Raw genomic sequence first — 72,089 nt, forward strand, 5'->3', positions numbered from 1 at the left:
TCCCTCCCTCCTCCCTCCCTCCTTTCCTCCCTGCTTTTGATGAGATGGCAGAGTTTTGACAGTTTGATCTCAAACTTCCCCTTTTCACAGTCTCTGCTATTTTTATTGTATAATAATCGATGATGTCAGGATCTTTACAAATAAATGCATTATAGCAGAAATATCTATTATATGCCTTAAAATAGATTTTTAAAATTAAAGTGTTAATAAATGCAGGTATGTTTATGTTCCTTCCCCCCCATATTAAAAACATATCTTGACTCCCTAATTTCCTATAGTAAAAAAAAGTCCATCTTTCTTTAAATGTCATACAAGGCCCATCACAGCCTGGACTCCATCTGTATTTCCAGTATATTCTTCATTTGTCCTCTCCTTCTTGTAAACATAACTCTGTTATGATTCCTTGAATATGTCATGCTTTTTACAAGCTGCTCCCTCTCCTGAAATATACTGCTCCACTGTTCTCTGTCTCACAAAGGTTTGATTGTACTTCAAGGCCCAAAGCCCCATTAAAACACCACTCCATGCACAGAGAACAGTCTCAGGGCATAATTACATACTCTCCTTTTGACTGTCATATAGTAATTTGTATACAGTTATGCAAAAGGACATATACCAATGAATTATATTCTTATATTGCCAGATTGTTTCTTTCAGTGGTTAGAGAGGCAATGTTTTATCACAAAGCATTGTGGTTAAGATAGATCTGTTCCAAATATTTATCAGCCACTTTCTAGTTAAGTACCATGGATAATTTGATCAACAGTTTGTGGATGATCTCTCTTTAAAATAATAATGAAATAAAATTAATGAGGTTAGTGCAAGGATTAAAAGACAATATGTGTAAACTGCCCAAATTAGTGTCTGATTTTTCAGTAAATGTTAGTTGTCTGATCATTCCCTTCTCAAAAGTAAGAAACATGTTTTATGAATTTCTGTGTCCTTGACACAGTCCTTGGCACATAGCAGGTACACAATAAATGTTGAATGAATATTGACATGCTGATATTATTCTGTCACAAACTTATTGTATTACCAGGTGCTGGGCACCAGAGACACCTGGATGTTTGCTCTTTGAATTCCTTTAACCCATTCGATTTTATGTTATGCTGAGTTGAGTTTCATGGCATCTCATACTATGAGTGAGGCAAGGTTTATGCCAAGATATACAATGTCAAAACATTATTGCTCTTTTCAATTCCAATATTACACTAGCTTTACTGACCCGAATTTAAAACAAGCCTCAGAAAATAAAATATCTAAAGAGCTCAGATATTCGCAATCCTTCTACAAATAGCTTTTGTATTTTTCGATACCTGGGTGAAACAAAGTGCAAATCTTTTAGAAAATTGTATGCATTTTTCCAACACTGTGGGAAACCATTTGGGTGGTGCTCACATCATAGAATGTTAAGGTAGATGCACAAACTGGACTTTCCATTTAGTTAATATGTGTATGCGTTGGAAAGTAGATTAGATACCACTGAGGGCTTATAAATAAATGATATATAAGACACAAATGCAAGAGGTATAATTAACCCAATGAGTTGCCATCCTGGAAAGTAAGGCATATCAAATTTCATTTCTCTAGTTCCATGCCAAACCCCCTCTTTTTTTCATCTTGGAAATCTTAATGTTGGACACTTGAGTTTTCTTTGCTTTCTTATGTTTTGAATTACTTTACCATAGAGAATTTTTATTTCTTTGGAGTGGTGTTCAGTTACTGAAAGGCAATGGTTGTTAATAATATTTTAAATTCTGAGATAGGAACTATATATGTATGCATGTGTGTGTGTGTGAGTGCACATATGTACTGTGTGCTCCTGAAATGAGAGAGTCTATTGTGGTACATGTATAAACATGCACACCTTCACAGTTGACCCTTGAACAATGCGGGCTTGAAATGCACAGGTACACTTACAAATTTTTTTCAGTAAGCATGTTGACTTTTGCGAGACTAGTTAGCACCTTTAATCACTGTCCCTCTGATGCTCATGCATTGAAATAGCCACTGTGATCTTCAGGGAAAGAATTTCATGTAATATCATCCCAGTCAATATACATTTAAGCACCTTTGGGGAAATAAGATGGAGAATGCTGCATTCACCTTTGGCATAGTTACTATGAATATACTTCCATTTTTCATGTTGACTTCTTCTAGTATTTGTCTTTCAAAGTCCATGCAAGGAAAAAATAAAGCAACAAAACATAACTGAAAGGAGATGTTCCTTTGAGCACTCATCGAGTTTATTCTTCTTGTCTCCTCTCTCTCTCCCATCCCCTTTCATCCCTGCTCCTTTCAGCCCTCTTTCCCCTTCCCCCTCCCTCCCCTTCCTTCCTCTCTCTCTCCTCGTTCTCTCTTTTTCTCCTTCTTCCTCCCTCCTTGGATCTTTATTTATGGGTAAATATAGTGCAATAATTAATAGCATAGCCATTAGAGTCAGCCTGCCAGGGTTTGAATCACTTCTATCAGATTCTCATTTTTTTTCAAAAATATCACTATCTATCTGTAAGTCAAGATATTACTAGTATTTACCTCATTGGAATATTAGGAACCTGAAATTAAGGTTCACAATTTATAATAGTCCTATCTCACAGTATGTACACTCCATTTTATTAAGACGTTAACTGTAGCTTCATTTTGGTTCTTTGAATAACTTCAGTTCTTTCTTTCATTTCAGAAAGATTTAGGAAAGATTACTTAGTGATTGTGTATAAGATAAAAATACATAAGCACAATCAGTTCACAAAGCTTCTAAACTCAAAATGATATAAAATTAAAATAAAATAAAATACTATATGATGGGCATTCAACCACCCTTGACAATTGTGAATATTGCCTACTGATATAAGGGGGGAATAAAAAAAAATCTCATTGTGACAAAATACATCTCTTAAATATTTAAATATAAAAATGCAGAAAGTGCATTAAATGCCAAAAGAAAAACTAGAAAAAGGCCAAAACTGAAGGAGGTAATAAACATACACTGAAACAGCTTTTCATGCATGGAAGTTCTTTTTTTGAAATGAAGCTGAAAACCCTAATAGATAAATAGACTGCCATAAATTAGTCTGCTATAAAAGAAGATATACAAAAAACAATAATCTAATGAAAGCATCCCCAACATCACCGGTAATCAAAGAAATGCCAATCAAATTTCCAAGGTAATATTTTTCCACAAAAGACTCACAAACTTTTCATTTTTGTAAAGTCCTTAATCTAATTTTAGCAATAATTTGGATGGAAATATGGGTGCTCTTTAATTTTTAAGACATTGAATAGGTAAAAATTTGGGGAAGGTAATTTAGCAACATATCAGCAAATTGAGAAATGTATATTTTTTCAACCAAATCAATCTTTTTCTTTGAACTTAGTAAAAGAAACAAATTATAGATATACACATAGTGGTAACTGAAAATATGTTCATCATAACACTGAAAATAAGTTAGGAATGACAGATCCCAATATTCTATAAATAGCTTAATAAACCTTTTTACAAATCCTTTAAAATAATAATGTAGTATAAAATTACTGGCAGGTCAAAATTTCCACAAAAGGGAGAAAGTATATTGTAAATAGTTATATATGTAAGGATTCTAAATTTTGTATGTTAGCAAAAACAAATAAACATATGTATAGAAATAGCATAGTAGAAACTCCATAAAACAAGTTGTATATATATATGTTAGAGTATTTATTTAGTATGTTGGAATTTTTTATTTTCCACTTTCCCCTAGAATGCATATTTTGAAATCAGAATTTTAAAAAGACAGGGTTATGTTAGGCCTCAAAGTGGGAGGTCATTTAATAAAAATTAAAAAAAAATGTTTTTATGCATGCCAGGAAGATCTGAGTGTTAATAATGATTCTGCCACTTATCAGCAATGAGACCTTGAACATTTACTTAGTATATCTGAACCTCAATTATACAATTAACCCTAAACTTTAAAATGCCTTACATGATATATATGTTAGTTCACTCCTCCCTTCTTTTATTTACAGTTAATTAATTTCCTCTGTAATACTCAACTATGGCCAATGAATCTTTAAAAGAATTGTGATGCTCACAATGAGCACAATGTACAATGTGCCATAAAGCTTGGTTGGTAGAACGTTATACATATTCTTAGTTTCATAAATTTCAAACAAGACGGTTTTAAGGTTGCCTATGTTTATTGTTCTCTTTTATATTTACCTCCATTATTTATTTTTGACAAAATCTCACCTGAGAAAACATGTTATTTTTTGATGGGTTCTCACTTTTTAATATATGCCATTTCAGAAATTATATATGTATACCTATATGCATGTATATGTTATTTACAATATTTGTGAATATATATGTATGTGTTTATTTTCCAGAGTTAGCAGACTTAGTTGGCCTCTACCTTATGCACTTTTGAATATTTCTGAGTATTTCAACTAAAACATTCTTACAAGACAAACCTTTATGAAAGATTACTTCATTAGACAACAGAGTTCTTTCCAAAATATTTTTTAAAAAGAAAAATGTATTCAAATGAAGGCATTTATATTTGAATTACTGTAAACAGCCCCCCAAATTATGCAACCATTTTTACAAAAGCAAATTTTGTCTAAAAATGTTTAAGTTCTCTGTAGGTCTTTGATTTCAATTTTGATATAACAATCTTTGTATGTGTAGCCACTTTAAGCAGAAAAGTTTGAAAATATTATCTAATTTTTCTCCAGCATTTAATTCTTCCGGAATTTTTGCTTTACTTTACTACTGATGTCCTGATATTGATCAGGCCTTCTTCACCTAAATACTATTGAAAATAATGTTTTATAGTTTACACTGAGTTGCTAACTCAAATACTTAAATTGCCTAGTAGGAAAAATATATGGGTGAAATAGGATATAAATATATATATATATATATATATATATATATATATATATATATACACACACACACACACACACACACACACACACACATACACACACACATACTCACACTCAAAATATATATTATTAATATCTATATATGTATATCACATGTATGTACATCATATATTTATAAATATATATATATATATTCACCTGTAATTTCGTATATATTCACTTTTAATGTGACCTTGTCTCCTGTTCTCAACCTCTCTTACTTGGATTTTCCAAAACAAAGATTTTTGTGGTTTTTCCTCCATCTTAACTGTTTCCTCCCACTGAGTGCAGACTTGCAGAGCTCAGAGTTCTCTGACTCCTGTTATGGGATTCCCCCCTACATCATGTATTATTGCTGTAACAGGTAATATACACCTGCTAAACTGACCTGAAACTTGTCTTTCATTTGTGGTCTTTTTGGTTCTTTACAGAGTCCAAATATTGTGTGATAAAGGGAAGAACATTGAAAGGTCAGTCTCTAGGCTTCTTAGATGTGTATCTAGAATGAACCAATCAGGTTCTCATGCTCCTGCAGTTTGTGCAGTATTGTGGTAGCATATGTTTTCTGTATTACTCATTTGTGTCACATGGTCACCCTCTTGCATTTTGTATGAAGAGATGAATACTCTCCCTGTATAGAATCCAGGCTCTTTGATGACAAGAAACTTATCTTATATTTCTTGCAATAGAATTCCTGCATTCTTTTAATACTTACATAAATGCATGTATACATACATACAAACACATATGCCTATAATGACTTAAACTCACCTCTCCTCTTCACTAGTCTTGTAAAAAATAGAGATGTAAGAAGAAGGTAAAGTCAGTAATTTTAAAGGATTGCAAAGTGAAAATGGGCAAGATTTGGAGTATAAACAGAATTAGCTTTCTACTTCTGTCATTTGCAAGTTAAGTAACCTTGTAAAAATTAGTCAACCCCTGCAAATATTATTATTCTGATATCTAATGGGAGACAGTGGTCTATAATTAAAAACGTTATGAAGATTAAATAATAGAGGACTGGAGCCAAGATGGTGGCATGAGTAGAGCAGCGGAAATCTCCTCCCAAAACCACATATATTTTTGAAAATACAAAGACAACTCTTCCTAAAGGAGAGACCAGAAAACACAGGACAACATCCAGACCACATCCACAACTGCGAGAACCCAGCGCCTCACAAAGGGGGTGAGATACAAGCCCCAGCCCAGTGGGACCTCAGTGCCCCTCCCCCAGCTCCAGGCAGGAGGAGAGGAGTTGGAGGGGAGAGGGAGAAGGAGCCCAGGACTGCTGAACACCCAGCCCCAGCCATCCGCACCGGAGCGCAGACACAGTGCATGTGCGGGGCCCTGGTTATTAGGGAAACAGGGCAGCAAGAGGGGTGAGCAGGTCCCTGAGGCTGGTGCCTGGGGACAAAGAAAAGCGAGCGGTTTTTTTTCTTTTAATTATTTATTTAAATTTTTTTTTTTTTTTGCAAGTGCTTTTTGGAAGTCTTAAAGGGACAGGGACCCCAAAACCAGATGGAAGCATCCTGAAACACTTAGTCCAGAGGCAGGGAATATGGAGATCTCTGGGCACTCTAACCCCCTTGGTAGCAGGGAGCACGGAGGCCCCTCACAGAGATAAAGAGCCTCCTGGCTGCTCCCCCTCCAACGCGACTCCACCATTTTGGAGCAGCTACCGGGGCCAGGCCACGCCCACAGCAACAGCGAGCAGGAATCAGAAGCCCTGTCTGATGCACAGCTGCCCAGAACAAGCCACTGGATGTCACTGTTCTCCCAGGAGAGGAAGGCCACAAACCAACAAGAAGGGAAGTTCTTCCAGCTGTCACTCATCCCAGCTCTGCAAACTATTTCTATCACCATGAAAAGGCAAAATAACAGGCAAACCAAGATCACAGAGACAACACCAGAGAAAGAGACAGACCTAACCAGTCTTCCTGTAAAAGAATTCAAAATAAAAATCATAAACATGCTGATGGAAATGCAGAGAAATATGAAAGAGCTAAGGGATGAAGTCCAGAGGGAGATCACAGATGCCAGGAAAGAGATTACAGAAGTGAAACAAACTCTGGAAAGATTTATAAGCAGAATGGATAAGATGCAAGAGGCCATAGAAAAAATAGAAACCAGAGAACAGTAATGCATAGAAGCTGACAAAGAGAGAGATAAAAGGATCTCCAGGAATGAAACAATATTAAGAGAACTGTGTGACCAATCCAAAAGGAACAATATCCATATTATAGGGCTACCAGAAGAAGAAGAGAGAGAAAAAGGGATAGAAAGTGTCTTTGAAGAAATAATTGCTGAAAACTTCCCCAAACTGGGGAAGGAAATAATCGAACAGACCACGGAAATACACAGAACTTTCAACAGAAATGACACAAGGAGGACAACACCAAGACACATAATAATTAAAATGCAAAGATCAAGGACAAGGAAAGAGTTTTAAAGGCAGCTAGAGAGAAAAAGGTCACCTATAAAGGAAAACCCATCAGGCTATCATCAAACTTCTCAACTGAAACCTTACAGGCCAGAAGAGAATGGCATGATATGTTTAATGCAATGAAACAGAAGGGCCTTGAGCCAAGGATACCGTATCCAGCACAATTATCATTTAAATATGAGGGAGGGATTAAACAATTCCATACAAACAAAGGCTGAGGGAATTTGCCTGCCACAAACCACCTCTACAGGGCATCTTACAGGGACTGCTCTAGATGGGAGCACTCCTAAAAAGAGCACAGAACAAAACACCCAACATATGAAGAACGGAAGAGGAGGAATAAGAAGGGAGAGAAGAAAAGAATCTCCAAACAGTGTATATAACAGCTCAATAAGTGAGCTAAGTTAGGCAGTAAGATACTAAAGAGGCTAACCTTTAACCTTTGGTAACCACGAATTTAAAGTCTGTAATGGCAATAAGTACATATCTTTCAATAGTCACCCTAAATGTAAATGGACTTAATGTACCAATCAAAAGACACAGAGTAATAGAATGGATAAAAAAAGCATGACCCTATCTGCTGCTTACAAGAAACTCACTTCAAACCCAAAGACATGCAAGGACTAAAAGTTAAGGGATGGAAAAACATATTTCAGGCAAACAACACAGAGAAGAAAGCAGGGATTGCAGTACTAATATCAGACAAAATACAAAAATCAGACTTCAAAACAAAGAAAGTAACAAGAGATAAAGAAGGACATTACATAAAGATAAACGGCTCAGTCCAACAAGAGGATGTAACAATTTTAAATATACATGCACCCAACACAGGAGCACCAGCATATGTGAAAAAAATACTAACAGAACTAAAGGGGAAAATAGACTGCAATGTATTCATTTTAGGAGACTTCAACACCCCACTGACCCCAAAGGATAGATCCACCAGGCAGAAAATAAGTAAGGACACGGAGGCACTGAACAACACAGTAGAACAGATGGACCTAATAGACATCTATAGAACTCAACATCCAAAAGCAACAGGATATACATTCTTCTCAAGTGCACATGGAACATTCTCCAGAATAGACCGCATACTAGGCCACAAAAAGAGCCTCAGTAAATTCCAAAATATTGAAATTCTACCAACCAACTTTTCAGACCACAAAGGTACAAAACTAGAAATAAATTCTACAAAGAAAACAAAAAGGCTCACAAACACATGAAGGCTTAACAACACGCTCCTAAATAATCAATGGATCAATGAAAAAATTAAAATTGAGAACAAGGAATATATGGAAACAAATGAAAACAACAACACAAAGCCCCAACTTCTGTGGGACGCAGTGAAAACAGTCTTAAGAGGAAAGTATATAGCAATCCAGGCGCACTTAAAGAAGGAAGAACAATCCCAAATGAATAGTCTAATATCATAATTATTGAAACTGGAAAAAAAAGAACAAATGAGGCCTAAAGTCAGCAGAAGGAGGGACATAATAAAGATCAGAGAAGAAATAAACAAAATTGAGAAGAATAAAACAATAGCAAAAATCAATGAAACGAAGAGCTGGTTCTTTGAGAAAATAAACAAAATAGTTAAGCCCCCAACCAAACTTATTAAGAGAAAAAGACAATCAACACAAATCAACAGAATCAGAAATGAGAATGGAAAAATCATGACAGACTCCACAGAAATACAAAGAATTATTAAAGACTACTATGAAAACCTATATGCCAACAAGCTGGAAAACCTAGAAGAAGTGGACAACTTGCTAGAAAAATACAACCTTCCATGACTTACCAAGGAAGAAACACAAAAGTTAAACAAACCAATTACGAGCAAAGAAATTGAAACGGTAATCAAAAAACTACCCAAGAACAAAACCCCCGGGATGTATGGATTTACCTTGAAATTTTATCAGACACACAGAGAAGACATAATACCCATTCTTCTTAAAGTTTTCCAAAAAAGAGAAGAGGAGGGAATACACCCAAACTCATTCTATGAAGCCAACATCACCCTAATACCAAAACCAGACAAAGACCCCACCAAAAAAGAAAATTACAGACTAATATCCCTGATGAATGTAGATGCAAAAATACTCAATAAAAATATTAGCAAACCAAATTCAAAAGTATATCAAAAGGATCATACACCATGACCAAATGGGATTCATCCCAGGGATGCAAGGATAGTACAACATTCGAAAATCCATCAACATCATCCACCACATCAACAAAAAGAAAGACAAAAACCACATGGTCATCTCCATAGACACTGAAAAAGTATTTGACAAAATTCAACATCCATTCATGATAAAAACTCTCAGCAAAATGGAAATAGAGGGCAAGTTCCTCAACATAATAAAGGCCATTTATGATAAACCTACAGCCAACATTATAATGAACAGCGAGAAAGCTGAAAGCTTTTCCTCAGAGATCGGTAACTAGACACAGATGCCCACTCTCCCCACTGTTATTTAACATAGTACTTGTGGTCCTAGCCACGGCAATCAGACAAAACAAAGAAATACAAGGAATCCAGATAGGTAAAGAAGTTAAACTGTCACTATTTGCAGATGACATGATATTGTACATAAACAACCCTAAAGACTCCACCCCAAAACTACTACAACTGATATCAGAATACAGCCAAGTTGCAGGACACAAAATTAACGCACAGAAATCTGTGGCTTTCCTATACACTAACAATGAATCAACAGAAAGAGAAATCATGAAAACAACTCCATTCACAATTGCATCAAAAAGAATAAAATACCTAGGAATAAACCTAACCAGAGAATTGAAAGTCTTATACTCTGAAAACTATAAGTCACTCTTAAGAGAAATTAAAGGGGACACTAACAAATGGAAACTCATCCCATGCTTGTGGCTAGGAAGAATTAATATTGACAAAATGGCCATCCTGCCCAAAGCAGTATACAGATTTGATGCAATCCCTATCAAACTACCAGCAACATTCTTCAATGAATTGGAACATATAATTCAAAAATTCATATGGAAACACCAAAAACCCCAAATAGCCAAAGCAATCCTGAAAAAGAAGAATAAAGTAGGGGGAATCTCACTCCCCATCTTCAAGCTCTGCTATAAAGCCATAGTAATCAAGACAATTTGGTACTGGCACAAGAACAGAGCCACAGACCAGAGGAACAGACTAGAGACTCCAGACATTAACCCAGACATATATGGTCAATTAATATTTGATAAAGGAGCCATGGACATACAATGGCAAAATGACAGTCTCTTCCACAGATGGTGCTGGCAAAACTGGACAGCTACATGTAGGAGAATTAAACTGGACCATTGTCTAACCCCATATACAAAAGTAAAGTCGAAATAGATCAAAGACCTGAATGTAAGTCATGAAACCATTAAACTCTTGGAAAAAAACATAGGCAAAAGCCTCTTAGACATAAACATGAGTGACCTCTTCTTGAACATATCTCCCGGGCAAGGAAAACAACAGCAAAAATGAACAAGTGGGACTATATCAAGCTGAAAAGCCTCTGTACAGCAAAAGACACCATCAACAGAACAAAAAGGAACCCTACAGTATGGGAGAATATATTTGTAAATGACAGATCCGATAAAGGCTTGATGTCCAAAATATATAAAGAGCTCACATGCCTCAACAAACAAAAAACAAATAACCCAATTAAAAAATGGGCAGAGGAACTGAACAGACAGTTCTACAAAAAGGAAATACAGATGGCCAATAGACACATGAAAAGATGCTCCACATCACTAATTATCAGAGAAATGCAAATTAAAACTACAATGAGGTATCACCTCACACCAGTAAGGATGGCTGCCATCCAAAAGACAAACAACAACAAATGTTGGCGAAGCTGTGGAGAATGGGGAACCCTCCTACACTGCTAGTGGGAATGTAAGTTAGTTCAACCAATGTGGAAAGCAGTATGGAGATACACCAAAATGCTCAAAACAGACTTACCATTTGACCCAGAAATTCCACTCCTAGGAATTTACCCTAAGAATGCAGCAATCAAGTTTGTGAAAGACAGATGCACCCCTATGTTTATCGCAGCACTATTTACAATAGCCAAGAATTGGAAGCAACCTAAATGTCCATCGATAGATGAATGGATAAAGAAGATGTGGTACATATACACAATGGAATACTACTCAGGCATAAGAAGAGGGCAAATCCTACCATTTGCAGCAACATGGATGGAGCTGGAGGGTATCATGCTCAGTGAAATAAGCCAAGTGGAGAAAGAGAAATACCAAATGATTTCACTCATCTGTGGAGTAGAAGAACAAAGGAAAAACTGAAGGAACAACACAGTAGCGGAATCACAGAACCCAAGAATAGACTAACAGGTACCAAAGGGAAAGGGACTGGGGAGGATGGGTGGGTAAGGATAAGGGGTGGGGAGAAGAAGGGGGTATTAAGCTTAGCATGCATAATGGGGGGTTGGGAGAAAGGGGAGGGCTGTACAACACAGAAGAGACAAGGAGTGATTCCAAAACATATTGCTATGCTGATGGACAGTGACTGTAAAGGGGTTTATAGGGGGGACCTGATATAGGGGAGAGCCTAGGAAACATAATATTCTTCATGTAAGTGTAGATTAATGATAACAAAAAAAAAAAGAAAGAAAGAAAAGGGGGATTACTCCCTGATAGGATAAAACTATCTGTAAATCATCAATTAATGCATGCTTTAAATATCCTTAATTTTGATCACTTAAAGGGTGTCAGATGATCAGCTATGGAGGTACATTTTACTGATAATATTCCTTTCTCTTAAAAAAAAAAAGCAGTTCCTGTGTGGTGACCTCCAATGAGTTCTACACAATGGTATAAAGGGCATATCAAAGTGTGGGCAAAGGATCTGTTTGTGTTTATACAGAGGCTCAAAGCCTAATTTGGCTACCCAGAAAATGAACTAAGATACAATATGAAGAAAACTTCCAACATCAGCACTCTCTGGAAGACTCATACCAGAAGATGATCATCAAAAAACCTCAACAAAGATCCAGGCACTGCTACAGCTGTAGCTACATTCATCCCACCGGTTCCTGGACTTGCCATTGGAATGAAGAAGGAGATATCTAAGCTGGCCTGTGCATACAGTAAAACAACAAATTTGACTGGAAACTCAACCAAGAATTAGAAGTGCAAGATGTAGCACTCCAAAATCTTACAACTGCAGACTATCTACTGTTAAAAGAACATTTGGGATGTGAACAGTTCCCAGGAATGGGCTGTTTTAATTTGTCTGATTTCTCTCAGACTGTTCAAGTACAGTTGGACAGTATCCATCATATCATAGATAAATTTTCACAAATGCCTAGGATGCCTAACTGGTTTTCTTGGTTTCACTGGAGATGGCTGGTAGTTATAGATCTGCTTTGGTTTTGTAACTGTATTCCTATTATGTTAATGTGTGTGCACAATTTAATTAGTAGTTTAAAACCTATACATGCTTAAGTTACTCTGTAAGAAGATATGTCAAAGAAATAATCAATCTTCCCATGTTTTCTTCCACCTACTACTTCTATAGCTTTTCTTCTTCCTTCCTAATTACAACCCTTAAATAGAATTCGTGCCTCATATCGAATTTACTGAGTATCATAATTCCTCCAAGTGGTAAAGATACCTCAAGACAAATGCTGGGCATAGAAGCCACAGGGCATAAATCTGCAAAGAAGTAAAAAGCTAACCTTTTCAAACAATATGGCCTCTCTCTCACTTACCAACTTTACATTTCCCTGTATGGCCCCGGAAGGTAACTGGTTAGCCAGAGACAGGTAAGATTCTTCAAGGGAGGAACAACCTAAGACAGGCACAGTCACAGGGGGACCATCAGGTGAGAAATTGGGGATCAACAGAGGTGAGGCTTAGAACCTCATCCCCCCTGTATTGAGAGAAATCTTCTGCATCCGTGGATGTTTCATTGCCCTTGTGTAGCTTGAATTAACACATAGTCTACAGGCACTCACCTGATCATCTACATTTGCTCTCTTACAACACTAAACTATGTTTTCTACCTTTATCTTGCATCTACCTACCACTTCAGCATTTTATTAAAAATAATAATACTAATAATAAAGGGAGAAATGTGAGATCCACATATAAATCAAGTATGAAAATAAAACGAATATTCATATTTGACCTGATTGTTTATAGTTCATAATGCGTGATCAAAACTGAAAGTTTCTGTGATGACTGCCCTTGTACTGTTCACCATGTAAGAACTTATTCACTATGTGAGAATTTGTTCACCATGTAAAAACTTGTTCGTTATGCTTCAGAAGATTGGAGACTGATGAAAATTAGGCTTGGGGTGGATTAATGATTGTGCATTGAGCATTGAGTCCCCTATACAGAATTTTATTGTTGTTAACAACCATTTGGTCAATAAATATGAGAGATGCCCTCTCAATAAAAATAACTAAATAAAAATAAAAAATAAAAATAAAAATAAAAGATTAAATAATAATGTATGTTGTCACCTTTAAAATCGATTTCAACCATACCTTGATTCTTTATTGAGAACCTGTTTTCTCATCTGTGAAATAGGCATAATAGGTAACAGACAGATAGGTCAGAGAGAAAAAATAGAACAATGTGTGTAATACCCTTGGAAGAATCCCTGTTAAAATGTAGATATTTAATAAAACTTAGCTCACTCTTCCCACATAGCAAAATCTTAAATAATTTTTACATCCCGATGCTGATAGGTATTACAAGTAAGTTAGTTTGACTGTACAGGTTTTTTCCCCAAAGTTTAATGGACTATTTTTACATTACAAAGGACTAAGTAGAATTGTTACTTGAAACTAATAGGTAAGGACGATATTTTACATTTCTGTAAAGTGGACACTTAATAGAATAAAACTAAGTCTGGGTTGCCACCAAAATTCACACATACAAAATAATGTGAAAATGAATAATTATATCCCTACATATTTTTAATTATATTCATGAAGTATTTCCTAAGCATATTTGTTAAAAATATTTGGATAGTGACAGTTATAAAATGTCAATTCTGGTGTCAGGTCATTCTATCATAAATTTCATGCCCCTAATTTTGTGACTTTGCAGTTCCTCTTGAATGCTACTCTCAAATCTCAGAAATGTGGAATTCAGTTAGGTTTATAATGACAACCGTATTTATTTAAGCACCCTGGCCAAAAAAAAAAAATCAATCTGTACTGATGGAATCATAATCTTAATGTTGGAAGGAATATTTGTGTTCCTTTCATCTATTCCCTTTAGTTTACAGTTGACAAAATTAAAATTCAGATAAATTTAGGATCTTACTCATGGTAATGCTGGTATCACATTTTGCATTAGTATTTTCATTATTTATTTCCTTCCTTAATAATATCTCAAAATTGAAAAAAGACATTAAAACATAAAAAACAAGATATCACAGCAAAAATATGTTTTCAATCACTATAGGATTAATACAACCTTTTATAGGGATAGCTGCTTTGAGTGAAATATTTTACAGAATGTATCTAGATGTCAATAAAAGACTTCTATTATTTTTGCAAGCATTTGTAGCTGTTAACTTTAAAGTCAACCTAAGATCCGGGGAGAGTTAATCAAATCATGATGATAACCTGACTCATTGAGATCCCATAGAGAAAACACACACACAGGCACCTGCCCTACTGCACACTAGGATGTTCTCCAAAACATGGAGGAAATGAATACATGTGGTAATATCTGTTAAATCCTATCTTGATGTCAATTATTAATTATATTGCCCACAAATAAGAGCTGTTGTGTTCATAATAATGTCTTCCATATGTGTGAAAATGTGTAAAGTGTGTGAGAAGCCTCTTTCCTTCAAAAAGGGCTGTGTCAGAACAACCTAGGATTGAAGCCTAAGTTTTCAGAATCCCTGCTTTTCCCGTTATACTGCACTCCCCTTGTAAACAGGTGAACATGAGCCCAGCCAAGCAGTCTTCCATTATCTTTTACTGTATTGGGACTTGCAGGTTTCTTCTCCTGTACTTCAGCTCCATTAGTTTTTAAAGACCTACTCTCTTCCAAGCTATTTCCTGTATCTCCCATTAACGTTACTTTGGCAGCAACTGTATTTCCACTTCATCCCTTCCCTCAGAAGCTAACTTTGGTATATAAAACAGGAAAAAAAATATTAGACACTGGTTTTTTTTAAATGCATAAGAGAGCTTGACAATTATGCTCAAGGCTAAGCTTCTGGCAGCAATTCTCAAACTACAGCCTAGAACTAGTCTGACAAAGAAACAGCAGTCACCCTCAGCAGGCTAGAATGTTTCACTCTGCTCTGTCCCCACTTCTGCATCAAGAATTTGACTTCATTACTATAGTTACCATCCTCACAATAAGAAAGTGAAGCCTCCCATCCCTTCTTTGTCTTACATTGCTATCATAGGCCCCATGAGTGGGTCCAGCACTTGGGACACTGGAAAGGGGGAAAGGGCAGATTTCTGTGTACTGAAAGGAGATAGTCATTGTTAATCAACAGAAGTCCTGTGATGAGGAACTTCCCCCACACAGATTGGCTTCAATTGTGAGCAGCCATACTAGATGAAAATCTTCACCCTTTATGTATTCATTATTATTTTCAATTCTCTGTGCATTAAAATATATTTTCTCCTAAATGTTTTTAAAATAGAAAAAGCTGCATAGATTAATGTAACAAACACCCTGTTACCAACCTACTCAACTTTAATATAATCTAATGATATGACTTACTTTATTAAGAAAAATAACATGAAAGATATTGTTAAATTTTTTTTGGAACTCAGTTGTCCTGTTCTTTCCCATTCTTTCTCCATCCCTCTTATTAATGTATATATGCATTGTTATCATGCAGGCTTTTTTATTTTTAGTGAAATATGTGTAGCAAAGTCAAATATAGAAAGACCCTGGGGACCAAATGACCATGAGGCCTTCTTGGACCTTTTGCCACCACACTTACATCCATAAAAGAAAAGGAAACTATCTTAAACAGGGTACTGCAATTCCAAATTGATAAAGTAGATATTTAACTTTAATAGATACTGCCAAACCACTTACACAATGTCTGTAAAATTTACTTTTCCCCCATACAGCTTATGAGAGTTCCCACTGGTATACTTCCTTGTCATCACTTAATGTTGTCAGACTTTTAATTTGTTGTGAACTAATAGATTAGAAATAATATTCTATTTTTTTTCTCAGTTCTCTGCCTTTGATTACTGTTGTGGTTAAATATCGTCTCAAATTTTTATTTTCAATTGGATTCCTTTGTTTGTGAATTGCCTGGTCATATTCTTTGCCTTTAAAGGCAAGTTGTATATCTTTTCACTGTATATTTATAAGCCTTATATATAGTGTGATTTGTATTAAAAGTGATCTTCTGAAAAGTACATAGACCAGGATATACAAATGTAGCATCTGACTATCTGGCCAAAAGGTAATGTGACAGCAGCTTTTGGTATTGAAATGAAGATATTTTTACATATAAATATAACTTGTTTTTCTGCAATAAATTCTTTTTTGATGCAAAAAAAAAACTGATCTTCTAATTTTAATAGAGAAAATGTTTTTCTTTTGCATTTCTTGCTTTTGTATTGTATGTATTTCCCAACAGCATGCTCATTTAAAAAATCTGATATATAAAAGACCTTCATATATATATATATATATATATATACCTTCCCAGTTATGAACATACACACATTTATTTATAAATGTTTCAAAGCATATTTATTTTTTATTAGGCATATAACTCCCCAGACTATTCTTTTATATGTGAATTGAAGTGGGATTTAATATTTTAAATATTTTTTTCTAAAGGCTTGTTTCTCAGAGCACTATTTGTTGAACAGTTCACCTATACCTGTGAATCTGTTGCATATTTAATGTCAGTGTATTAGTGGATTTGTTCCTGAACTCTGCACTAAAATGGTCTATTTATCTGTTTCCACACTGATATTTATGGTTGGCTTAATTACTGTAGATTTAAAGTCAATTTATATTTGATAAAGCAGTTATAGTTTATTTCAAAACTCTTTTCATTGCTTTGATCCCATATATTTTCATAACATTTTAGAGTCAGATTGTCAACTTAAAAAAATGCTATTGGAAATTGATTTGAATGCATGGAGTTTAAATATAAATTTGGGAAAACATAATTTGTAATTTCAATCTTCCCCTTTATGAACATAATATATCCAATTTATTTAGGTTCCAATTTGTACCATTCAAAAATGTTTACATATTTTCTGTATTAAAGTCTTGCATATTTGATGTTAGTTGTATTTCAAGACACCCTATTATGTTTGTGGTTTCTATGGCTAGCTTATTGAGTATCACATTTTCAAATAAGTTGTTGCTTATTTGTAGGGAAGACATTGAATATTTTTGTGAATCTATCACATAAAATCAGAATTCCTGTGCCAAATTGCTAACTTGGAGTGTATTTTTGTTACCCTAATGGAACAATATCATGAATTTTACATCAATGTGAAAGCTCAAACTTATATCTAAAAATATAACTGGAAAACATATACAAAAATGTATATAAATGATTTAAATACTCTTGGTATTAAAATATATAATATTTTTAAAAATTTCCACTTTACCAATCAATTTGGTTATTAATAAGTATACATTGTATACAGTAACTTGTAAAGCTTATAAGCCATTTAAAAAATTGTGCAATAAATAACATAAAGCTAGCTACATTTATTTTTAAAAACACAGAACCAAAGCTTAAAATGAAATTTCAGGAAATTTCCTGAAATAAACTTATTCACTAAGCATTTAAAGGACTCTTATTTTTAAAAATGCTGAGTAAATAGGGCAGAATGAGACTTGAAGGAAATCCTTGTCTCTGTTTGAGAATGGTGATGTCATCAACAAGTAAGATGAATAAGGAGCAGTTTCAGGCAAATACCAGACTATGGGGGCTGATATGGATTTCTGATCAACTTGGAGCTAAAAGCAATACTCCATAATATGAAGGATTTCAGGAGAAGTAGTTATGGCTCCGTAATAAAATCTGTCCATCTCTCCATCTGTCTATCATTGTTCTATCATCAGTCTACCGAATCTCTGCTTTCACTCTTTCATCAGTATCTTTGAAAGGTATAAAAAGGAACATGAGGCTATGAGGCAAAAGAAAGGTTCCTCATTATGTGTGATATATTCATAGCATGTACTTATCATCATATTAACGAATCCCGTAATTTTTTTGAAGTTAAAGGTGTCCAGGGGATGAAGTCAAGACTTCATCATCATCTCATTAGAAAAAAAAACCTTGTAGTGGTTATAGTGATTGTGGGTGATTTGGGATGTGATTTTGGTGATGATTTAAACATCATTATTGGAAATATGCATATATTTGTTTTTTTAATCCTAGAATTATTTATCGTAGTAAGAACTTCATGTAAACTTGAGAATGCCACAGCTTTACTATTTCTCACTTGCCTGAGTAGACAGATGATTTTATGAATTCCCTGTCATTGTTAGACTTTTTTGTCTTCAAAAGTGAAGGACAAGATAGTACCCATGAAATATTTATGATAACCACATGAGTTTTTAAATTTTATTAAAATATTGTCTTTTTATTTTTATCCAAGTGGTATTTTCATGTAGGTCAAAGAGTCGAATAGTAAAAATACTCTGACTTATAATGAAAAATACAGTCCCCTACTTCACTATTCCCTATCCTGAATCCCACTTCCCCATACTATTTCTTGGTTTTTCAGGTTTAGATATTATATATAACAATGGTTAATGTTATGTGTCAGCTTGGTTAGGTCATTGTAACTCTGGAGTTAAGGGGATTCCCCACCTGGAGCAAGTAAGTTCTCCATGAATCTGAAGAAACTGAAGGAGGACAAAGGGAAGGGCAAGTTAGAGTAAAGGGTTTTATTGCTCACAGCTCAGTCTCTCAGTTGGGTTCCCCTGGCATGCCCCCAAGTTCTTCCTCTCCAGCCACCCCAGTGAGCAAGCCCTCTCCATCTGTTTCTCTAGCAGCAGTGTGTGCTTGCTTCCCCTGCCCATCCCTCCAGACAGCAACTCCATTGGTGGGTCCTGGTGACTGGCAGGCACTAGACCAATTAGGTACCAGGAACAGAGGAGAGGAGAGAATCGCCATTTTCTGTCTACCCCTTTCCCTGGCTGCCATCCTACTGTGGCCTACTGCTATGTAAATAGGCCCTTATCTGCATATCGCTGTGGAAGCCAGTTAGAAATTCTGGGTGGAAACTTCCATTTACCACACAATCATGGTACCCATATTTAGCCAAACATTATTCTAGATATTTCTGTGAAGGTTTTTGTTAGATGAGATTAACATTTAAATCAATAGATGGGCCTCATCCAATCAGTTAAAGGCTTTAATAGGAAAAGACTGATCTCCTCATCCAAGAATTAATTCTGCCAGCAGATTACCTTTGAACTTGAACTGCAGTTCTTCCAGTGTTTCTAGCCTGATGGCCTACCGCACAGATTTTAGACTCACCAGTCCTCCACAATTATATGCGCTAAATTCTTCAAATCAGCATCTCTCTCTCTCCTCTCATTTCTCATTTCTCTATCTCTGTGTGTGTGTATATGAGTGTATATATATATACAATATACATATATATACACACACACACACAGACACAAAATCTGTTGTTGCTCTAAAAAATCCTGATTAATATATATACTAAGCTTCCAAATTTAGAAGAAGCATTTCTAGCTTTCTTACCTTTTACCACTTCCTTTCCACATCTTTGCAATATAATTCATCCCAATTTTTACTTAAATACATCTTTTTCATGAATGGATTTTTAAGACTATAAAGTTACTGTTCACAGCTGCAACAATAATGAACAGTAAACGTGTTTTCATTCTTTTACAGTATTTTGTTTTTCCCAGTGTTAATTATTTATCCAGTTCTTTTCTTGCTTGTTTTTTCTTAATTTTCTATTAATGTCATGAGGCACTTCTCAATATCGTCATATAACATTGCCTCTGAAAACTAAATAGAGTTACTAGTAATTATCTCATCATTGCCAGAATGTTACCCACATTTTCCCTGCGTATCTGAATCGCAGGCTTACAACTGCAGGTCTGGGCTGAATCCAGCAGTTTGGTTAAATCGAAGTCATTTGTTCCTATTTTAGGTGCAGGGGACACTGGTGGCTTTGTTTCACATGGCTAGGTAGTTCCACAATACTGTAAGTGGCCTCATCCAAGTGGCCAAATTAAGTTGTAAATGGCCACTACATCCTGATAACAGTGTATTTTTAGGAAACTACTTGGCTTTGTTGATGAACATTCATCAAGATTCACACATAGAATCAGTATAGACAGTGAAAAGAAATTAGTAAATTAGATCTTAATCCTATCTCTAGTATTTATAGAGTAAAAATTCATCTAGATAATTGTACATAACAAAAGATTATTATTTCTAGGGAAAGTCAAGATTAGGTTTTAATTTTCACTTAGTCACCAATTAGATGATTTTTTGAATTCACAGAATTTTACATGCTTTCAGATGAAGGCTGTGCTTCTAAAAATTAAGCCAAAGTCTAACGAGAATATCTTGAGAGAATGCATATTCAGTGTATATTCAATGCCAGTAAGATATAGAAGGGGAAAACATAGGGACAAAAAAATGAAGGAAATAATGAGGAGATAGGAATTAAAAGATTTTTCTTGGTATTCAAACTGACAGAGTTTTGAAAATTCTGAGTGGATTTACATTAGATTCCAAAATGTACACGCATCCATAATGTACACACCCATATTTTTTAAGACATCACTCAGTCTTTAATTTCTCAGAGACTCTCATATATAAGTAAATAAACAAGATAGATAACAGCCTTAATTTAGGAGTAGAGCAAATGTTTTCTTCTCTGAAGAATTGAGCACTTGTTTATAATGCATACTTCGTGAATTTCAATTGTTATTTTCATAAAAAGTTTTATTTATTGATGATATCAGCCAAGAGAAATATCTGAAAATCAAAAGGAGTACATTTTGGCCCTACATTTTCCTCCATTTATTATTTAAATAAATGTAGAATTTTAAGAAAGTTAATATTGGTAGAAAATAACAATAAATAGAGATGTCCTGATTTTCTTCAAGTTTCCTATTTGTACTTTAAGAGTTGTCAAATTAGAATTTGTCATTTATTTTTTGAATATTGGACTGCATCAACTAAATACAGGGAGAAATCATAAGTTAGTAATTGTGGACATACCCCTCTCTTCATTTGAAAAAAATGTAGCATGCTTTACAAGACAAAATGAATTTGTTTTTTGTGACTACTCAAACTGAATTGTTTTAGGAAGAAAAATATCTTAATCACTAACAAAAACTGCAGAAATAAATTATTGACTTATAGAGTGCATTTTTGAACTTCATCCAACAAATATTTTGAACTGCACTTATATGAAAAATATATGCATGACACTCTGCTTTATCTACTGTAATTTAATATTATTCACAAAAGCATAACACAAGTTTGACTATTATCAGTACTGTTGAACAGGTACCCTGAACAGGTACTGTTTTTTCCAAAATAGACATCATAATTTTTTTTCTGCAAAGAAAAATGAAAGTATTCATAATAATCCATCATAGCTTTGGTGTTCACTTATATTCAATTTGAGAAGAAGTGTTCTATAAACAGATACTATTTTATATACCTGGGATACAAGTTCAGATCACAAAAAAGCAGCACTATGCTTGATATTTTGTTTAAGTCTAAGGTGAGGAGAGCCATGTATTGTAGATGAAGGACTACTAAAGAGTGATTGCCTTGTAAGGGAAAGATCTTCAAGAAAAATATATTCACTCAAGAATGTCACAATATTACGTAAGTGCTGCAGTGTATATTGACAGCATCTCTTCCTTGTCCTGGCCCAGAGGATGTCAAACTAAGTGTAAATTCAAACATGCAAATTTTATTACTTCTTTTCAAAGCTAAATTTTCACATTATACCTCAAACCATGAATAAATTCTCCAGATTTATACTTACTTCCCCTTCATCCAATCATTAATCCTCTTTATTCATGGAAAATTTATTTGACTCTGTATGTGTATATGCTTTCCATTTCTATTCTGTTAAAGTACCAAACAGAGGTATGTTTGTAATTCTAGTAGTCATCATGATGATGGCAACAATGACCACAATGATGATAATGATAAAGAAACATTGTTTTGATGACAATGATTATAATGAAGGTAGTGTTATTTCTGACAGCAGTTCCAAGTTCTTACAAGTGTGTTGTTAATTGGAGGGAAGCTAAAGAAAAACATTAGTATGATCAGACAATTGTGAGAATTAGTATGTCAGAAAGAAGACACTATCATAAATATACTTTTATCCATTCTTTGCCTTTTCACTGCCATCATTAATTTCTCTACTCATTGTTTGATTCATTCATTCATCCATTCTATATACACTTAGTAAGCACAACTAAGGTGCCAGAATACTGTAGAGAGCAAACACGGACATAGCTATGATTTCTTGGACCCTCAATCTAGTAGAATATATAGAGGTTAGTTCCATAAAACTAACTGAAATATTTCAATATCAACTACTCTGTTTTAGTAAGAAAGTCATAAAACATAACTTATAATATTGATAATAATACTAATAAATTATTAACAATAGTGTCAAAACTTGATTTAAAACAAAATTTAGATTATTTATTGTAAATGTTTTTTTGATGATACTCTGACATGAATTTATTAAATATTCTGGCCAAACTTGCTTAACTGTTTGTGCTCTTGGATCATTTTCATCACCTTTTACTTTCCTATTTCTTCAAGTTTTCCTTAATTTCCACCACTTCTTGCTTCCTTCCTCTCTCCACTGCCAAACAAAAATATCATCTTGCCATACAAAGAAATCTGTGTCACCCTAAAGCTCTTCTCATGCATTTCCATAGTGTAATAACTTATTCATAACCATATATTTTTTAATGAACTGTGTGTTTTCTGAGGGTAGAGGCAATAATTGGATCTTCTTTCCTTCCACTGATTGTGATTTGATGTCTTGTGTGTAGCAGATACTACCTTGAAAATTAATATTATTAATGAATAAATTGATTTCTATTACCATATATTTCTGAAAAGTTACATTCTAAATAAAAAATTTTGTCACTGAACAATTACAAAAAAATAAGTAACCATAGTCTTAATGAAAATGTCACCTAGTACTAAGGTTTATGTGACCAAATTTGGAAGTCCTAGAGGGAAGAGGTAGGATCCATAGATTTAATAAGCCCTTCTTGGGGTCATAAAGATTTGCCAACAGAGCCATATATATTTTTGAGCATTTTTTAATTTTAAGAGAATTATGAGACAGTCACAAAATTCAATCATTCTAAAAATAAAAATAAAAATAAAATTTTAAGATGTGAGTAAAATAATACTATGAAATTATTTAAAACTCTTCATCAATCAATTCTCATTGTACTAAAATAAAATCCGAACTCCTTACTACATGTTAAAGATCCTACATGATGCAGCCAATGCTTAGACCTCCCATTTCATGTCCTATTACTTGTTCCTCAGTTACTGTGCTTTCCTCCACTAGGTCTGTTCTCAGTTCCTCAAATGTTACATGCTCATCTCTTCCACAGCGGCTTTGCACTTATTTTTTCTCCCTCTCAGTCTTTCTTCCTACTCAACCTCTTAGCTCTGATTGCTTCTCAACAGCTGATCTTATCTGAAATATAAGCTGCTGCAGGAAGGTTTCTCTGAGCATATGTCTGCTTCCAGTCATGTCACACTGTTATGTATTCTTTCTAGGACTGCTCATTATTTGAAATGATCATATTTATGCATTTGCTTATTATCTGTCTTCTATAAATATAAGTTCCATGGAAACAGAAAAAAATGTGTCCGTCTGTCTGCTTCACTATTTTACTTTCAGAGAACAGAATATCATCTGTCATCTGGAAAGTACTCAATATGAATTGGGTAGATAAAGGAATGACTGAATTGAGTAGTTATAATAGGGAAACATTCTAAGGCCTCCTCTATACCACTACCTCAAAGCATCTGTAACCCCACAGGATTCCAGGTCTTTCTTTCACTGACAGAATTCATAACATCTATACTTTTCAATTTATTATTAGTTATGTTCAGAGAGAAATATACAAAATTTTATGGAGTTGCATAATAAAGAAAAAAATCTGCTGGAATAACTATTTTCTTCTAATGGGAGTTCAATTATATTATTATACTTTAGAAAACCTAACTATTAAGGAACACATGTCTTTACAGAACCACAGAGGACAGCTATTAAAAACAATGTGAGTTTGAAGATTAACAAGAGTAAAAGAAGAAAGGAAAGTCAAAGAGTGGAACACTGAGAAAATAATTCAAACTATCTGCTATACTAGATTAAATTAATATATATTAGCCGTGAGTGATCATGATAGTTTTTAAAAAATTTTGACGTGAAATTTCCCAGGAATCAAATTAATTCTGACAATCTGCTCATTCTACTCTGATGATGAACTTAGTAGCACTCTAGCTGGACAGTCACCAGACATCCCCCAAGCGATCATCATGTACTGTGCTTGGCTAACAGGACTGTAGTATATGTTTATAAAGTCTATATTATGTGACAGGTACTGTTCTATGCATTTCACATGTATTAACAAGTTCCATTTTCATGATAGCCCTTCAGAATAATTTATAATCTTTTTTTAACCGACAAGACTAAGTGACTTGCCCAAGATAAAACTTGTCAGAGCCAAAATTTGACCATAGGCAGTCTGTCTATAGGTCCACACTCTGCTCTCTATACTATTTCTCATACAAGCCTGTTCTCTCCAAAAATAATTTTGTGTATGTAGAATAAAGTCAAATGTAGCTAACAGATGCAGGGAATTTTAAAGTCAGCTACAGAAAGTCTGAACATTCAGAAAGAGAACTAAGAGGAATTAAGTAAGCTTTTATTTTATTTATTTATTTATTTTTGAAGTATAGAGGACTTTTTATTTCTTAAACAAATCTTAACAAGTAACATGACTTAGATATGGTCAGAGTTACTGCACTTGAATGAGAATTTTGCATAAATTACAAGACAATCATGCAGATTTTAGGACAGCCTGGAAAAACTTTTATTATTAGAAAACAAAAAACAAATTCAAGGATGCCTTTTGCCTTAAAATGACTGATTTGAAATTGTCTTGATAGGGATTGCTCTATATTCTTTCTTATGTTCTTCCTTATATTCTTTAGTGTTTCTTTACTTGAGTAGTTTTCTGTGTATAAATCATTAATATTTTTATTATACATCCTTTCTGTGCTTTCATTGTCTGTTCTTCAATTTGTCTAAGATGTTCCATTAGCTCTTCCTTTTCACGTTCTATTCTTTCCTTTTCCTTTTCTGCTATTTCTCTTTTCTCCTTTTCATTCTCTAGCTTTCCAATTGCTTCTGGTGTTTCTCCTCCCTAGCCTGAGCCTTCATCTGCTGTACTTCGATAGTATCAGGCTTCCTTCTCCGCATGTAGAGCTTGTGGTTTCCCATACACAAGGCCAAAATCGCTTATTGATTCTCAGACGAGGTGCATGAAAAACAAAATCAGGTGCCTTTTTGTCAATTGGCTTTATAACAAATTTTTTGTCATTAAATGAAATATTTCTGATTTCACTCCATGGAAAACCAATTTTAGGTGTTAACTTGTCATCATGCTCATAAATATTCAGACCCAAAGCATCAATGCCTAGCCACAATTCGGTTCCCTTTTTATTTTTTATTTCGAAACAGTTGACTCCATACATTTTTAGATCTTGTGCAATTTTCAGGTATTCCATCATAGAATCTTTCCTTAGCATTCCTCTATGTTCTTCATGCCAGTTTTATATTCTTTCTTCCCACTGTTCTTTTGTTAGTTTGTGTTGTTCCAAAACACGCTGGGGTAGCAGTCTATCATTAGCCAGGTAGCTTGCTTTATGAATCTCCTTACTATAATCTCCATATTTGGCTTGGACAGCATAGGAAGCCAGAAGAACTGCAGTTTCTGGTGGGCAATATATCTCATCATTTAAGATAGCTTCTTTAACTTGCAGGAAGAAGAGTCTCTGAGTTATTTCTTGAATTAATTCCTGAGAAACATCTTCCAGAAAGAATTTAGCTCTAAATTTGAACTGTAAAGGATTCTCTTTTTTAACGTCTTGATGTGTCACCTTTTTATTTAGTTTAAGCCATGTAGAATAACCTTTGCTGTCCACCTACTGCATCCCAAAAAACCAGACCTCACGCAAACCAACTGTTTTCACCACCTGGTCAAAAAGTTGTTTGCCAGTTGTATTGGGCTGAATGGCAAATTCCAGCTCAGCATCCACTCTGGTTACTCTTACATTGATTGGTTTCGGCATTTTCCTTCTCTTTTTGTCACCTTCTTTAAAAATTCTTCACTTTTATGAATTCTGTTGTCACCTTCCCGGAGCGGCTTCTTCCCTCCCGGCGGGCGGCCGGGGCGCTGCGCGGCGGCGGGGAAGGGGAGGCGGCGGGGAGAACTCGTGCCGCCGGAGAGGAGAGGGGCCGCCGCCGCCGCACACGGCTCCGCAATATGGCCGCCCGGCTGCTCCTAAGTAAGCTTTTAAATGATTCAGAGAGATTTAATTGGATTTCAAAGAGCTTGTCTTAGTTTCAGGCTGCTATACAAAAATACCATAGACTTGGTGGCTAATAATCAACAGAAATTTATTCTCACAGTTCTTCTGGGTGGGATGTCCATGATCAGTGGACCCCATGTCCCATGTGGTCACATAACAGAGGAGCCAAGGAGCTCTCTGGAGTCTTTCTTGCAAGGGCACTATCTCACTATGAGGGCTCCACCCTCATGAACTAATCACCTCCTAAAGCCTAACTTGAAAATACCCTTACACTGGGGATTAGGTTTCATTATGTGAATTCTTGATTGGGGTGAGGGTTGTGGGTGCAGGGAGAAAGTGGGGAGCACAAACATTCAGTCAAAGAAGGATAGATTTTGCTTGCTTCCTCTCCAACTGATTTTGCTCAGTATGTCTTAGACTTGTAGACACATCTACAAAATTCTGCAAAACAAAACATATGACTTAGAATAACTAGTGAACTCTGCTCTACCTGTTACTTTAGAAAAGCTCCTCATTCATAAATTTTCAATCATTTTTAGTGCAGTACAGTGATTTAAAGACATTTATGAAACAGTTGCTTTTGAAGAAGTCATGTGGTCTGAGACACTTGGTCTCATACATATTTACAAGTCCTTTGCCCATTAAATACAAAACAAAACAAAAAACCCTGTTTATATGAAGATGTGTTCACAATACCATAGTGGTATGTGAAAAAAATATAAATACATGGGTAAAAGTCCCAAGTCTGTCACCCACCACAAATGAAACTTTAACCCCAAATACCAAATGTTTCGCTTCCTTTGGACACTTATTTCCTTATTTTTATAATGAAGTATGGTATACTACTACTTTTATCTTCTCAGCAATTTTCAGGGGAATTTTCCATATTCTACTCTTTTGTTTCTGGATGTTCTTAAATTCACGATACGCCTATATCTTACAAAACATAAACCTTACTAGGGCAATCAAATTCATTCCCTCTCAGTCTCTTTCTCTCTCTCTCTTCCCCTTTTCTAAGAATTTTAGTCTTTGGGATATAGCTAGGACAGGAAGGTACCTAGAAATGATTTATTTGTAGTACTTTAAAATAAGGTGCCCTAGTCTCTAATATTATGATCTCTACAGTTCTTTTACCTCCTGTCCTTCCCAAAGATTGGTTGATTCCTCCAATACTGTAATTTATACCAAATCTTTTCAAAGTCACTGTATTTATGCTTAAGTAAATGCTGTTATTTTCTGCTATTTAACATCAAGGAAGCTAACTGATACTTGGGAAATAATCACTATTCTAATAATATTCAGAATTGTTTGTCTGGGCCCATACAAACTGACAGTTGTGAAAGTGATTGTTAACTAGGAAATGCTACATAAGTAATCCTTACAGGACCATCTAGATAATTAGTGGTAACTCAGTTCAAAATGACAACGCAGACCCCTTGTTCAGAATTATTTAGAATTTCATATTATGATTGCTATACTGAACGTTTGTGTTCTCCCAAAATTTACATGTTGAAATATTAATGTCTAATGAGATGGTACTAGAAGACGGGATATTTAGAATGTCATTAGGTTATAAAGGCAGAGCCCTCATGAATGAGATGAATGCCCTTATGAAAGAGGCTTCCAAAGAGCTCCCTTGCTCCCACCTCCATATGAAGATACAACAAGAAGTCAGTGATCCTGTAGAGGGACCTCACTCTACCATGCTGGCACCCTAGGTTTCTAGCTTCCCGACATGAGAAGTAAACATCTCTTGTTTCTAAGCTACTCAGTCTGTGATATTTGTAGCCAAACAGACTAAGACAGTGACCTCAGAGAATAAACCAAGTGTGGGGTCCTTTTAAGCACAGGGCTCTGTGCAACTTTGTAGGTTACATACCCATAAAGATGGCCTTTGCATACTTACTATAATGGATTTAGAAACAGAATATTCCTTAGCCATCCTTATCCTTTTTAAAATAAAATAGCATTGTCAATACATCCCTTCTTTCTTTATTAATAGCCAAGAGGTAAATTAAAAGAAATGTAATTCCAGTAACCCCAGGACTTGTATTTATTTCCTACTGACAATCTGCATTCATATTAGAAAGCATTAGATATTGAATCCATGTTTTGTTAGCAATTAATATAAATATGAATAATCTAACCTTGAACTAAAGACTAATCTTTAACCTGTAAAATTTTGGTACTCTTTGTACTATGGAAATAATTTCTATTTATACAAAGTTTATCCATTATAGTGATTGGGAACATTTCATTCACAACTATGAAGTGCTGTGAATGAATAATGCTAAAAGTAATTTCAAAAATTTATGACTTCTCTATAACTGTATGACACTGAAAAAGTCAAAACATTTTTGTATGTCTCCTTTTTCATATCTTGAAAAACTTCACTTTTTACTCCTTTATCTTATTGGCAGTGGTGAAGATAAAATGTGAATTCCTTGAAAATGTGAAAAACACCATTCAAATAAGTTAATATCAATTCTTCCATTATTATTTTAATTATGTTCTTATGTTACATTTTTAGCAATCAAATACCTGGATGGAACCAGTTAATTAACCCTGTGATATTTGAATAACTTAAAGAATTAAAGGAATAAACTTGTTTGAATGATTTATAAATTCCTAATAATGAGTCATGTCTTCCTGAGACTGTGCTTTGATTATGTGACATCAATGGTACCTAGAGCAGTTTCAGGCATGTAGTAGTAAGTACAGTCATAATAATCTAACTTTAACTTGTTTAAGGGGATGTGTTAATTGATGTTCATGCATGTATTGATTCCTTCTGAAATGTTATTTTAATAATCAAAGTATTTGCTTAGGAACTTTGAGTCCCATTGATAGTGCATACTTCTGATTGCTACATTTTGATTTGCCATGCTTTTGTCATTTCTCTTGTTTATTCTTTGAAATGATTAAGTGCATGCTTCTGATTGCTACATTTTGATTTGCCATGCTTTTGCCATTTCTCTTGTTTATTCTTTGAAATGATTAAGCATTCTAATATTTCTAAGTATAGGTAGTTACAAAAGAGCATTGCTGTTTCAGATTTTTCATATGTTGAGGTAACTCCATTAGATACTGCCATGAAAGCAGTTGAGCCAGCATTAATCATAGAATCATACAGCTAGAAGAAAAATCCAAAGGTCACATAGTTAATTCTCTTGATTCCATGTAGGCTGCCTTGAAATTAACCTAGACAAATAGGTATCTGTCCAAAAACTTAAAGGTCAGATGGCATCATGAATGTATGAACACCTACAGTCAAGTGGAGTATGATGTGATGATTTAAACAATTCCAATGCAAAATCATTACTTTGCTTGTGTCATCTGAATATATGGATACTTCCTTTTAGACAGCAGGATAATTTAACAAAAGAAAGTGATTTGAAGTCTGAAAGGATATATTAAAAAAATCCCTTTTAGTCCAAGCTGATATAAGTTCTCTAATAACTCTGTATTATGTTAATGTCTCAAATTAGTTCATTTCATTAGACATAATGTCTTCAAGATAGGCCTCCCTCAACTTTGAGCTACAAGACATGGTTCTTAATATTCTTAGGAAACTTACTTTTTTCATGCTGGGAGAATGCAGGAGAAATCTCTAAGTATTTCTGAGGTTTTAAAGGGATGCCCTATACACTGAGAAGCTACTGGTGGTTACCATGGAGGAGGAATTAGTGAATGGGTAAAACAAATGAAGGGGATAAAGAGGCACATGATCTTAATCATAAATCAGGGGGATGAAAGTATAGCATGAGAATATAGCCTATAGTTCTGTAACATCTTTCTGTATTGACAGATAGTAACGACAATAGTTGGGATAAATATTTAATGTATTTGATACATGTTTTTTATTGATGTATAGTTGATATACAATATATTCTTTTCAAGTGTACAACATAGTGATTCACCAGTTGTTTACATTATTAAAAGATGATGGATTTATGAGATCAAATTCAAATTCACTTTAGTATGATGAATGTAGTATGATAATTACAAAGATGATTCTGGATTTTGCAACTACAAGGTCATTTATTGATGTACTAGTACTTTTATGGGTCGTGAAGCCCTCTCCATTAGGGTGAGTGGTAAAAGAGGATGAGAGGTAGTAGGATTTGTGAATAAGAGCCATTCAGATTTTAGTGATTAAAATAATACAGGATATGGGGAAAGCAACTGTGAGCGACATGTCTTCCCACTATGTTAGTTTTGTGTAATTTACATGTAAGGAACTTAATTTAAAAGTTATGTGAGCTTCCCACTCTCTCTTTATCCAATCACTAATTATATTATTTGTTCCAATCAATAAATGTATGTGTTGTGTAGGTGAGATTGAGTCATGTAAATAATGACATGGGTGACATGAAGTCATCATCTATATTGTGCATAGATAGAGGTAGCACCTGCAGATAAGCTGGAGTTTTACACTAATACCCAATGGACTGATGTTTTATAATTTTTTTTTTAAACAGGCAAGTTTTCTTTCCTAACAGTTCCCTTAGAGTATAGGATAAATAATTTCTAGATGAGTATATTCCAGAGTACTGGCATCTTGTACTTTTAGTGTCACGCTTCTGGAATGAGTTTAAAAGGCTCTGGAAGCCCCCCTGGTGAGGAAACTCAGGCTGGTGTAGCTGCCATGACCAAAGCAGCTGTGTGTGCAGAGCCAGCAGTAACTGCCACTGAGGAAAGGAGGCACTTCTATGTTTATGAGTTCCAGAGGCATTTCAGAAAGTATTATCAAAGCTCTATGTTAGCAGTTCTGAGAAAGAGAACAGTAAAATGTGCTATCAGGAATGACAGCGGAGATCCCCTCTGTTCACCAAAAACTCCACAGGGAACAGGGAGGAGAGTATTTTTGTCATTTTCCCCTCTTGCCTCACTCAGTCCACACAATGGTGTTCACAGAGTTGAGAGGAAAGAGAAGGCAGTAAAAGGGGCCCTCGGGTAGGAACAAGGGTAGTGATCCTACCAACTAGAATCTTCAGTGAATGCAACTCATGTGCATAGATCAGAAGAGGCTTAGAAAGATTATGATAGTGCATTATAGGTGATTGAAGAGCAAAGACTGGATCAAAAGACATTCCTGTAGATTTGGCATGAGCCAAAGAATGAGATGTTAGGTATATAGTTAGAAGGAAAGAAAAGCTTCAAAATCTGGCTTCCTGGTTTATATAAGTAATATGTTAAACCCCAAAGGGAAGGATCAATATGAAGGGAGTGGAGATGAGTGGACTCTGCCAAACTACTAAAAATAAAATGCACAGTGATTAAGCAAAAAGGAAAGAGAAATTTGGGGAGTGTAAAAAAATAGGTTATGACTCCAATGTTTTATTCAGGCAAAAATATATCAAGTTCTTCTTGTATGTCAGACAGTATACTAGGTATAAAAAAGAAAGGCCCTCAATTTTGAGGAAGTCATGTTTGATACTGTAAAAATAGGCATGCAAACAAAAAATTATGATTCAGTATTTGGGATACTAAAACAAAATTATAAACTATCTCCATCCTCAGTTCACAACATCTCAGTATTTTTTTAAGTGGAAGAGAATAAAATTGCAAATGTAGAATTATCATTAAGAAATTGGTTTATTCACAAGACAAGGACGCACACCTCCCCATTTCTATTCAACATAGTACTGGAGGTCCTAGCCATGGGAATCAGACAACAGAAAGAAATAAAAGGCATCCAGATTGATAAGGAAGAAGTTAAACTGTCCCTGTTTTCAGATGATGTGATATTGTACATAAAAAATCCTAAAATCCATAACTAGTAGATCTAATATCTGAATTCAGCAAAGTTGCAGGACACAAAATTAATATGCAGAAATCTGTGGCATTCCTATATGCTAATGATGAACTAGCAGAGAGAAAAATCAGGAAAACAACTCCATTCACAGTTGCATAAAAAAAATAAAATACCTAGGAATAAACCTAACCAAGGAAGTGAAAGACCTACACTCTGAAAACTATAAGACACACTTGAGAGAAAATAAAGAAGATACCAATAAATGGAAACACATCCTGTGCTCATGGATAGGAAGAATTAGTATTGTCAAAATGGCCATCCTGTCTAAAGCAATCTACAGATTCAATGCAATTCCTATCAAAATACCAACAGCACTCTTCAACAAACTAGAGAAAATCATCCTAAAACTCATGTGGAACTACAAAAGACCCTGAATAGCCAAAGCAATTCTGAAAAGGAAGAATAAAACTGGAAGCATTATGCTCCCCAACTTCAAGCTCTACTACCACAGTAATCAAGACAATTTGGTACTGGCACAAGAACAGACCCATAGACCAATGAAACAGACTAGAGAGCCCTGATATAAACCCAACCATATATGATCAATCCATATACAATAAAGGAGCCATGGACATATAATGGGGAAATGGCAGCCTCTTCAACAGCAGATGTTGGCAAAACTGGACAGCTACATGCAAGAGAATGAAACTGGATTATTGTTTAACCCCATACACAAAAGTAAACTTGAAATGGATCAAAGAACTGAATGTAAGTCATGAAATCATGAAACTCTTAGAAGAAAACATAGGCAAAATTCTCCTGAATATAAGCATGAGCATCTTCTTCCTGAATGCATCTCCTCGAGCAAGGGAAACAAAAGCAAAAATGAACTCATGGGACTACGTCAAACTGCAAAGTTTCTATACAGCAAAGGACATCATCAACAGAACAAAAGGCATCCTACAGTATGGGAGAATATATTTGTAAATGACATATCCGACAAGGGGTTAACATCCAAAATATATAAAGAACTTACACACTTTACCACTCTAAAAGCAAATAACCCAATTAACAAATGGGCAGAGGATATGAAGAGACAGTTCTCCAAAGAAGAAATTCGGATGTCCAACAGACACATTAAAAGATGCTCCACATCACTAATCATCAGAGAAATGCAAATTAAAACCACAATGAGATATCACCTCACACCAGTAAGGGTGGCCAGCATCGAAAAGACTAAGAACAATAAATGCTGGTGAGGATGTGGAGAAAGGGGAACCCTCCTACACTGCAGGTGGGAATGTAAGGTAATTCGACCATTGTGGAAAGCAATATGGAAGTTCCTCAAAAAACTAAAAAGAGAAATACCTTTTGACCCAGGAATCCCACTCCTTGGAATTTACCCAAAAAATACAACTTCTCAGATTCAAAAAGACGTATGCACCCCTATGTTTATAGCAGCACTTTTTACAATAGCTAAGATATGGAAGCAACCTAAGTGTCCATCAGTAGATGATTGGATAAAGAAGAGGTGGTACATAAACAAAATGGAATACTATTCAGCTATAAGAAAGATACAAATCCTACCATTTGCAACAACATGGATTTAGCTGGAGGACATTATGCTCAGTGAAATAAACCAGGTGAAGAAAGACAAGTGCCAAATTATTTCCCACATTTGTGGAGTGTAACAATGAAGCAAAACTGAAGGAACAAAAAAGCAGCAGACTTAGAGACTTCAATAAGGAACTAGTGGTTACCAAAGGGGAGGTGTGTGGGCCCAGGTGGGGGGGGAGGGAGAAGAGGATTGAGGGGTATTACGTTTAGTACACATGGTGTGGAGGATCACGGGGAGAATAGTGTAGCACAGAGAAGGCATAGTGGATCTGTGGCACACTGATGGACAGTAACTGCATTGGGGTATGGGGGGGACTTGATAATATAGGTAAATGTAGTAACCACAGTGTTTTTTCATGTGAAACCTTCGTAAGAGTGTATATCAATAATACCTTAATAAAAAAATTTTTTTAAACACATAAGTTTATTTAGTAGTAGTGAATTTTTATCTTTTGGTATGGGTAGCATCCCAAACTTCTTTTCATTTTTTATTTGTGGTAAAAAGTTGTTGATAAGATCATCTTATCCATGGAATCTTCTTGTCTGAGACAGATTTGTTCTTGAAGTTTTCAAATTGTTAATGGTATACATTTCTACCCTTGTATGTAACTTACCTTCATTGTGCCAATTTTTTTTTTTTGGTTACCACATATAAACTTCATTTGCTGTCCATATTATATACTTGAATTTTCCTGAAACTGTACTTTACATGCTCAGGTCAATTACTAATTCAAAAACATATACAATTAAAGGCACAAAGGAAAAGAACAAGGTTAAGTGATATAATAACAATATTAGCATTTATATTCAAGGCATAATATACCAATGTGTTTTTTTCCTATACAACAATAATAGTATACAGCAATAATATTACACACAGCTGTATAACTCCCTTAGGATTCCTGGACACAGTTCCAATGTGTGTGTGTGTGAGAAGGGTTCTTCCCAAACACAACACCAAGAAATTCTCAAACACCAGCAGTGTCCAAGAACTCAATTCTGATGCTATCTGCCTGGAGACAGCACCAGATTCCCCAGGTTAAGGGCTCTGTCCTGCAAGACTGCCCTCCACCCCTGACTCCAGATGCTGGTCGCAAGCCCCAACCTGTGCTTCTGACCTACTGGGTACAGACTGGAGGTTCCCATGACTTCCCTCTTAGGTTTAATTAATTTGTTAGAGTGGTTCACAGAACTCAGGAAAACACCTACATTTACCAGTTTAATAAGAGATACAAGTTAACAGCCAGATGAAGAGATACATAGGACAAGATCCCAAATAATGGAGCTTCTATTTTTGTGGAGTGTGGGGCCTGGCTCAGTGGCACATGGGCACATACTGGTTCCTCAAGTGGAAGCTCTCTGCAACAGAGAAGCAGAATCCTAGAGAGTGATAAGCTCTCCTCATGGGTTTTGTGAGGGCTAAATTGCATAGTCATGATTGGCTAAATTATTGGTCATTAGCTGATTCAGCCTCCAGCCCCTGCTCCTGGGTGAGGTCCAAAATTCTCTCACTAAGATGACAAGACACCCATTTCACCTTTAAGGCTCTGAAGTATTTTCAGGAACTGGGGATGAAAACCAAATATGCCTGGGAAGTATGTATTTCATCATCTGATTGACCAGCTATATTGCAACTAGCAAATTCATATGTAACATCATATCTAATATTTCCCACAAAAATGAGTTCAATGTTGTATTTTTAGTTTTATGTATAAGGAAATAGAAATAAGATGAAATAAAGAACTTGACCAATATTAAAGAGTCGTTAAGTATCACATTTAAGAACTTACAATGTCAAAAAAAGTTACCTATTTTGCCAACCCTAAAATTTTGTCACATAAAATCTAGAGCATAAGGATTTTTGATTCATTGAAGAACAATATTTGCTAATCATGAAACAATAAAGTAAATAATGCTTGCATCTCCAGTAGCACCGAATTTAGGTCAATGAAGAGAAGTAGTTCAGTCTTCAAAATCAAATGCTCAGTTGAAGATAATAAGAACAATTCATATAATACAAGTATATTATGTTTCTGCTTCCAGTAACATGAAACAGATGTACTTTTTCCTATTCCTCTCACTAAGTAGTCTTTAGTTTTAGCCCAATTAAAAGCCCTAGACATTACAGATTATATATATATATAGATAAATATATATATATATATATATATATATATATATATATTTTTTTTTTTAAGTAGAAAAAAGGGGGAGAGAAAACCAGCTAAAAAACCTGAGGCTCTAGAGCATATGGGTGGGAAGTTTCTGCATTTTCTTTTATCTCATATCACAGACCTGAAGTTTGAAAAGTTGGCAACCTGGTAATACACAAACAACGCCCCAACAAAAACCTGTTCTCTAAGGTCAAAAGTGATGAAAGACCTTTTAGACTATAAATGTTCAACTCAAACTCTACAGCATGGACATATCAGGGGCCCCACTGCACAATGTTAGCAAGGGCTGAATGGGTAGCCTAGAGTAGTGCTTCTGTCAGGAGGTAACTAGACGCCCCAACCCCAACTCCCCACCAGCAGCCTGCAGTCATAGAAGGCCAAGTAGGAACCTGGACTTTGATCCCTGCTGAGCAATAATAAATCCCCGTACAGTGTCAGCAGAGTCTTGTGAGGAAGCTAGGCTTCCACTCCAACAGGCAGCAATGAATTGCTGTTGCCCCAACCACTGTACTGGTGCAGACTACCTGTGGAGACAAACCTCCCATCCCTGCTCAGTAGAAGTGGAAAGCCATCCTCCTTGAGTGTCATCAGAAGCTGACTAGAAAATCTTCACTTCTTTGTCCACTGGGCAATAGCTTAGTGACAGCCTAACCACTTTTCCTGCTGGAGCAACAAAGCCAGTAAACAAAATCCTTAACATTTCTCTCAGTTTGACCAAATTTGTAACCGGATTCTTCTTGTCTCTATGTCCCTGCCATCCCTTTTCCTGGAGCATTTATTTGGGAAAACTTGTAATTGTACATTCTTTCTCTGCCCTTTTGAGATGTAAATCTTTTTAAAAGCCTCTTGCCAGTTTTATAACCCCAGTCAGTCATTCTCAAGGACTTAGGAGCCATCCCTTTGCAATGTAATCTTCAAGGACTAGGTCTCCCATTCTCTGGGAGAATAAGAATATAATTTAAGCAGGTAAATAGCTACCTTGCTCCAACATGTGAAGAAATCTCCTGTTCAGAAGATTGGGAAAGTTTAACTTATCTTTAGGTAAGGCTAATTAGCAAATATGCATGGCCCAAGATCCACTCCCATTCTCAGCTCTTAAAGCCTGAAAAGGTCCTTTTCAGTTAGTTGAGCTTAGACTGCATTGCAGTCCCTTCCTCTATTGCAACAGCCATCAAGTGTTCCTTGCCTGTTTAAATTTAGTGCAAGTTTTACCTTAGACAGTGGCCAAAACATGCTGTCTTATGAACAGAAAATGTTTAGATTAGCTGGCACAATATGTAGAGATCTAGGTAGAATTTTGTAACATTGCTTTGCTTTCTAAGTATTTATTTTTTGGTATCTGCTATTTATTAAAAACATCCTTGCTTTTCATTATAGTGGTCATATAAAGTTTTCTTTTAGGAAACACATTTAATTTTTTAAAAGAGTCAAATTAAAGAAAAATGATAAACAATAAGAATACATATGAAATGAAAACATCAAAACTCGTGATGGCATTATACTAATGTGGAATTTTAATTATCATCCATATAACTTATTGGGTCTCCTGTTAACTATGAGATTAAGTGTCTCAGTTTCACAGTGCAGGAACTGAAGCTGAATGATTTATTTCAAGTTCAACAGATAGTTATGGTTAAATCCTAGATTCATCTTTTGACTAGTTCCTCTCGCTTCAAAACAACTAAATTATAAACAACACAAATTGAGAAGTCACCCTTCTGCATAGGAATTCTAGTCCAGGGTATATGGTTCATTGTCTCCTACACTGATAAAATGACTCTGGGAGTCCTGAATTGTTCTCTCTAGTAAAAATAAGCAATTTTTAATAGTAATCACTGAACTGGGATTATAAAAAAATGGAAATAAGATTATTTGTAATCTCTTCAAAGAATACCTCAGATAAGCTTATTTTATTGATTGTTATAGTGAAGATATTTTAATAAAAAACATGACAGGCAAATAACTTAAAACATTCTCAAGTTCTTTCTTCTCATGTTATCCATTTGTAAAGATTATAATTCAAAAAACAAAGAAAATGAAGAAGCTATTAAAAGAGAAGGCCTAAATAAATCTAAAACTTTATGATTTAGTAAAATCTGCAAGATTGGAAAGCATGGGCTAGATGAGTTGGAAGAGAAAGCAAAGGGATTTATCGGCATAAGTTTTGCTCTAGAATTGTATATTTTCTCAAGGTCCAGGATGAAAATCACAGATACAGCAATGATCAGGGAATTGAAATGGATGGCTTATATTTTTCAAAGATGTAGACTATGATATTAATCAAGAGAAACCAAAAAGAATGTATTTCACTTATTTAAGGAGTATATTTGGACAGATTTTAATACACAAAATGGATACAGCTATATGAAAAATTTCACTTACCTCAGTTTCTAACTTTATTGATGTATAAATCATTTTTGGTTGAGATACTCATTTAAAATGTTAAAACTTTTAGATTTTTCTTGTAAAATTGTAGACTTGTACATGAAAGGACATTCAAAAATTTTTTTAATGTTTATTTTATTTAGTTTTTTAGAATATAATAGATATACAATATATTGGTTTCAAGTATACAATACAGTGGTTCAACAGTTACACACATTAAATCTTTACCCCAACTAGTACAAGGATGTTACAGAACCATTGACTTGGCTACATTCTCCATGCTGCACTTCCATCCCCATGACCAACTTACATTATGATTGAGATTTTTGTGCCCCTTTATCCTATTCATCCTCCCCACTCACCAACTACAAACCCTCCCATATAATAACCACCAGTTACTTCTCAGTGTCTTTTGTTTTCTTTTGTTTTTAGATTCCACAAGTAAGTGCAATCATGTGATGTTTGTCTTTCTCTTACTGGCTTTTTTCAGTGAGCATAATATCCTCTAGGTCAATTGGTATTGTTGCAAATGGCAAGATTTCTTTCTTTTTTATGGCTGAATAATATTCCATTGTGTATATATATAGCAACTTTATCTATTCATCTATTGATAGACACTTTGGTTGTTTCCATATCTTGGCTATTGTAAATAATGTGGCAAAACATAGGGGTGCATGTATCTTTTCAAATCAGGGACTTTGTTTTCTTTGGGTAAATTCCTAGAAGTGGAATTACTGGGTCATATGGATTTTTATTTTTAGTATTTTGAGGAATGTCCATACTGCTTTCTGTAGTGGCTGCACCAATGCATTCCCACCAACAGTGCAGGAGGGTTCCCTTTTCTCTACATTCTCACTAACACTTGCTATTTCTTGTTTTTTGGATAGTGGACACTCTAACTTGTGTGAGGTGATATCTCACTGTGGTCTTGATTTGCATTTCCCTTATGATTAGCAATGTAGAACATCTTTTCATGTGCTTATTGGCAATCTGTATTTCTTCTTTGGAGAAATGTCTATTCAGCTCCTCTTCCCATTTTTTAACTGGTTTATTTGTTTTTTTGGTGTTGAGGCATAAGAGTTCCTTATATGTTTTGGATGTTAACTTCTTATTGGATAAATTATTTACAAATATATTCTCCTACACTAGTTACCTTTTATTCTGCTGATGGTGTACTTTGCTTTTTAGATTGATGTAGTTTCACTTGTTCATTTTTTATTTTTTTTCCCCTTCTCAGGGAAATGCATCCAGAAAAAATTTGCTCATGTTTATGTTCAAGAGATTTTTGCCTATGTTCTAAGAGTTTTATGGCTTCATGTCTTATATTTAGGTCTTTAATCCATTTTGAGTTTACTTTTGTGTATGGAGTTAAACAATAATCCAGTTCCACTCTCTTGCAGTATCTGTCTAGTTTTCTCAGCACAATTTATTGATTAGGCTATCTTTTCCCCATTGTGTCTTCATGGTACCTTTATCACATATTAATTTACCATATATGCTTCGGTTTTTTTGGGGCTCTCCATTCTGTTCCATTGATCGATGGGTGTGTTCTTGTGCCTGTACTGTATTGTTTTGTGGTATAGATTGAAGTCAGGGTGAGTGATTCCCCCAGCTTTGTTCTGTGTGAATGGCCATTTTTTAACTATATATTATTTATATATTTAGTTCTTTATGTATTTTTGTTTGTTTTTTCTTAATATTGTTTTTTTTTGTTATCATTAATCTACAATTACATGAAGAACATTATGTTTACTAGGCATCCCACTTCACCAAATCTCCCCCACATACCCCTTCACAGTCACTGTCCATCAGCGTAGTAAGATGCTGTAAAATCACTACTTGTCTTCTCTGTGTTGTAGAGCCAGCCCCGTACCCCCTCCACATTATACATGCTAATTGTAATGCCCCCTTTCTTTTTCCTGCCCTTATCCCTCCCTTCCCACCCGTCCTCCCCAGTCCCTTTCCCTTTGGTGACTGTTAGTTCTTTCTTGGGTTCTGTGATTCTGCTGCTGTTTTTTCCTTCAGTTTCTCTTTGCTCTTATACTCCACATATGAGTGAAATCATTTGGTACTTGTTTTTCTCCACCTGGCTTATTTTACTGAGCATAATACCCTCTAGCTCCATCCATGCTGTTGCAAATGATAAGATTTGTTTTCTTCTTCTGGCTGAATAATATTCCATTGTGCATATGTACCACATCTTCTTTACCCATTCATCTACTGATGGACATTTAGGTTGCTTCCATTTCTTGGCTATTCTAAATAGTGCCGTGATAAACATAGGGGTGCATCTGTCTTTTTCAAACTGAGCTGCTGCATTCTTAGGGTTAATTCCTAGGAGTGGAATCCTGGGTCAAATGGTATTTCTATTTTAAGCATTTTGAGGAACCTCCATACTGCTTTCCACAACGGTTGAACTAATTTACATTCCCACCAACAGTGTAGCAGGGTTCCCCTTTCTCCACAACCTCGCCAACATTTGTTGTTGTTTGTCTTTTGGATGTTGGCAATCCTTACTGGTGTGAGGTGATATCTCATTGTGGTTTTAATTTGCATTTCTCTGATGACTAGCGATGTGGAGCATCTTTTCATGTGTCTGTTGGCCATCTGAATTTCTTCTTTAGAGAACTGTCTATTCAGCTCCTCTGCCCATTTTTTAATTGGATTATTTGCTTTTTGTTTCTTGAGGTGTGTGAGCTCTTTATATATTTTCGATGTCAACCCTTTATCAGATCTGTCATTTATGAATATATTCTCCCATACTGTAGGATACCTTTTTGTTCTATTGATGGTGCCCTTTTCTGTACAGAAGCTTTTCAGCTTGATATAGTCCCACCAGTTCATTTTTGCTTTTGTTTCCCTTGCCCGGGGACATATGTTCATGAAGAAGTCACTCATGTTTATGTCCGTGAGATTTTTATCTATGTTTTATTCTAAGAGTTTTATGGCTTCATGACTTACATTCAGGTCTTTGATCCATTTTGAATTACTTTTGTGTTTAGGTTTACACAGTGATCCAGTTTCATTCTCTTACATGTAGCTGTCCAGCTTTGCCGGCACCATCTGTTGAAGAGACTGAGATATCCCCATTGTATGTACATGGCTCCTTTATCATATATTAATTGACCATATATGTTTGGGTTAATATCTGGGGTCTCTATTCTGTTCCACTGGTCCGTGGCTCTGTTCTTGTGCCAGTACCAAGTTGTCTTGATTACTTGTAGTAGAGCTTGAAGTTGGGGAGCAAGATCCCCCCCCCACTTTATTCTTCCTCCTCAGTATTGCTTTGGGTATTCGGTGTCTCTGGTGGTTCCATATCAATTTTTGAACTGTTTGTTCCAGTTCGTTGAAGAATGCTGTTGGTAATTTGATAGGGATTGCATCGAATCTGTATATTGCTTTGGGCAGGATGGCCATTTTGACAATATTAATTCTTCCTAACCAGGAGCATGGGATGAGTTTCCATTTGTTAGTATCCTCTTTAATTTCTCGTAAGAGTGTCTTGCAGTTTTCAGAGTATAGGTTTTTCACTTCCTTGGTTAGGTTTATTCCTAAGTATTTTATTCTTTTTGATGCTATTTTGAATGGAATTGTTTTCCTGATTTCTCTTTCTATTAGTTCATTGTTAGTGTATAGGAAAGCTACAGATTTCTGTGTGTTAATTTTTTATCCTGCAACTTTGCTGATTTCCGATATTAATTCTAGTAGTTTTGCAGTGGAGTCTTTAGGGGTTTTTTATGTACAATATCATGTCATCTGCAAATAGTGACAGTTTGACTTCTTCTTTACCAATCTGGATTCCTTGTATTGCTTTGTTTTGCCTGATTGCCATGGCTAGGACCTCCAGTACTATGTTGAATAACTGTGGGGAGAGTGGGCATCCCTGTCTTGTTCCCGATCATAGAGGTAAAGCTTTCAGCCTCTCGCTGTTCTGTATGCTGTTAACTGTGGGTTTATCATATATGGCCTTTATTATGTTGAGGTACTTGCCCTCTATGCCCATTTTGTTAAGAGTTTTTATCATAAATGGATGTTGAGTTTTGTTGAATGCTTTTTCAGCATCTATTGAGATTATCATGTGGTTTTTGTCCTTCTTGTTGTTGATGTGGTGGATGATGTTGATGGATTTTCGAATGTTGTACCATCCTTGCATCCCTGGGATGAATCCCACTTGGTCATGGTGTGTGATCCTTTTGATGTATTTTTGAATTTGGTTTGCTAATATTTTGTTGAGTATATTTGCATCTAAGTTCATCAGGGATTTTGGTCTGTAGTTTTCTTTTTTGGTGGGGTCTTTGCCTGGTTTTGGTATTAGGGTGATGTTGGCTTCATAGAATGAGTTTGGGAGTATGCCCTCCTCTTCTATGTTTTGGAAAACTTTAAGGAGAATTGTTATATCTTCTCTGTATGTCTGATAAAATTCTGAGGTAAATGCATCTGGCCCGGGGGATTTTGCTCTTGGGTAGTTTTTCTATTAGTGCTTGACTTTCATTGCTGGTAATTGGTCTGTTTAGGTTTTCTGTTTCTTTCTGGGTCAGTCTTAGAAGGTTGCATTTTTATAGGAAGTTGTCCATTTCTTCTAGGTTTTCCAGCTTGTTAGCATATATGTTTTCATAGTATTCTCTAATAATTCTTTGTATTTCTGTGGGGTCTGTAGTGATATTTCCTTTCTCGTTTCTGATTCTGTTGATGTGTGTTGACTCTCTTTTTCTCTTAATAAGTCTGGCTAGAGGCTTATCTATTTCATTTATTTTCTCAAAGAACTAGCTCTTGGTTTCATTGATTTTTTTCTAGTGTTTTAGTGAATGGGCATTTTTAAAGGATTGACTTTTACCAAAACTCCAAATCTAATCTCTGGGATTAGTTTTTTAGAAACTTTTTTAGAAAGTATAAAGACAAAAAAATAGTATCTGTAATTTTTTTCAACAAAATTTGTTTATATACCTTGCTTTTAGATGACTAAAAACTCTGGCTACATGAGGGAAATATTTCAACTATTTTCCATATTATGGACAAAAAATAAACAATATTAGTTATTAGATTTCAGTAACTAGAGGAAAAACTTCTGAATTTTTGTTCTTTTCAGGTGTATTTAGGATGCATACTGTATTGTTAACTTCTGAGAATAAAGACTAGAACAGATATGGAATATATAGCTTTGGAAAAGTTCAGTAAAATATTGATAAAACCCATCTTCAAGTTAGAGAAAATTCACTTAGTATAAATACCATCTATATAATAAATCTCAGATTCTTAGGCATTAAAATAAAAATAACTGGCACTATAAATCTTAAGACAATTCTAGTAGAACATACACGAACTCAGTGAGTTTAGCAGACTAGCAGAAATGTATGAGTAGTTGAAGTTTATTGTTTTCACACAAAACATTGTTACACAGATATGATCAGTCCAACTGTAAGAAGCATTTTCATTTTAAGCATTAAATGGAGGAGGTAAGTGTAAATTTTTCCATGATACAGTTCCCTAAGTAATATATCTATTACCTTAATTATGGAATTTCCAAGGAGTACTGATCTCCTCTGTTATGTATCCTATTCACACACTTAAATGTTTTATAATGGGAGGTAATATTTTAGAACAAATTGAGGATAGACTTGGAATAAGGGTTTTAGGCACATAAAGAAAATGTTCTTATTATTAATAACCAAACTTAAGGCCAATTAGCCAATTTTTCTCCAAGACAAATAGATCGGAAAATTTGTACATTACAAGAAAATGATTGGTATTGAGTCAGTTTGAATCATCAGGCCAGAAAATCCAAATGATTTGTCTCACTCACATATTTAATTCAAAGCTTCTCTTGTTACCACCATTTCAACAAATGATAAGCAATTTTAAGTTGTGCATCAATCCTGATAAAATACATATCTCTTGGGACACAGAAAGAGTAATTTTTTCTAATGAAACAGAATGGAGAATCTTTGGTTTGATCTGTATTTGATTGGAGGTACTGAATTATGATTCAATAACACAGGTTAGTTGAGCTACATAAAATAGGCCCAGGTACAGAAATATACCACAGGTTAAAGTTCTGCATTTTAAGGGAGTTCAATAGAATCTTACCTAGAATTAAGAAAAAGAACTGAATTACCAAAAAAAATATGTAATGTTCTTCAGCTCTTTCATAAAATACTCCTAAAGTGTTGGGGTCTATAAAATAAAGGGTCAATTGAAACAGAGTTATGCTGGTTACAGAAAAGAAGAAAGATTAAAAAAACAGATACATCATAGATGTAAAAGTATTCATCAACTAACATTGTATTATATTGTTGACATTAGAAGATATTAGATTAAACATTACTGAGGATAAATTACAGTTTGGAATAATTTTGAAGTAATAACATCATTTAACATATTTATATTTTACTTTATGATAATAACACCTACATGTCAGTATTTTAACTCCATTTTATATTAACCAGTCCTAGCTAAAGAGAAGAAAGGATTAGTAAAGAAGAAAATCTCGTTTTTGCACTCTAGCTAAGGGAGAAGTGGCACACAGTTAGGAGGAAGACAGAGGGAAAGGCACACTACTAAAAATCACAGAAATGATAAACTTTCGATAAACAAGTGAAATCCTGATATTTCAAAAATTTATTTCAGATCTATCACACAATTGCTTTACCTTTCTTTTTTTTTAAACTTGAGAAATATCTGTTATGGGTAAACATTTCTGATATCTGTTACATGTGTTAATATGAAGACATAGGTGGACAATATAATGTTAAACAACATACATCTGTAATCATCTCCACATTCTCTTAGTACTATTAGAGCAGAGTCTGAGATTTTACAACTAACAATTTAAAATTACTTTTTACAGATGTCATTGACTTACAAGTATTCTAAAGTAAAAAACAAAAGAGGCAAATAAAATATTAAACACTTTTAATAACTAAGAACTCATACTTGACTATTCAGAGATAGCATTAAAAAGGAAGACCCAAGGTTTGCAGTTTGAGTGTTATTTTTTAATCTTCTATTATACTTGGCAATGTGTGCTCTGTGTTTGGCAAGAATCTCATCACCTGCAGAGCTATGCTGTTTTGTCTGAAGAGGTCTAAGTAAGCCCTTTAAGAATATGTAATACTCTTTGCAGTAAGCCAAATTAATTTTGCGCAAGGTCACAAAGAAGAAAAACAAAAAAATTAACACACTATAAAAGCAGTACATTCTCCATTATCTTTTCTGTAGAGCAATGACATACATTAGAATTGTTCGACTTAATGTAACTGTACTATAATGTCACCTTCTCTTAATTTTGTCTTACCAGAACATTGTCAATGCCCTGACAACTATTTTCTATTTCATAGCCTTATGTATCCTATAGGCCTTTTCTCCTTATAGACTTTTTTGCATTTGATAGTTGCCACTTTCTTTTTAAAAATATTGTGATTATATATGTATGAATCTTACATAAGGTATTATTTGTTTTTAGTTTTTTTAGACCTTATGTAAAGGGCATCACACGGTGAGTTGTGTTCTGTGACTTTTTCTTCAATAATATATTTATAAGATTTGTTGTTTCTGGTTGTAGTTCTTTTTCAATAGTGTGTAACATTTCCCTCAAATGATTTGCAATAATTCACTTTTAAATTTTGCTGACAGTGTGGCAATCTGTTATTAAAATCATTTGCTTCAATAAATTTTGCTTCTAAGCTGTGCTTCTATCTATGGTGTCCAGTACATGTTCCATGGTATTCACATGCAAAAATTTTTCTAAAATAAGTGTATAAGAGGCAATGAGGGATTACAGGATATGTTACTACTCAGTTTGACAAGATAACGTCAGATTGTTTTCCAAAGTGTTCTTCCAATTTACTTGTCGTTCACATGGTATATGAGTCCCACTGATGTCCAAAAATGTGGTATTTAATATTTGTTCTTTTACTTTCTTTATGTGTGAAAATCTTAATTTTAACACAATTGGATTTACTAATCTTTTTGTTTGTGATTAGCTTTTATTGCACATTCATAAAAAATATTTTTACCAAATATTATAAAATTACACTTCTATAATATGAGAAACACACTCACTGGTCTAAATTCAGTAAGTGGACACTGAGACAAAGAGAACAGTGGAGCGAGGCTTTAAGGACGGTCTTGCAAGATCGGGTGTCTGGTGGGCAGTCACACCTGGGGAGTTTGGCGCCAGTAATTTATCTCCTAGTACAGGAGTCCCTCCCCTGGTTCCTCATTGGCTGAGTGCTACAGGGTTCACATTCTTCCCGGATGTTGCCTAAGCCAGTTATATCTTTCCTTTATATTTGTCTTAATCTTATTGGTAGGTTTAAAAAGACTCAAAGAGGTATCACCAGGCCCTTATCAATTCCCCCACCCACACTCTCTGTCCGAGCAGCTTCCATCACTTGGCCCTTTGTTAATACCTTACTGTTAAAATGTTTAAACATCCTATTGGGAATAAGTCACATTTAGGTTTTATACTCTTTCCTAACGTATAATTTCTTCTAAATTATAAAATTATCACTTACCTTTAAGTCTTTAGTTTATTTTCATTGTTTTTTTTTTTTTTTTAATTTTCAGGTATAAAACCAAAATCCTATTTTTTCCCATAGAAATAAATAAATTTCTCATCTTCATTTTTTAAACATTTCCTCCCTGGTCCAGTAATCTGCAGTGTCAGCTACTAAATACGACATTTCCATGTACAATGCACCTCTTCCTAGGCCCTCCCATCTGCTTCCCTCATTAATACATGTATGTCTTACAAGTACTACACTTGCTAGTATTCCTGTTTTAGATAAAACTGAAATTTCTCTATTTTTTTCCCTTTTGATTGATCATCTTGGCTGTTTTCCTTTTATTAAATACATTTTTCACTAAAGTGTAACAAATATACAAAAATCACCAAACATAATTGCACATAAATATCAAACATAAATGTCCTCATAAATATTACAAGAGATAAAATCAACTAACTACTAACAATATAAAGAAATAAACTATAATCAGTGCTGGATGCTCTGGAGAGCATATAATCAACCCTGTAATGCTCCTATTCTTACACTCCTCCACAGAAGCAAACATCTTAGCTTCTAACAAGATATATTAATTTCACTTGATTTTGAAATCTGAGTATGTGGATAAAATAATATTTATAACTGTCTATGGCTTTACTCCTGCAAACATGTTTGTGAGATCTGACCATGTTGTCGTGCATTAGAGCAGGTTGTTTCTAATTATGACGACACAGTATTTCTTTTAAGAAGCATCATACCTACTTCTACTGTTCATAGACATTTTGACTGCACTGTTTGTGCTATTGCACTTAGTATTGTCATGAGCATTCTTAAACATATCTTTTAGTGCACTACGCATGCGTATATGTTGGGTGTATTCTTACTGCTTTAGTAACATATTGTACTTGAGAATTTTTTTTAAGTGTAGGGCTGCTGACAAAAAATTCTTTCGCTTTTTTTGTCAGACTAGAGATATCATCATTTTGCCATATTTTTGAAAGGCATTTTCATTGTACAAAGAATTCCAAATTGTGAGTTGTATTCTTTCAGACTTTCAAAGGTTTTAGTTCTTTGAATTCTGATTTCCATTATTTCTGATTCTGTAAGTCTTAATGTCAATCATTTAAAGTAATGTGTATTTTTCTCTGACCACTTTTAATAATTCCTTTTTTCTTCAATTTTTAGCAGATTTGCTGGCGAGACTAGGTGTGATTTTCTTTGTACTTATTCTGCTTAGCCTCCATAGTGGTTTTTAATCTCTGGTATGGTATTTCATCAGTGGTGACAAATTCTGTGTCATTTTATCCTCATATTTTTCAGCCTCATTTTCTTTCTCCTCTTCTTCTAGGATTTATGTTAATTTCTTAATTTTTCCATATGTCTTTTGCTTTTTAAAATTATCTTTTTCTTTTTTCTTTCATGCTTCAGACTATTTTCTATTCTCTTATCTTTCAGTATACATATCTTCTGCTCTATTGTATCTTATCTGGTATGAAATCCTTTTGAATTCTTAGTGACAGTATTTTTTAGATATTGAATTCCCATTTGCTTCTATTTTAATAGATTTCAAATCTCTGCTTAGATTCTTTAATATTTTAGATTTTCACAATTTATTTTTATTTCATTTTTCTTGTTTTTTGGATCTTGAGAAGCTTGATAATTATTGACTGAATACTGATTATGAAAATTGTAGGGAAAATTTAAGGCTCTGAATGAAGATTTGCTTGTTCTGGTAGGATTTACTTTTGTTTTTGGCAGGCAGATTATGGCATCTCCCCTCCCTACAGTCTGGGTTTGATCTGATTTCAGGCTTTTTGAGTTTTAGCATTTATGCATATGCTGTTTGCTTTCAAGAGACCCAAAAGAAAGCTTCAAATGTTTACTGTTCTACTAAATCATAATTTTTTGTTTATACAACATTAAGAGGTCAAAAGCCCTATCTGTTTCTTGGTTTTGTAGCCACCAATTCCTCCTCAGCTTCTTAACTCTCAGCTAATGTTTAAGCATTGAATAATACGAGAAGAAAAGCAAAGCAAAGTATTCAGGGATCAGCTCAGCGTGTATTCCCTCTCCTGAGAAGGTTTGCCTCCCAAGTCCTCACTGTCTTAGTTCTTTGAAGCTACAGTTTTATTCCTGTTTTATCTAATTGTTCTCATTGTTCTCAGTGGAGGCTATTTGATTTGATTAAGAGATGGAAGGATTTCACTCTTCAATATATATTTAAGAATCAACTTGTAAAATTATAACATCATCCTGAAAAATATTACTTAGAATTGTCCTGAAACTATAGATCAGTTTGTGAGTAGTGACATTATACCCCAGTTACTGATATCTTACTTACTATATCCTAATAATATTTTATAGTTTTCCGTAGAACTCTTAGAGATGTTTTCATGATTTGACACTGTTTAAATTACATCTTAAGTTACATTTTCTAGTTTTAGATGCAGTTGCCTTATGTCCATAGATCTTAGGTCCAACCATCTTATGAAACTCTCTTATCTTCCCAAATTTTGTCTGTAGGTTATTTTGTCTATGTCTATGTGTATAAAAATATTATATTCACTCATAAATATTTAAGGTATATTAAACATACATTCTATGGGTTTTGAGAAAAGTCTACTGGCATGTATCCACCATTACAGGATCATACAGAATAGCTTCACTGCCCTAAAACCCCTGTGCTTCACCTAATAGTCCCTCTTTTCTTCTTCTTGAATACTTGACAGTCATGATCTTTTCACTGTGTCCATAGTTTTGCCTTTTCCAGACCATCTTATAGTTAGAATCATGAAGTATGTATGTTTTCAGATTGACTTCTTTCACTTAGCAACATGCATTTAAGCTTCTACTGGGACTTTCATTCCACCATGTTATTTTTTATTTTTATTGCTGATAGTATTCCATTGTAAGGAGGTACCACAGTTTATCTGTTCAACTCCTGATGAACATCTTGGTTGCTTCCATGTTTCAGCAACTATGAATACAGCTGCTAAAAACATTATAATGGAGGTTTTTGTGTGTACATAAGTTTTCAATTAATTTGGGTAAATACCAAGAGGCATAATTGCTGGATCATGTCGGAAGAATATGCTGAGTTTTGTAAGAACAGGCCAGACTGTTTTCCAAAGTGGCTGTGTCATTTTGCATTCCCACCAACAATGAACGAGAGTTCCTGTTGCTCTACATGCTTGCCAGCATTTGGTGTTTCCAGTGTTTGGGATTCTAGCCATTCTAACAGGTGTGTAAGGGTATCTTGTTTTAATTTGCAATTCCCTAATAATTATATGAAGTTAGGCTTATTCATATGCTGATTTTCAAACTGTATGTCATATATCTTCTTTGGTGAGATATCTGACAGAGACATTGTCAAAGACAATGGTTCATTTTCAGTTTTTTAATTTTTGTTGGGTTTAAGAGTTCTTTGTATATTTTTGATACCAACCCTTTATCAGATAATTGTTTGGTTAATATTTCTCCCAGTATGTAGCTTGTATTTTAATTTTCTTAAAATGTTATTTTTTTAACCTCAAACATTAGCATTTTAGCATTTTATACCAATCACTGTATTTATCTATGTTTACATTTTTATTCACTATTCCTTATTTCTCTACAGACTATCCTTCTAGGATTTTATTTTCCTTTTTCCTGAAATGAATTCTATAGAATCTATTTTCATAAAATGTTTGTTGCAATCAGTCCCAATTTTACTTATCTAAAAATGATTTTTCTTTTACCAACATGTTCTTTCTTTAAAATAGTAATTTGAAACAGTTATAAATATGAAGCAGCTACTTTGAATTTCTGTCTGCTCAGGATTCTAGATGCAACTATCTCTAAAGGTTAATAGCATCTCCTTTTTTTGTCTTCTAAATCTCATGTGAGTTCTTCTCATTGGTAAAATACAATCCAGAACCATGTGAGAAAGGTGATTCTTTAAAATGTAGTTCTTTGTCCTGTGCCTGCCGAGAATACCTTAGAAGCAAATAGTAAGGCAACATGTAAACTGGTACGTGTAAGGACAAATCTCACGGAAAGGTGACATTTGAGAAAAGCATTGAATGATTTAAAGTAAATCATTAAGCATTCCAGCCATAGGGCAAGGACCCCCAGATGTGAACTTTCCTTGTATGTGGTAAGAAAAGTAAGTAGTCATTGTGGCTGGAAAACAGTAAGCAAGGGTGAGAGTAGTGGCAGACTACTGTTTTGCTAAAGGAGATGATGGGAACCAGATCATGGAGAACTTCCTTTAATCATTTTAACTTTTACTCTTAAAATGATGAGAAGCCATTAAAAGGTTTTGAGGAGAGGACAGACATCACTGAAAGTTATATTTCCTTCATTTGTAAACAAAAATTTAACTTCACATACAATGAAAAAGTAAGTTGTCAGAAAACAATTCTAAATCTCAATGCATGGATTCAAGTTTTTGATAAACAAAAAGTATAAATGTTTATTATATTGAATTGTATACTTTAAAGTTTCATATTGAGTATTGAGTATATCAATATCTATCTATATCTATCTTTGTATCGAGTTCAGTTGGCTCATATCAGTAACCAGTATGCCATAGTAAATAATAATCTTATATATATCACAAACACATATTCATTTAATTTTAAGAATATAAGAATGGCATATATATATTATCCCCACTTTCACATATGAAGTAATGAAGTAACATATCCTATAGATGGTGTACTTAAAACAAGACCATCTATATCCTGCCTCCTGATTTACATATTACAATAAATTTTCCCCATTAATCTACTTCAATATGCTCCACATATTGCTTTATCCCCTGATATTATGACTCCACATGTCAGATAGATAAAAGATTCTTTTCAGAAACACTGGAAGTCTCATCAGCATATTTACATACTCATCACAGAGAATATGCTATTTTGCCTAAAGGTTTAAAAATAATAATGCATTCCATTTAGCTAATGAAGATACAGTCTGAAAACTTTGCATTTCTACACAGTTTCATTTTGATAGCATTCCATTTATTTAATAAATGCTTTTCTGTAACATTCATCTGAGTATATAAATTATCTAAAAGGTCAAAGTTAAGATATTATTTTAAGGAAATAGTATTTTAGTAACTTGGTCACACTAGCCAATATTAAATCTGGCTCTTAAAAAGTTCTTCATAGGAAAATATTTGTAATTGGATAAAATATTCTAACTCTTATACTCTCCAAAGAAGAAATTCCTTCTATATAATTTTGAGAAATATTTTAGCAATTTTATGACTTTATATATTTGAGTATAAAAGCATAAAATGAGAAGAATGGTTAGAAATAAAAATATTTCTTTACACTAAAATATTTGCTAGCATATGATTATTAAGTAATAATAGCTGCCAGGTTTATTTACTCTCTATTTAATTGCTCATGATTAAAATAAAACAGCTTGTTCAGTGCAGGTCATAATTTCTTTTTCATTAATAGAGATGGACTGTGGTGAGAGAAAGACTATTTCCAGGTTTTGGTGACTGATTATGACTAGTGCCTAACTACTTGCTTATGATATTTAATCAATTAGGAAACGTTTAAAAGGAGCTGGATACCATTAGTAGCTTTTAGAGAAAATGTATTCACAATATTTATTTTATCTTCTGTGTTAGCTCAACTGTTCCTGGTTGTTAAGACACAGAAACCCATAATAAAATAAGTCAAGAAAAAGTAATATATTTTTGCGGAGAGCACTGTGGAAACAGGGAACTTCAAGGGGAGAGATTGTGATTTCTTCCTAATGACTTTCTCTGAGTACAGAGATAGAGCACTAACATTGTGCCTCTTTAGTTACATGTTGAGGGTTAGACTTCCCAGGATCACTGGAGTGGAATAGACAACTACCAGAATGAACAGGCACATAACTTACAACCTAGCAGTTTAGCTGCCACATGAATACCCATACAATGTAGATACTCAAGAATGACACCATCAGGTCCAGGGTGGATCAGAATTAAATTTTTAATCATTAGCATAACTGTCATCACAAAAACAAACATTTGAGTAAAAAACAACTGATCAGTATCATAATCTGCATAACTGCCTAATATATTAGTAAAAGAAAGAGTATAGCTCAAATACTGCAATAAGAATTGGTCATCAAATTAGTACATATTACAAGATAGGGTTACTATGGCTCAGCTTCATTCTGAAGATAATTTGTAGACAACTAAAAACCAAGATGTTGAACAGTTTAAAATAAATAAAAGTGATCTGTTATTTCATTAACATGTACTAGCTCTGATATGGCTTATATATTCTTTCTGAAAGGAGAATAGTGGAAGAATTAAAGTGATTAACCAACACTGATTGAGCTGGACAGCTACCAGAACACAAGGCTCCCTCTGTAGGTCATTGACTTCAAAGAGAAAAAGGATGAGAAAAAAGTTTAAATAACTGTACTAAATCAACAACATATAAAATCTGCCTCAAATGTTAATTAAATTAAAATGCTACACAAAACATCAGTTGACAGTGTAGGTTTTAGTTCTTAGGTTTATTGATGATAGGTGGGTCTGTACATATGACAGTAAGAAAAGTTTTCATTGATTCACTATGACTCTTGTCAGGTGATTATTAGGATGAAACACTGAACATATTTATCACAGAACAGTGCCTTATAGAATGTAGGTTATAAGTAAATATATGCTGAATGAAGAAATGTGAATATATGAAAGCTTGACTTTAAATAATAATACTTTTGAACAAATTTATACGCATTTAAAGAACCAAAATTAATAAATAAAATTGAATTGGAATTTTCAAAATTTTTATAATTCTGAGTGGAATTTGTTAACCTCTGTTTATAATTAGAGAAATTGGGACTCAGAGAATGAAGGTTTCATCATTCACAGTATTTAATATGTATAAAATCCAAACTAGGGAAGTAACCCCTGTATAGGAATATATCTTTTAGTCAAAGCCAAAAGATGAATTTTGAGGACATTGGGTATTTTTGAAATACTGGTTCAACTTACTAAGTTCCTTAAACAGAAAATTACAAAAAAATCCATTTATTGACTGCCTCTGATACCATCTTTTCTCTAAAACTCAAAGGAGGAAAATATCAACGAATGACGCATCTTGAGCATTTCTCATAAATCCTGGACATTTCCTCATGGCTTTCAAGTCAGTCACTGACCTGGCCTAAACTTCTTAGTTACTGAACTCAAGAGATTGCGACTCAAGGAAACCTTGCTCCATGTAGGCATAAAAAACGAAGCCATTGAAAAAAATTGGGATTTAGTTACTTGATCTTCATGAGATTGAGGTCTAATCCTTTCCTTTGCCAGAGTCAATGGGCAGTTGTATAAATTTCAACTTATTTTTGGAGTGATGTGTACACAGATGTGAAACACCATGAAAATATTTTTCAAAAGACACAGTATAACTGGAACTTCAGACCCAAAGGGAAGGTGCTGTTGTCATTTTATAATTGTGTCAACTCACCACATATTAGAAATTGTCTTTCTCTAATGATGCCAATAAAATCAAACCAAAAACATGCACATAATAATCATTTTCAATTGTGCACAGTTTAGTTAAAAATGACTTTGACTTTATAATAATACATATACAGAAGACCTTGAGCAGTTTATTTAAACTCTGGAAATAATATAAGTAACTGCTCTAATAATTGCCTTTGAGACTTGATGGTGTTTGATGTGCTAAAAACATATTAGTTAATAATTTTGAGCCTTAATATACTAGGCTCTGTAAAGCATTATTTCATATAAACCTCACACAAATCCCATATGGCAGGCATTTTGCCGTATGGTAGGTAATACTTTCATGCCCTATTTATAAATGAGTAAAATAAGGTCAAGAAAGATTTTTTAAATCACTGAAGTTCTTAGAGTATATAATGGAAGTAGAACTGGAACCAGATCTCACTGAGGGGCCTGAACTCTTGATGTAATACTATAACATAAAGCCTTATATATAAAGAGCTTACTCATTATTGTGTCTCAACTACATTAACTTCAAAAGTGATCTATGTAATATTTTCCTGGAAATAATTCTTGCCAATTTATCTTAAGAATTCATAAAACAATCAATATTGAAGAAAGTATTATTTATCAGGGAGAAAAGTAATTGAAAAGAGATGAAAGATATAAAGAAATACAAAATCTGGGACAACTATTTAATATTAAAATATTTAGCTTTACACTACTAAAAAAAGTATACCCAAAGAAACATGTAACATTTTAGGATTTGGACCTTTAAAAATAAGTATTCCTTATGTTCCATTATGCTGTATTGTTGTCATATTTTTCATTAGTAATTCAGTCATAAGATTTTGATAATAAATGTAGTTGACTTTAAAATACATGGAGCATAGGAGCACCAATGCTTGTGCAGTCAAAATCTATGTATAACTTTTGACTCCCCAAAAACGTTAACTACTAATAGCCTACTATTGACTTTATGGTGGTAAATGAAAAAATAAACTAGTGTCTACATATTTTTATGCATTAATAACATATCTAACATTGTCTTAATTTTTTCAATATTTCTAGGGTATGTGGTTTGTGAATATTTCAAATTGTCACACAGCTCCAAAGATTTTTCCATAATATTTATTGAAAAAAATCTGTATATAAGTAGAGACACATGCAGTTCAAACCCATGTTGGTCAAGGGTCAACTTTATAAATAAGTAAATATTAAATATGTAAGCAAATTTGAAGTATCTTCTTCCTAACTAATCGGAAGAATTAAGTATAGCTGCCTTTTTATGTTAGGTCAAATAAATTTATGAATATAAACTAAGTATTTTAATTTAACTTTCTAAAACATTCAAGATAATCATAAAGGTAATATGTACAATAGTTCCAAAAGAAAAGTATGCAAAAGTAAAATTAAATTAACAGAGTAAGATGGTAAATTAAATATCTAACCAGAGGACCAACTTCCATTATAATAAAAGTAATAATTATTCTGAAAGTCACACAGAAAAGAATAGACATGAGGAAATCATATTACTAACAAAGAAAAATCTTTGGCCACAGGAATCTGAGAAGACAAAAATGAAAAATAGTATAGTTATAGATATGGAGCAAAAAGAAAATATAAATTTAATATAAGTATTTTGGGGGGTAAAAATAAACAGAACAGAAAAAATATTCAAAACCTAAAACTATTAAGGATTCTTATAATGGAGAAAGAACTGAATGAAAAAGATTATGACCTGTTCTAGGAAAATTATAAAGTATACCTAACTGCAATATATGTGAAATAATGCTCTGGAATTGAACTTCTCCAAGCATCCAAAGCAGAAAAGGAACATAACCTCTTGCACTAAACTCAGAAAATACAGCATTCTGTCCTAGAGAGAAGGAAGGATCTCTTAAGGAAATAAAGAAATCCAGGCAATTAAGTCCAGAAAAAATCCTGATCACTGTAATGACAATAATGATTGAAACATTTAAAAAACAAAATGTAGATTAAACAACTATGGACATTATTCTCAGGACTGATAGTAATTACTATAAACATTGACAATGTAAGAATGTCAATAAAGAAAAATAATTCTCAAAAGATAACTTGGGATGGGAGGAGCCAAGATAGGGCGTGAATAGGACAGCAAAAATCTCCTCCCCAAAACATATACATTTTTGAAAATACAATAAATACAACTATTCCTAAAAGAGAGACCAGAAGATACAGGACAATAATCAGGCTACATCTACATCTGCAAGAACCCAGCACTTCCTGAAGGGGGTAAGATAAAAGGCGTGGCCTGGTGGGACCTGAGCGCCCCTCACCCCAGCTCCCAGTGGAAGGACAGCAGTCAGGGCAGGGGGGGAGAGGGAGCCCAAGACTGCTAAATACCCCGCCCTAATCATCCACACTGGGAGCACAGAAACACAGTGCATGGTGTGCTGGATACTAAGGAAACAGAACAGTAAAACCTGCAAGTGGGTCTCCGCAGCCAGCACCACTGGGACAAAAGAAGAGCGAGTGCTTTTTGAAAGACTTAAAGGGACAGAGGCCTCACAGCTGGATGGAAGTGTCCCGGCACACTCAGCCCAGCAGCTGGGAATCCCAGGGAAATCTGGGTGCCCTAACCCCTGGGCAGCAGCACAGCTCTGAGGCCCCTCATGGTGATAAACAGCCTCCCGCCTGCTCCCCCTCCTGCCCAGCGCCACCATAGCAGAGCAGCAGCCTGAGGCCAGCCACATCCAGAGCAACTGCACAGAGCTCCACAGGGGCCCAGGCAAGAATCAGAGAACCAGTCCATGAGCAGCTACGCAGCAAAAGCTGCTAGGGATTGCCATTATCCCAGGAGAGGAATGTGAGGAGCAAGCAGGAAGGGATTTGTTCTCCCAGGTGACACACACACAACCTGCCCATTGACATGAAAAGGCAGAAGAATTTGATTCAGACCAGAATCTCACAGACATCCTCCACTAAAAGGGAACCTGGGGAGATAGACCTAACCAATGTTCCTGAAAAAGAATTCAAAATAAAGGTCATAAGCATGCTGATGGACTTGCAGAGAAACGTGCAAGAGCTAATGAGGGAGAACACAGAAATAAAACAATCTCTGTAAGGAATTGAAAGCAGAATGGACGAGATGCAAGAGGCCATTGATGGAATAGAAATCTGAGAACAGGAAGGCAGAGAAGCTGATGAAGAGAAAGATAAAAGGATCTCCAGGAATGAAAGAATATTAAGAGAACTGTGTGACCAATCAAAATGGAACAATATCCACATTATAAGTGTATCAGAAGAAGAAGAGAGAGGAAAAGGGATAGAAAGTATCTTTGAAGAAATAATTACTGAAAACTTCCCAAAACTAGGGGACAAAATAGCCCCTCAGACCATGGAAGCACACAGAACTCCCAATACAAGGGACCCAAGAAGGACAACACCAAGACACATAATAATTAAAATGACAAAGATCAAAGACAAGGACAGAGTACTAAAGGCAACCAGAGAGAGAAGAAAAGGACACCTACAAAGGAAAACCCATCAGGCTATCATCAGACTTCTCAACAGAAACCTTATAGGCCAGAAGAGAATGTCATGATATACTTAATGCAATGAAACAGAAGGGCCTCAAACCAAGACTACTGTATCCAGCACGATTATCATTTAAATATGAAGGAGGGATTAAACAATTCCCAGACAAGCAAAAGTTGAGGGAATTTGCCTCACACAAACCACCTCTACAGGGCATCTTACAGGGATTGCTCTAGATGGGAGCACTGCTATGGCTAAACAGATGTAAACAGAGAAAAAAAATCACAGCAAAGAAAGCGGAACAATCAAATACTGACTAAAGGCAAAAAATAAAATCATCTACCCACCAAAGCAGTCAAAGGAATCACAAAAGAGCACACACACAAAAAACAGTTAACATGCAAAGAATGGAGGAGGAGGAATAAGAAGGGAGAGAAATAAAGAATCATCAGACTGTGTTTATAATAGCTCAATAAGTCAGTTAAGGTAGACAGTAAGATGGTAAAAAAGCTAACCTTAAACCTTTGGTAACCATGAATCTAAAGACTACAATGACAATAAGTACATATCTTTCAATAATCACCCTAAATGTAAGTGGACTGAATGCACCAATCAAAAGAGAGTAATAGAATGGATAAAAAAGCAAGATCCATCCATATGCTGCTTACAAGAGACTAACCTCAAACCCAAAGACGTACACAGATTAAAGTCAAGGGACGGAAAAAGATATTTCACTCAAGCAAACAAGGAGAAAAAAGCAGGCGTTGCAGTACTAGTATCAGACAAATAGACTTCAAAACAAAGAAATTCACAATAGATAAAGAAGGACATTACATAATGATAAAGGGCTCAATCCAACAAGAGGATATAACCATTATAAATATATATGCACCCAATACAGGAGCACCAACATATGTGAAACAAATACTAACAGAATTAAAGGAGGAAATACAATGCAATGAATTCATTCTGGGAGACTTCAACACGCCACTCACTCCAAAGGACAGATCCACCAGACAGAAAATAAGTAAGGACACAGAGGCACTGAACAACACACTAGAACAGATGGACCTAATAGACATCTACAGAACTCTACATCCAATAGCAACAGGATACACATTCTTCTCAAGTGCACATGGAACATTCTCCAGAATAGACCACATACTAGGCCACGAAAAGAGCCTCAGTAAATTCCAAAAGACTGAATTCCTATCAACCAACTTTTCAGAACACAAAGGCATAAAACTAGAAATAAACTGTACAAAGAAAGCAAAAAGTCTCACAAACACATGGAGGCTTAACAGCACACTCTTAAATAATCAATGGATCAATGACCAAATCAAATGGAGATCCAGCAATATATGGAAACAAATGACAACAACACTAAGCCCCATCTTCTGTGGGACACAGCAAAAGCAGTCTTAAGAGGAAAGTATATAGCAATTCAAGCATATCTAAAAAAGGAAGAACAATCCCAAATGAAAGGTCTAATGTCACAATTATTGAAACTGGAAAAAGAAGAACAAATGAGGCCTAAGGTCAGCTGAAGGAGGAACATAATAAAGATCAGAGAAGAAATAAATAAAATTGAGAAGAATAAAACAATAGCAAAAATCAATGAAACCAAGAGCTACATGTAGGAGAATTAAACTGGACCATTGTCTAACCCCATATAAAAAAGTAAACTCAAAATGGATCAAAGACCTGAATGTAAGTCATGAAACCTTTAAACTCTGGAAAAAAACATAGGCAAAAACCTCTTAGACATAAACATCAGTGACCTCTTCTTGAACATATCTACCCGTGCAAGGAAAACAACAGCAAAAATGAGCAAGTGGGACTATATTGAGCTGAAAAGCTTCTGTACAGCAAAAGACACCATCAATAGAACAAAAGGGAACCATACAGTATGGGAGAAAATATTTGTAAATGACAGATCTGATAAAGGCTTGACGTCCAAAATATATAAAGAGCTCACATGCCTCAACAAACAAAAAAGCAAATAACCCAATTAAAAAATGGGCAGAGGAACTGAACAGACAGTTCTCTAAAAAAGAAATGCAGATGGCCAACAGACACATGAAAAGATGCTCCACATTGCTAATTAACAGAGAAATGCAAATTAAAACTACAATGAGGTATCACCTCACACCAGTAAGGATGGCTACCATCCAAAAGACAAACAACAACAAATGTTGGCGAGGCTGTGGCAAAGGGGAACCCTCCTACACTGCTGGTGGGCATGTAAATTAGTTCAACCATTGTGGAGAGCAGTATGGAGGTTCATCAGAATGCTCAAAACAGACTTACCATTTGACCCAGGAATTCCACTCCCAGGAATTTACCCTAAGAATGCAGCAATCAAGTTTGTGAAAGACAGATGAACCCGTATGTTTATTGCAGAACTATTTACAATAGCCAAGAATTGGAAGCAACCTAAATGTCCATCGGTAGATGAATGGATAAAGAAGATGTGGTACATACACACAATGGAATACTACTCAGTCATAAGAAGAGGGCAAATCCTACCATTTGCAGCAACATGGATGGAGCTGGAGGGTATTATGCTCAGTGAAACAAGCCAAGCAGAGAAAGAGAAATACAAAATGATTTCACTTATCTGTGGAGTATAAGAGCAAAGGAAAAACTGAAGGAACAACAGAGCAGTGGAATCACAGAACCCAAGAATGGACTAACAGGTACCAAAGGGAAAGGGACTGAGGAGGATGGTTGGGTAGGGAGAGATAAGGGGGGTGGGAAGAAGAAGGGGTGTATTAAGATTCGCATGCATAATGGGGGGGTGGAAGAATGGGGTGGGCTGTTCAACACAGAGAAGACAAGTAGTGATTCTACAACATTTTGCTATGCTGATGGACAGTGACTGTAAAGGGGTTTATAGGGGGGACCTGGTAGAGGGGAGAGCCTATTATACATAATATTCTTCATGTAAGTGTAGATTAATGATAACAAAAAAAAAGAAAGAAAGAAAAGGGGGATTACTCCCTGATAGGATAAAACTATCTGTAAATCATCAATTAATGCATGCTTTAAATATCCTTAACTTTGATCACTTAAAGGGTATCAGATGATCAGCTATGGAGGTATATTTTTCTGATAATATTCCTTTCTCTTGAAAAAAAAAAAGCAGTTCCTGTGTGGTGACCTCCAATGAGTTCTACACAATGGCATAAAGGGCATATCAAAGTGTGGGCAAAGGATCTGTTTGTGTTTATGCAGAGGATCAAAGCCTATTTTGGCTACCCCGAAAATGAACTAAGATACGACATGAAGAAGAACTTCCAACATCAGCACTCTCTGGAAGAGTCATACCAGAAGATGATCATCAAAAAACCTCAACAAAGATCCAAGCACTGCTACACCTGTAGCTGCATTCATCCTACCGGTTCCTGGACTTGCCATGGGAATGAAGAAGGAGATATCTAAGCTGGCCTGTGCATACAGTAAAAAACAACAAATTTGACTAGATCTATACTATTGGAACTCAACCAAGAATTAGGAGAAGTGCAAGTTGTATCACTCCAAAATCTTACAACTACAGACTATCTACTGTTAAAAGAACATATGGGATGTGAACAGTTCCCAGGAATGAGTTGTTTTAATTTGTCTGATTTCTCTCAGACTGTTCAAGTACAGTTGGACAATATCCATCATATCATAGATAAATTTTCACAAATGCCTAGGATGCCTAACTGGTTTTCTTGGTTTCACTGGAGATGGCTGGTAATTATAGATCTGCTTTGGTTATGTAACTGTATTCTTACTATGTTAATGTGTGTGTGCAATTTAATTAGTAGTTTAAAACTTATACATGCTTAAGTTACTCTACGAGAAGATATGTCAAAGAAATAATCAATCTTCCCATGTTTTCTCCACCTGCTACTTCTATAGCTTTACTTCTTCCTTCCTGATTACAACCCTTATATAGAATTCGTGCCTCATATTGAATTTACTGAGTATCATAATTCCTACAAGTGGTAAAGATACCTCAAGACAAATCCTGGGCAAGCCACAGGGCATAAATCTGCAAAGAAGTAAAAAGCTAACCTTTTCCAACAATATTGCCTCTCTCTCACTTACTAACATTACATGACCCTGTATGGCCCCGGAAGATGACTGGTTAGCCAGAGACTGGTAAGATTCCTCAAGGGAGGAACAACCTAAGATGGGCACAGTCTCAGGGGGGTCATCAGGTGAGAAATTTGGGATCAACAGAGGTGAGGCTTAGAACCTCACCGCCCCCTGTTTTGAGAGAAATCTTCTGCATCCGTGGATGTTTTATTGCCCTTGTCTAGATTGGATTAACATATAGTCTACAGGCACACACCTGATCATCTACATTTGCTCTCTTACAACACTAAACTATGTTTTCTACCTTTATCTTGCATCTATCTACCACTTCAGCATTTTATTAAACATAATAATAATTATAGTAGGGGAGAAATGTGGAATCCACATATAAATCAAGTATAAAAATCAAACAAATATTCATATTAGACCTGATTGTTTATATTTCATAATGCGTGATCAAAACCGAAAGTTTCTGTGATGACTGCTGTTGTACTGTTCACCATGTAAGAACTTATTCACTATGTAAGAATTTGTTCACCATGTAAGAACTTGTTTGTTATGCTTCAGAAGATTGGAGACTAATGAGAGTTAGGCTTTGGGTGGATTAATGATTGTGCATTGAGCATTGTCTCCCCTATACAGAATTTTATTGTTGTTAACAATCATTTGATCAATAAATATGAGAGATGCCCTCTCAAAAAAGAGAAATTGTGAAATACACGAATGAGTGAATAAACTGATGGATACTATGTACTCTGTATTTTCTCCTTGCAAAAAGCCTATTATAACCAGTTGTAATAATGTTCATGAAGAAATATCTAAGTAACAGTACAAATACATCCTCAATGTTAAGAAGATTCCATCTCACAAAGTATGGCTGAAAAATGCATTATCTTTGCAACACAAAGTCATCATTATGTCACATAAAGATATTTGTCAAATAATCATTACATTTCATTTAAAAAAAATCTCTTTGACATAAATATGAGTGACTTCTTCATTCACATATCTCCCTGGGCAAGGGAAACAAAAGCAAAAATGAACAAATGGAACTATATCAAACTGAAAAGCTTCTCTTCAGCAAAAGACACTATGAATAGAACAAAAAGGCATCCTACAATGTGGGAGAATATATTAAAAAATGACATCTGATAAAGGGTTGACATCTGAAAAGTATAAAGAGCTCACGCACCTCAACAAACAAAAAGTGAATAATCTAATTAAAAAATGGGCAGAGGAGCTGAACAGACTGTTCTCCAATGAAGAAATTCAGATGGCCAATAGACATATGAAAAGATGCTCCACATGGTTAGTCAGCAGAGAAATGCAAATTAAAACCACAATGAGATATCACCTCACACCAGGAAGGATCGCCACCATCGAAAATATGAACAACAACAAATATTAGCGAGGTTGTGGAGAAAGGGGAACCCTCCACTGCTGGTGGGAATGTAAATTAGTTCAACCATTGTGGAAAGCAGTATGGAGTTTCCTCAAAAAGCTCAAAATAGAAATATCATTTGACCCAGAAATCCCACTTCTAGAAATTTACCCTAAGAATGTAGCAGCCCAGTTTGAAAAAGACAGATGCACCCCTATGTTTATAACAGCACTATTTACAATAGCCAAGAAATGGAAGCAACCTAAATGTCCATCAGTAGATGAATGGATAAAGAAGATGTGGTACGTATACACAATAGAATATTATTCAGCCATAAGAGGAAAACAAATCCTAACATTTGCAACAGCATGGATGGAGCTAGAGGGTATTCTGCTCAGTGAAATAAGCCAGGTGGAGAAAGACAAGTACCAAATGATTTCACTCGTATGTGGAGTATAAGAACAAAGGAAAAACTGAAGGAACAAAATGGAAGCAGAATCATAGAACCCAAGTAAGGACCAACAGTTACCAAAGGGAAAGGGACTGGGGAGGATGGGTGAGAAGGGAGGGAGAAGGGGAATAAGGGGCCTTACGATTAGCATTTATAATATGGGGTGGGTACGGGGAGGGCTGTACAACACAGAGAAGACAAGTAGTGATTTTACAGCATCTCACTATGCTGATGAACAGTTACTAATGGGGTATGTGGGGTGGACTTGGTGAAAAGGGGAGTCTAGTAACGAGATATTCCTCATGTAATTGTAGATTTATGATACTAAAATTAAAAAAAGAAGATAAGTTGGTGAGTAAAACATTTGATAATGTTTAAAATTAAAAAAAATAACTACCTGTTATATGTAAGGATAGAATTTTTTAGAAAAAAATAATGAATTATCAGTGTGCAAACATTTTGAATGTTTTATACCATAAAATGCAATTAAGAGCATATAAAAATGCAATTTTATACCATAAAAATAAATCATCTAGAAATAAAATGTCACTAAAATGTTAAATTGAAATTTACATGGATTTCCAACACCTCTAAATAATTTACAGATACAGTTGAAAAAGAAACATTTCTCCCAACTTCTTAAAGTTTAATATAATTCTCTGCATACCCTCAAATGATTCTTTAGAAAATAGTTCCATTGGTGAAAACTAGTTATTGAAATTCAATAATATGTTTTTAGCTTCATGTCTGTATGATTTCAAATTTAAGTTAATCACACTGTGTTGAAAAACTTAATGTACAGTAGAGTGTGTATAAAGCATACCTGTCTATGTATCTGTCATTCTATTTCTATTTATGGCTCAATAGATGGATTGAAAAGTATTGAGAGCAGTATTTACCCAAAGTTTAAGATGCTAGTTCCCATCAGGGAGAGTTATGGTGATTTTATTTTTACTTTTCTATGCTACTTGAATTATTATGAATATGCATTATGTCTATCAAAATAATTTACTATTTTTAACATAAAATAAATAAAATGGCATTGTTACATATGCTATAAAATAAGCCCATTGCAATGAAATATCTTACCATATGTGAGGCTTATCTGTTTCTAAAGCATTGAACAAATTATCCAAATATTTAATACAAGAATGTCCCCCAAAACAATGAGGTATAAAAGCATTGGTCATACTCAGAATAATTTATATTGATTATCTTCGTGAAACATAAACTAGGGTACTATATGTAGAACAGGTGCTATAGACCAGAGAAAGTCTAATTATAGATGATATAGTCAACTCATCCATGTGTCTGATGCTTGATCATGCAGCAAATCTACTACACTCTTTAAAACTATGGGCCTTCATTAACTGTTCAGACATAACTCTTTTACCCAAACCACCAAGTAGCTACTTTATTAAAGCATAAATTGACTATTTATCTATTCTAGACTCTGTACTCTAAAGAGAAAGAATGCAAAGATTTTATATCCTTCATTATAAACATTGTCCCGCTATTGGTATCTATTGTGTGATCATTTATCCTATTAATGATCCTACAGTTTTCCATCAGTCAATTGGATGAATAACTAACTACTGTTTAAACAAGGTCATTCTCTCATTACTGAGTGCCTTAGCCTCATTAATGATAATGGAGGGAAGACTGCTGGCCTGCATCAGCATGAAATAGGCTTAGTGGGAAACATTCAAAGATCAACAAGAAAATTATTGCTTTTTAAAAGTTATTATTAAAGAATTCATTCTCTCTAGGAAGTAAAAGTCAAAGCAATTAAATGCCTGTTTTTATTGGATATCAAAATATACATATTCACTGGATGGTACTACATTCAAAAGTTCAAAATAAATAGTGTGGCTCTTTTATTTTTATTGCTGCCTCTGTGATAAAGGAAAAAGAGGAAATGGTTCTTTACCTTTCATCTTACAACTCTATTTACATTTTTCTTTTTAATTCAAGGTCATATATTTTGGGCCCTAAGATACTATTAAACTCTGATGAAATTTGCATCTGGCCTGAGGCTATTCAATGTAAGTGTCGTTTTCATTTTTAAGTCTAGATGTGCACTGAGCAGACACAGATGGGGGTTAATGGACTGCAAGCCCTCATTGTGGGAAACTGAAAGCTTTGTTTAATAAGGTGCCTATTAAATATTTGCCAGTTGCTGCATTTTTGTGATAATTCAATCTTCCTGAATGTTAATTTTACCTTAGAAGTTCAAAGCACTGGTTCTCAAACAAAACACATTAGAATCAGTTGGGGTGCTTGTTGTTACTGTATACTTCTATGTACCCAGCTTGATTTAATAGGGCCTAGGATCAGAAGTCTTAAAAGTGTCTGTAGCTCCTGGATTAAGGGAGCTCCCTGCTGGGGAAAGTTACCTATGAAGGAGGACAAGAGGAAGGCAAGTTGGGTCAAAGAGTTTTATTTCTCACAGCTCAGTCTTTCACTGGGCTTCAGCTGGCATGCTCTCAAATCCTTCCTCTCTAGTCTGTGCTGAAAACCAGCTCCATCCCCTGTGGCCACAGTGTACACTCTTTCTCCCTTCCCAGACTCTTCCTGCAGGAACTCCATGGGCATGTCCCTGGTGACTGGCAGGCACCAGACCAATTAGGTACCAGGGAAAGAAGGGAGGAGAGAATCTTTTTTTCTCTCAATCCTTTGCCCCAGATTGACTGGAGGCTCTGCCCTAAACATACATTGGTATGTAAATGGACTGAGGCCACATGGGAAATTCTGAAAATTCTGGGTGAAAACTTCCATTTACACCACAGTATCTCAGAAAAGGACAACACTTTGAGAAATACTAGTTTTAGCTTATAGTTCTTAACCTTTGATTAGATATATTTACAGAAGTAAAAAATGGCTCATAGTTTTTTTTTAAATCAATTTATAGCATCACCTTCCTTCTTCTGTTTCCTTACAAAATCTATTTTTGATATGTTTGTCAATAGAAGACAAGTATTACTAATTTTTCCTAGGAAGAAATCAGTGTTTATACAGATCAACAAATCAATAAAGTCACTGTAGGGAAAATGGAAGTTCCTATAGCCAGGATCCTCACCTGACTGTAAACTACTTGATGATGTTGCTGGCCTGCTGCTGGGCTAATGCTTCCACACCCATTGGCAATAAGCCATTATTACTGTGCTACTATATAAAGACCTCCATACAGTGCCCTGCTCAGAGACAGAGACAGAGGCAGATTGTGAACATCCCAGAGGCAGATGTGTTTCCAGCACTTGAACTGCCACTGTGAGAATAAAGCTTGGTATAAACTTAGCCCCAAATTCCCTTGTTGTTATTCAGTCTCACCAAATCCAAAGTGAACTTGCCTTGGGCAAGGTGCCCTCAGGAGAGCCAGTCATGCATAATATTTTTGAAAGAAATGATTTAAGGTTTATAGGTTTTGCCTCAATCCATAAAGAAAAAGCATTTTTTAAATAAGCAGTAAATGTAGGTTCCTAAATGATCCAGATATTCATTTTCCTTTCCTACATCATCATGCATAAGTAGGTAGCTTAGTATAGTACTTTTAATAAAAACTTGTAATTTCTAATAATTAGAAAGCTTTAAGGCAATTTCAGACTCTAACCCTGTCAATTGCTAGCTGTATAATATTCTGCATATTACTTCACCTTTATATCAGACCTTTCCAAATGATTTCCCTCATTTATGGAATGTAACAACAAAGTAGAAATGAAGGAACAAAACAGCAACAGATTCACAGACTCCAAGAAGGGAATGGCAGCTACCAAGAGGAAGGGGTGAGGGAGGGCAGGTGGGGAGGCAGGGAGATGGGGATTGAGGGATATTATGATTGGCACATATGATGTGGGGAAGATCATGGGGAAGACAGTGTAGGATAGAGAAGACAAATAGTGACTCTGTGGCATATTACTACACTGATGGGCAGTGACTGCAATGGGGTACTGGGGGGACATGATAATATGGGTGAATGTAGTAATCACATTGTTTTTTCATGTGAAGCCTTCATAAGAGTGTATATATTGAACTCACATGCCTCAACAACCAAAAAACAAATAACCCTATTAAAAAAATGGGCAGAGGATATGAACAGACACTTCTCCAAAGAAGAAAATCAAATGGGCAACAGACACATGAAAAGATGCTCTACATTGCTAATTATCAGGGAAATGCAAATTAAAACAACAATAAGATATCACCTCACACCAGTTAGGATGGCCAACATCAAAAAGACTAAAAACAACAAATGCTGGTGAGGATGTGGAGAAAGGGAAACCCTCCTACACTGCTGGTGTGAATGTAAGCTAGTTCAATCATCATGGAAAGCAATATGGAGGTTCATCAAAAAACTAAAAATAGAAATACCACTTGACCTGGGAATCCCACTCCTAGGAATTTTCCCAAATAAAACAACTTCTCAGATTCAAAAAGACATATGCTCCCATATGTTTATAGCAGCACAATTTACAATAGCCAAGATATGGGAGCAACCTAAGTGTCCATCAGTAGATGAATTGATAAAGAAGAGGTGGTACAAATACAGAAGGGAATACTATACAGCAATAAGAAATAAACAAATCCTACCATTTGCAACAACATGGATGAAGCTAGAGGGTATTATACTCAGTGAAATAAGTCAGGCAAAGAAAGACAAATACCAAATGATTTCCTTCATTGGTGGAGTATAACAACAAAGCAAAACTGAAGGAACAAAATAGCAGCAGACTCACAGACTCCAGGAAGGGACTAGTGATTAACAAAGGGGAGGGGTGGGAGAAGGCAGGTGGGGAGCAAAGGAGAAAGGGAGTGTGGGGTATCATGATTGGTGCACATGGTGTGTGTGGGGTCTCAGGGAAGATAATGTAGCACAGAGAAGATAAATAAGAACTGTGTGGCATCTTACTAAACTGATGGACAGTGACTGCAACGGGGTATAGGGGGGACTCGAAAATAAGGGTGAATGTAATGACCACATTGTTTTTTTGTGAAACCTTCATACAAGTATATATCAACATAAATTAATTATAGTATAAAAAAGTGTGTATCAATAACACATTAATAAAAAAGAAAAATGTTATTCTGAATCATTTTTTCATAACAATCCTCTATATACAGTTCCCTGTAGCCCAAAGAAAAATGAATAAATTACTCTTTTCATAGGATTGCTGTTACTATAAGTGACAATGTAAAACATTTAGCACAGTCAAGAGCACATGCAAAATGGAAAAAGGCCCTGAGGAGGATTAAAGATGGCAGTGTGAGAGGTGAGACAGAAGCTTCCTCCAAAAACCACATATAATATGAAAATATAATTAATACAACTAATCCTGAGAAAGCAACAGGAAAGAGGACTGTGCTAGACTGTATGCACATGGAGAAAAGAACAGACCTCATGGAACAGGGTAACGTACCAAAGCTGTGGCCTAGCAGGACCCAAGCCCTTGCTCTACCCCAGTGCACTGGCGGCAGGAGGAAGAGAAACAGAGCAGGGAGGGAGTGGAGGCCTGGGACTGCTAAATACCTAACTCCAGAGATCTGCTCTGGGAGCACAAAGATACATTTCATGATGCTTTCATGATACTCACATGAATACGGGGTTTGAAAGCTAAGACAAGCAGAATTCCTGGAGAGACTGAGATTCCAGCCACTTGTGGAAAGCAGGGATCCATATTCAACTGCTCTAGGACAAAAGCTTATACCTGTGTGCTCAGCCAACTGATTCAGGCAGTGGAGACAAACATAGCAGCCAGGAAGCTGGAAACAGCTCTTCCCTCCACCCAGGCACCAATACTGCAACCCTGCAACCCCTGACATTGCTTCAGGGGTGGAGCAGGTCCAGAGAGTAGAGCTTCTGGACACAAGAGGGTGCCATATACAAATATGAAATACCAAAAGAACCTGGTCCAGAATAAAATTAATATAACTTGGAGAAAGATTTAAATGACATGGATCTTATGACTCTTTCTGAAAGTGAGCTCAAAATAAAAATCATCAACATGCTAATGAGGTATGGAAAGATATCCAAGAACTCAGGAATGAATTCCAGTTGGAGATCCAATCATTGAAGAGCACAATGGAGGGTATTAAAAGCAGGTTGGATATAGTGGAGGAGATGCTAAATGAAATAGAAACTAGAGAAGAGGAATACAAAGAAGCTGAGGCACAGAGAGAAAAAAGGATCTCTAAGAATAAAAGAATATTGAAAGAACTGTGTGACCTATCCAAATGGAACAATATTTGCATTATTGGGGTGCCAGAAGAAGAAGAAGAAGAGAGAGAAAGGGATAGAAAGTGTCTTTGAGGAGATAATTGCTGAAAACTTCCCCAATCTGGGGAAGGAGATAGTCTCTCAGGCCATGGAGATCCACAGATCTCCCAACACAAGGGACCCAAGGAAGACAACACCAAGACACATAGTAATTAAAAGGGCAAAGATTAAGGATAAGGACATATTGTTAAAAGCAGCCAGAGAGAGAAATAAGATCACATACAAAGGAAAGCCCATCAGGCCAACATCACACTTCTTAGCAGAAACCTTACAGGCCAGAAGGGAGTGGCATGATGTATTTAATGCAATGAAGCAGAAGGGCCTGGAACCAAGATTACTTTATCTGGCAAGATTATCATTTAAATTTGAAGGCTGAATTAAATAATTTCCTGATAAGGAAAAACTAAGAGGATTTAACACCCACAAATAATCTCTACAGTCACTTTTGGAGGGACTGCTATAGATGGAAGTATTGCTAAGGTTTAATAGCTGTACCAGAGGTAATAAAACCACAGTAAAGAAAGTAGAACAGCTAATTACTAAGCAAATGCAAAATTAAATTAACTATCCCCAGAGTCAATCAAAGGATAGACAAAGAATACAGAATATGATATCTAATATATAAAGAATGGAGGAAGAAGAAAAAGGAGGAGAAAAAGTAAGAGCCTTTAGACTGTGTTTGTAATGGCATATTAAGTGAGTTAACGTAGAGTCTTAGTGAGGAAGTTAACCTTGAACCTAAAGTCTGCAATGGCAATAAGTACATACCTACCAATAATCACCCTAAATTAAAATGGACTAAATGCACCAATCAAAAGACATAGAGTCACTGAATGGATTTAAAAAAAAAAAGAACCATCTATATGCAGCCTACAAGAGACTCACTTTAAACCCAAATATATACACAGACTCAAAGTGAAGGGACAGCAAGCGATATTTCATACAACTAACAGAGAGAAAAAAAGCAGGAGTTTCACTACTTGCACCAGACAAAATAGACTTCAAAACACAGAAAGTAACAAAAGACAAAGAAGGACACTACATAAAAATAAAGGGGTCAATCCAACAAGAAGATATAACCATTATAAATATCTATGCTCCCAACAGAGTAACAGCAACATATATGAAACAAATACTAACAGAATTGAAAGGGGAAATAGAATGCAATGCATTCATTCTAGGAGATTTCAACAGTCCACTCACTCTGAAGGACAGATCACCAGACACAAAATAAGTAAGGAGACAGAGGCACTGAACAACACAATAGAACAGATGAACGTAACAGACATCTACAGAACTCTACACCCAAACGCAACAGAATACACATTCTTCTCAAGTGCACATGGAACATTTTCAATAATAGATCATATAGTAAGCCACAAAAAGTAAATTCAAAAAGGTTGAAATGGTACCAATCAGAATCTCAGACCACAAAGGTATGAAACTAGAAATAAATTATGCAAAGAAAATGAAAAATCCCACAAACACATGTAGGCTTTACAACATGCTCCT

At 35.0% G+C, this 72,089-nt stretch overlaps 1 pseudogene; it reads right to left on the reverse strand.

The window, feature by feature from the left end:
• Positions 1 to 25,496: 25,496 nt before the first annotated feature.
• On the reverse strand, positions 25,497 to 26,934 carry LOC118968055 (radixin pseudogene; annotated as a pseudogene).
• Positions 26,935 to 72,089: the final 45,155 nt, after the last annotated feature.

This window comes from Manis javanica, chromosome 11, assembly GCF_040802235.1.
Source record: "Manis javanica isolate MJ-LG chromosome 11, MJ_LKY, whole genome shotgun sequence".
NCBI lineage: Eukaryota > Metazoa > Chordata > Mammalia > Pholidota > Manidae > Manis > Manis javanica.